Source organism: Crotalus tigris, unplaced genomic scaffold, assembly GCF_016545835.1.
Source record: "Crotalus tigris isolate CLP2741 ecotype Arizona unplaced genomic scaffold, ASM1654583v1 scf7180000017783.2778290, whole genome shotgun sequence".
Taxonomy (NCBI): Eukaryota; Metazoa; Chordata; class Lepidosauria; order Squamata; family Viperidae; genus Crotalus; species Crotalus tigris.
This window is the reverse complement of record NW_024096633.1, coordinates 126,948-199,036: the sequence shown is the minus strand read 5'-3', so window position 1 is coordinate 199,036 and position 72,089 is coordinate 126,948.

The following is a 72,089-nucleotide window of genomic DNA, read 5'->3' as shown; positions in this document are numbered from 1 at the left end:
CATACATGTTAATGGTGTGGATTTTGCTCTTCCCATTTAACTAGCTCTTCAGGAACTGTCTTAGATATTACTGTCTTCCTTACCTCCTCATTATGATTTCCATGTGGCTATGAAATACCTAGCTACTTGTAGCTCATTTGTATATCTGTCATGAGACCTGCAAGTCGTTCTGCCATATTAGTCCTAACTGATACTTAACTACTTTCCCATGTCCTGTTGACTTTGTAAAACTTTATTAAAGGGATCTTCGAACTTGGCCCTTATATGACTTGTGGACTTCAACTCCAGAATTTCTCAGCAGTTTGAAGACCCATGCTGTATTAAATCCAATCTCTCTCTCTCTCTCTCTCTCTCTCTCTCTCTCTCTCTCTCTCTCTCTCTCTCTCTCTCTCTCTCTCTCTCTGTGTGTGTGTGTGTGTGTGTGTGTGTGTGTGTGTGTGTTGGTCTGTCTAGACTTTGAGTCTTGGGCGAACTGCTCTATCTCTGGGCAACTGGTGGTTTGAGCTTCTGGTATTGTTTCCAACGTGCTTTTGAGCTGTGCTGATATACTCACTGATATGGTCTTTTAGCTTTGTAGCCATGATGCCTGATAGGACTTTCTATGTTGGCTGATTATTGGCTGGTAGTTGGATGGTGATGTTTCCTTGTGGAAGTCTTTCATGATCAGATTTCTTGTGTTAACAGTGTGGGTGGGAGCTTGCTACTAGTAACTTGTTCATCTGTGCTAATAGGCATTCATGCACTGCTCTTAGTTTCTTCAGCCAGTAGGTACGGATCATGTTCAGTGCAGGTGCTGTCCATGTTCTTACCTGCTATTGATTGTCTGCTACTCTGAGTGGTGACTGGTTCCTTTTCTGGAAGATTGCTTGATGTCAGGTCCTGCAACCTCTTTGCACTGGTGTTATGTCTTTTCTTTCTCCCATATGTTCTTCCTGTACTGTTCCATTTCTGCTGTTGGTGGCTTTGAGGTTACTATGTTTTTGTACTGCACTTGGAAGCACACCTTGAATGGTTCTCTGGTGAACAGAGCTTTTATGTTCTTGTCCTATGCTTCTCCTTAGTTGAATAGCCAGTGCTTCTTTTCTTTTTTTCACTTTCTCTCTCTGTGTATGTGTATTCTTATAGTCAGTTTTTGTTTTACTCTTGGTGACTTTCTGGACAAGTCCCTGAAGTTTTCTTGGCAAGAAGATGATAGAGACAGAGACAGAAACAAAGATCCCTGACCAATAAATAAAAGGATCCATTACATTTTACACTCAGCTAAGCATGCAGATTAATCTTAACTATATCTTCTTAACATTTAAGATCAGCCAAGATTCTTGACCTTCCATTTTTATTCTCATAATGAACATTTCTAAATCATCTTTATTTTCAGGTAACAGAGTACTTAGTCTTGCAAATTTGATTTCATCTATCATAATTTCCAGCCTTGCCATTCTTGTAATAATTTTGTAATATATTTGCAATGTAAGTTAATGGAGAGAGTATTCAACTTTGTTTCACCACTTTATCCATTCTGAACCATCCTGTTTCTCCAAATATAGTTCTTATAATAGCTTCTTCTAATTATGAAGATTTCTGAGAAAAATAATAAAATGTTCTGACACACCCATTAGTCTTAATATGTTTCCTATCCTGGCAAGTCAAAGGACTTGCTGTAGTCAATGAAGCAAAAGTAAATTTCCTAATACTCCCTTGCTATTTCATTCAGATTATGTTAACTATCAGATCTTGTGTCCATCTGTTTTTTCTGAAACCTGCCCCTTCTCTGTCATTTCTCCCTCATGAATGGCTAAATTCTTCTTTCTAAGATTTCAGACAAAGCTTCTTTCCTGCACTTACAGTTTTATCTAGTAGAATAATGAAACTTCTGCAAATAAAAAATCAAGCTCAGTGAATTTCAGTGATGCAAATAACAACAAGAATAACAACAACTTGGGTAATGAAGTACTGTAGTGATTCAGTAATTTCCACATTTCTTGCAGTTCCCTTTTTCAGTGTTTGGGATTAACAGTGCTGTTCCATATCTGTTGTTACAGAGCTGTTTACAACTTTAACTGCTGCTGCTTTTATTGCTTTTACCAGTGGGTATTTCAGCTGTGTCTAGTGTTATTCTTGACAACACTGGTCAACTGCATGTTTAGCTTGCTTCCCCAGTGAGAACATATTCCAAAGATATTCTTTCTTCACAAATGTTAACAAATCTACAAATGTTTAGCATACTAAATCTATTCTTTACATTGATATTATTATTGTTATTGTTGTTATTGTTATATGATGATGATGATGATGATGATGATGATGATGATGATTGATTTGATTAGCCACCTAGAGTGGCATGGTGGCCTAGTGGCGAAGACTTTCACCTCCCACTTGGAAGGTTGAGAGTTCAATCCTAGGTAGCAGCAGATGTTTCTCTCCTAGGGTGTAAAGAAAAAAAATATCTGTTGATAACTCTGCATAGGCATCAGGAAGGCATCCAGCCAGTAAATGCTCAGCTCCATCCAATCACCCTAATTCTACCCTGAATAGAAACTATAGGGTCATAAAGGGAGCAGTTTTTTATTAGCCTCCTAACAAATTTATGTTATAATTACATATTCGTCTAGTCACGTTTACTTGCCCTTATTCATTTTCCTTTTCTAAGTTCACCCATATATTTGACATCAATAACTCAAAGTTCTGTTTTACAGTCTGTCCTGGCATTTTTTGGCTGACTGTGTAAAGTTTAAGCAGCTTGAAGTAGTTGTTGCCAGTACCCAAATTCTTTACACAAATCTCTATTAACCTATCTCCTGTGTTATTACATTTACTCAGTCCAAATATTTCTGTGATTCCAAGTTCCTTCACATCTCCAAATTTTATATGTCAACCACCCTTTGTAGTAAAAGTAGCAGCAGCAAGGGAGAAGTAATATTTTACTATATACTTCTCATCTAAGTGCAATACAAGACCTACATTTTCCCACATCAATCTATGCGATAGATTGGGGTTGGATTTGGGGGAATGATTGGAAGTGAGTTTCCATGGCTGATGTCTTGATTTCCAGTTTATAGTCAAAAACCTTAAACTGCATTTAACATCTCTTAGAATTTCCCATATAATTCCCCAATATCTCTCTTCATTACATCTGCAGTAGATGAATATACTTCTGTAATATTGATAATTACTATATATCCACTAATTCATTGGGTTATCCAGAAACACATAATCAGCATTTTTGAAGGGGGTGTGATGAGGGCATGTAGTCATGCCTTTTTACTACACAATAAGATAGCATAAATTAAAGTGGTCAATTTTGATTTGTCTAAATTCATTTATTCCTAAGGAATCCAAGTTTTTTTCCCCTCGCATCTTTTCTCTCCCCTACTGTGATTTACTTTTGTCTCCCCCATGCCCTTGATTTTACCAGTAGACAGGAACTTATAAGTTAGACGCAGTGTTTCTCAAACTTGACCATTTAAAGGCATGTGGACTTCAACTCCCAGAATTCCACAGCCAGCAATGCTGGCTGTAGAATTCTGGGAGTTGAAGTCCATATGCCTTAAAATGGTCAAGGTTGAGAAACACTGACTGTTAGAGGCAGGTATGTTATAAATTTCCCAGGAAACTGACTTACATCAGTTGCATCATTGGTCCATTTGATTCAATATTGTCCATTCTGTTTGACCTAACTAGAGATGGTGGAATTGTATCTGGGAGCTTCTACATGCAAAAGATGTGTCATACTATTAGATGCATACCTCTGCTGCTGTCTGTTAATGCCATTGCCTGAACTGGAAATCCCATTCTTCCCATTGACTATGAAATAGGGTTATCCAGCCATGTTATATTAGATTTTCTTCAATTTACAGTACATTCATAAAAGATAAATGGATAGATTTTACAAGATATTAAAATGTTTATTCTGAGTCACAAATAAATATTAAAGCATCATTTGCTAAGACCAGAAGCATATGATAATTCCATTTTCCAGTCATTAAGTATCCACATTTTGTCTTAATGCCAAAACAATAATAAATTAAAGGAGGAAAAATGTTACAGAGAAAAGCCATATAATGACAATTGTGTAGATTAATGAGAATGAAAATATAGGCATAAGAAACACAGAAATATGGATCAAGTCATGGAATTTGATACCATCAGTTAATTTTCAGGGAAAGCCATTTGTTAGAATTAAATTTAAGGAGAAAATGACAGTGAATTGTTTTAAACACATTTTCTACATCCAAAATCATTATTTTTGCCAGGGATATTCCAAATATTTAAAGTGCAAATATTAACCATGCCAGAGAATGGAGTCTTTATTCAATTTGAAAGCAGTGGAGACATCAGGTTGAAATAATTTGTCAGGATGAAGATATGCCACTCATTCTATTCAGCTTTCAATTTCTCTTCAGAATGTCTACTGTTATGTCCCGAGCCTTGCAAACGGCTCGGGCGTTTGCAGGCAGTCCCGGGCAGGTGCAAAGCTGCCCGGGACCAGACAGGCTGTCGCCAGCGCCGTGCGCATGCGCGGGTGCTGGCGCGGGAAAAGTAACCCATTTACCCGGGAGTTGCCTATATAAGAGGCTGTGAGGCGTTTGGGCTGAGCTGAAGCCATCTTCCTGTAAGCTGAACGCTGAATAAAAGAACCTGAGAACTCCAGCTGCTTCTCGTGTCTGTTTTCCCGCCAAGGACGCAACACTGGCGACGAAGGTGGGATGCCTTGCACTACCTGGAAAGGAAAAAGTGTAAGCTTACCCAAGGAGTCCTGAGCGGCGGAAGAGGAACGGTGTTGACTCAGCAGCTGCCCGCCAATCCAGTGCGCATTCGGGGGTAGGCTGGCTGATAGACCCGTCTCCTGAAGATCCGAAGATGGCGAAAATCGGAAGGCTTGCGGAATTCGACGTCTCACATCCAGAGCGGTGGGAGTCCTACGTATCCAGAATGGAGAACTACTTCAAGGCAAACCAAGTGAGGGAAGATAGCTTGAAGGCTGCCACCCTGCTTTGCGCTTGCGGCCAAGACGCCTTCGAAATCGCAGAAAACCTTGCAGCACCTGTTCCAGTAGAGTCTGTAAGCTACGCAGACCTGAAGAAGCTGCTGAAGGACCACTTCCACCCCAAGGTGTCCGTTATCTCATGGCGCCACACCTTCGAGCAGAGGGATCAACGGTCCGGGGAGTCAGCCAAGGAGTACATCGCCGCGTTACGGAAGGCCGCCAAGCCCTGCGAGTTCAAGGACCTCGAGGAACGACTGAGGGACCGATTCGTGTGCGGGTTGAGGCATCGAGAGCTACAACAGAGACTTTTCGCTAAGGAAGAATTATCCTTCCAAGACGCTTTAAGGGAAGCCACCGCGGAAGAAGCAGCAGGCGGCGCCGTCAAGAACATGCGGCCGATCAGAAGCAGTGCAGAGGGTGCGTCCGTGCACCAAGAAGACGTCCGACGAAACTCCGAGGAGGATCCGGACGAAGAAGTCGACCGTCTACACCCCGCGAAGGGAGAAAATCAGAAGGAAAGCTCTTCAGCTCCGCTCAAGTGCATCGGCTGTGGAGGTCGCCACAGGAGAACCGACTGCAAGTTCCGCTCCGCTACCTGCCGGGCATGCGGCAAACTAGGGCACATTGCAGCTGTGTGTCTGGGCCGACGAAAGGCACAACCTCAAGAAGAACGCCTGAAGGGTACCAGAGTCCCCAGCCAGAATAGGGTAGGTTTTTGCGCTTCGCGTAGAAACATTTGTAGGACAGGCACACACAAGCCCATGAAGAAAAAGCTGTCACTCAACGTGAAGCTACAAGGGGTTCCATTATCTATGGAACTAGACACAGGGTCTGCCCTTTCCATCATTTCATTGCATACATTTAGGAAGATTTGTTCCAGTAGTGGGACTAAGGCCAAGTTAAGGCCTTCTGATATTGTATTAACTGATTTTCAGAACTCAAGAGTGTGTGTTAAGGGGGAGGCCACCCTTAACGTGCAATACAAGAGTTTTGAAGGTCCACTAGACTTGTTAGTAGTAGGGGGTGAAAGAACGAGTCTCATAGGACTCGATTGGTTTGAGGCCCTGGGGATACACGTCACAGGACTCAACAGCTTACAAACACTCGACCTACAGGAAGTCTGCAAGGAATTTGCAGATGTTTTCAGCCCCCAGCTGGGCACATTCAAAGGACCACCTGTGTCCTTAAAGCTAGACCCCACTGTCACTCCCATTAGGATTAAAGCAAGAAGGGTCCCTTTTGCTTTAAAAAGTAAGATTGACACTGAATTAGACAAACTAATCCAACAAGGAATCCTAGAACCTGTTGATTCCAGCCCATGGGAGACCCCCATTGTCACGCCTCTAAAGGCAAATGGGGACATTCGCATTTGTGCTGATTACAAATGCACACTCAATAAGGCATTGCAGCAACATGCCTATCCTGTTCCTGTGGTCAGTCACATCCTGGCCTCTCTCAAGGGGGGGCGTGTTTTTGCAAAGCTTGACCTAGCTCAAGCATATCAACAGCTGCCTGTTGATAATGATGCTGCCATAGCTCAGACTATTGTGACCCACAGGGGAGCCTTTAAGGTAAAAAGGCTGCAGTTTGGAGTGAATGTCGCTCCTGGGATTTTCCAAAGCGTAATGGAAAACACACTACGAGGTATACCAGGGGTCTGCCCCTACTTTGACGATGTCTTGATTGCAGGAGACTCCACACACATTCTAGCTGAAAGGCTTAGGGCTGTCCTGTTAAGATTCAGGAAATCAGGCCTTAAGCTCAGAAAAGACAAATGCAAGATTGGGGTGCCTTCTACTGAATTTCTGGGATTCAAAATTGATGCTGCTGGGATTCATCCTGCTGAATCCAAACTAACTGCTATTTTAGAAGCACCCAGGCCAAAGTCTAAGGCCGAACTTCAGGCCTTCTTAGGCCTCCTGAATTTCTACAATTCTTTTCTTCCACATAAAGCTAGTGTAGCTGAGCCTCTTCACAGGCTACTAGACAAACAAGCTGTGTGGCTGTGGTCACAAGCACATGAGGCTTGCTTTAAAGAAGTCAAGGCCTTGCTCACTTCTAACAGTGTTCTTGCACATTTCAACGAGTCTCTCTCCTGTGTGCATCGCTTGTGATGCATCCCCCTACGGGGTTGGAGCTGTCCTGAGTCACCTCAGGTCTGATGGAACTCAGGTTCCTATTGCATACTACTCCAGAACACTGTCTTCTGCCGAGCGCAACTACGCTCAGATAGACAGGGAGGCTCTGGCTGTTGTTGCTGGAATTAAAAAATTCCACGATTTTCTATATGGCAGGCATTTCACGGTCTTCACTGACCATAAGCCTCTGCTGGGACTGTTTACCACACGTAAGCAGACTCCCCACATCATTTCCCCTAGAATGCTTAGGTGGTCTATTTTTTTGTCTGCATATGATTTTTCATTACTCCACAAGCCTGGGAAAGAAATGGGCCATGCTGATGGCCTCAGTAGGTTGCCTCTGCCAGTAGTAGAAGCTGACCCCGCGCCAGCTGTCAACATTCTATCAATCCAAGCCTTGCCCGAGCTTCCTCTTAGTGCCAGGGATGTTACCGCTGAAACAGGTACAGATCACACACTTTCACGTGTCCGCTCCTGGGTCCTGTCCGGGTGGCCTGAGCACTGCCCTAGTCCTGAGTTTCAGAGTTTCTGGTCCAAAAGGAACGAATTGTCCCTTTCTCAGGGTTGTTTGCTTTGGGGAAACAGAGTTGTCATTCCCACCTCAATGAGGACTAGGGTCTTAGAATCCCTCCACGAGGGTCATCCTGGCATTGTTCGTATGAAGGCTCTTGCACGCAGCCACTTGTGGTGGCCTGCTTTAGATAAAGATATTGAGGCTAAGGTACACGCATGCCACATGTGCCAACGATCTCGCCCAGAGATGCCCCAAGCTCCTGTGCATAAATGGGAGGAAACACAGTCCCCATGGTCTAGGGTGCACATTGACTACGCTGGGCCCTTTCAGGGCCAGTTCTTCTTGGTCCTTGTTGACAGCCATTCAAAATGGCTTGAGGTTGTGCCTGTCTCGTCCACCACCACTGCAAAGACTATTCAGGTACTGAGGGGGATTTTTGCTGCACACGGGCTGCCAGATGTCATTGTGTCTGACAACGGCCCTCAATTCACCTCCTCCGAATTCCAAGCTTTCTTACAGGCAAACCTGATTCGTCATGCCACATCTGCGCCTTTTCACCCTTCCACCAACGGTATGGCTGAACGCATGGTGCGCATCGCAAAGGACGCCTTGAAGAGACTCACCTACGGGGACTGGCATCACAGGTTGGCTGACTTTCTCCTTTCTTATCGCACCACACCGTCCACTTCTACAGGGAGAAGTCCAGCTGAACTTCGTTGGGGGCGCCAACTTACTACGAGACTTGACCGGTTGCATCCGGACAGACTGCCTTCATCTACCTCACATCCTAGGGCACCTAGACAACTACTTGTGGGTGCCCCGGTTTGGGCTCGCAATTACGGGCCTGGTCATACATGGGTCCCCGCTTCTGTGTCCAGGATCACAGGTCCTCTCTCCTACGAGGTTGCCCTGGACAACGGTCGTGTCCTGCGTCGGCACATCGACCAACTCCGCTCTAGGCGGGACTTTTCTGCTGAAACTCCTGGGTCTTTTCCAGGGGGGGAGGGGGACCCTTTGGAGCAAAGGGAAGGGCAAGAGCTACTGCCCATCGCCACTGAGGGAGCCACAAACGGCTCGTCCCAAGGTTCTGCAATTGCTCCGAAAAGGAAGTCTTGGAGCTTACCCACACAACAGGCACTCACGCCTACTCCAGCCAGGGAGTTACCCCGGGGGCATACTCACTTTCCACACACAGCACACAGCACTCCAGCAACGGAGGATACCCGGGGGCATCCCAACAAATCATTCCCCGCAAGAGAGCTGGCACACAATGCCCAAGGTTGGCCTGACCTTACCCCAAATCCTACAGGGGGTCAAACATACACAGAGCTAGTCGAGGAACCAAGTCCCGACTACAACACCCCTAGCACAAATCAGGGGACACCTGAGTTTTGGGAGAGTACAGAAACCCACACGAGCCCAAACACAGAATGGGGTTCAGGGAATAGACAGCCTCCTGACAGGTCTTGGACTGACCTAGGGGGTTCTACAGAGACGCCCAGCAGTGGCTATCACTTCAAGGGGCCTGAGGGGCTACAGCTAGGTAGGACAACCAGGTCACAAAGCAACAGAAGCCCTGGCCTGACGAGCCCGGTGGGCAAGCAAGCAGGCCAGGCATCGGGGCACAGTCCTTGGAAGACACCAGGGCACAGTAGAGAGAACAGGCTCACGCCTCCCTCCAGTCAGGGGACTTATGCCAGTAACCCAGAGCTAAGAAGGTCACAGAGAGCAAAGAAATCTCCTAAGTACCTAGAAGATTACATAACATTGTTGGCAAGACAAAAGCCAGTAAACAGTGGAAACACTGGGGAGCAAATTGTCGTGTAAAATAAATGTTGTATGTTGATAGTAGTTTTAGCCCGGGGGAAAGGGGTGTTATGTCCCGAGCCTTGCAAACGGCTCGGGCGTTTGCAGGCAGTCCCGGGCAGGTGCAAAGCTGCCCGGGACCAGACAGGCTGTCGCCAGCGCCGTGCGCATGCGCGGGTGCTGGCGCGGGAAAAGTAACCCATTTACCCGGGAGTTGCCTATATAAGAGGCTGTGAGGCGTTTGGGCTGAGCTGAAGCCATCTTCCTGTAAGCTGAACGCTGAATAAAAGAACCTGAGAACTCCAGCTGCTTCTCGTGTCTGTTTTCCCGCCAAGGACGCAACATCTACCACCACACAAAAGATTGTAGGGAGATAAAGAAGAATTAAACTATCAAATCATTTGATGTGAGTATTGGGTACTTATATTAACAAAACATAGACTTGTGTAAGGAGATGTCAGAGCAATCTTCAGAAGTAAGCACTACTTGAGTTCAAACAGATTATCTGCCGGATATGAAAACGCAAAATCATATTATGAAGAAAAAATAATTTAACATAACTTTGCAAAACTCATCTAGTGTTATCCAAACAGTAATTTGATGCCAGATTTAACAAAACAAAAAAACATATTCAAACACAGGCAAAATGAGGAAGTGAGCTTGAAATCTGAGCTACACATCTCCCCCCCCCCATTTCTATATTGATGCTTCCTCGTTCCCTTTTTCTAGAGCTAGAACTGAGCTTAAGCTGTTTCTCCATTTTTACAGGGACATGACCTCTACCTCCTTCCACACACACAACCAAAAAGGAAGAGAGTTTGTCTTCATTTTATGATGGCAGAAGGAATTTCTGGCAAAGTTTTTGGGTAGGGAAAGCAGTTGACTTCCTTTACTTAAAGACAAGATTAATTCCATCTCTCTGCAGCCTTTTGATTTCATTCTGTTTACACTATTAGACAGGTCAACGTCCATGTTCATCATAACAGGCTGAATACCAAAATTTAAATGAGATGTTGACAATTTTATTACAGCAATTTTCAATGATAAAACAAAATATTGAAGGTATGATCACAAAATCTCACCAAATTTAAAACTGATCTATCTCTATCATCTCTCTCTCTCTCACTCCAATTCTAACATCTATCTTTCTATCTAACTATCTATCTATCTATCTATCTATCTATCTATCTATCTATCTATCTAAAAAGACACAGATCTTTCCAGAAACAATACTGCAGGCAATTAACATGGACATTCCAGTCTCGCCTTAATTATTTCAATTTTAACCTTTCATGTACATAATAGATGCAAAATAGAGATGAAAAATAAAATACCGGGTGATCTCTATTCTACACCATGAAAGTTACAATTTTGGCAAAGTGATGAATATATGCAACCAGTTGGTCACACTCAAAAATAAAGTCATATCATGTTCATCCTATCATGATTGATTTGAAGGAAGCTGGTTACTTTATCATCCAATCAGTCAATGATGATGATGATGATGATGATGATGATGATGATGATGATAAAGTTGGAAGGGACCTTGGAGGTCATCTCATCCAACCCCCTGCTCAGGCAGGAAACCCTATACCATTTTGGACAAATGGCTGTCCAGTCTCTTCTTAACAATTGAACTGTTTAATTATTATCATCATTTTTTCTAAAACAAAAAGGTAAGGCAAATTAATGTTAATCCTCGGCAATTGTGAGATAACTCTACCAAACTTTTCCTTTGTGTTCAAAATTCATTGAAAATGCATATCTCCCTGGGAGTTCTATTCTATAAGATTTGTACACCGAAATCCAAACATGCATCCACTAATCAATGAAATCCTTTTATATTCTTTTAAAGTTTTTTTTAAAAAGCACAAAATAGCATTTGCCTTAGCATTCCTACTTATTTAGGAATCTTGTGTAATTGTGAAGAAGTATACATATTGAAAAGATGGCTTCTAACTGTATCAGACCAGACCGTAAATATGGCTATGAGACCAGATTCTGCTCCTTGTAATTTCTATAAGTAAATATCAAACAGTCTACATTAGGAAGGTTCATCTCTCCTGACTAGAATCCACCCATCCAGTGTGATTATCCTGAGAAGGCATGCTTAAGATCTCCATTTCATAAGACATTAAGAAGACAAAGGCTAAGCAGATATTCTTAATAATAATAATAAATAATAAAGTTGGAAGGTACCTTGGAGGTCATCTAGTCCAACCCCCTGCTCAGGCAGGAAACCCTATACCATTTCAGACAAATGGCTGTCCAATCTCTTCTTAAAGACTTCCAGTGTTGGAACATTCACAGCTTCTGGAGATAGGTTGTTTCACTGATTAATTATTCTAACTGTCAGGAAGTTTCTCCTTAGTTCTAGATTGCTTCTCTCTTCTTGGTGGTTACCCTATCATTGTGGAACAACTTACTTTTCATTTGACTTTTCACTCTGCTAGCTTTCCAGTAAAATCAATCCTATTTCAAATCCCTTTTAAGTGTTAAGGATGACACTTTCTATTCTGGTAGAGCTTCATTTTGATTACTATTTTGTTTATTACATTGTTGTTAATTGCAAAGTCATGTCCAACCCATCGTGACTCCATGGACAATGTTCCTCCAGGTCTTCCTGTCCTCTACCATCTTCTGGAATCCATTTAAGTTCACACCTACTGCTTCAGTGACTCCATCCAGCCATCTCATTCTCTGTCGTCCCATTCTTCTATTGCCCTCAATCTTTCCCAGCATTAGGCCCTTCTCCAATGAGTCCTTCCTTCTCATTAGGTGGCCAAAGTATTTGAGTTTCAACTTCAGGATCTGGCCTTCTAAGGAGCAGTCAGGGTTGATCTCCTCTAGGACTGACCAGTTTGAATGCCTTGCAGTCCAAGGGACTCGCAGGAGTCTTCTCCAAGACCATAGTTCAAAGGCCTCAATTCTTTGTCACTCAACCTTTCTTATGGTCCAGCTTTCACATCCATACATTGCAACTGGGAAAACCAGTTACATATTACATTATGGATATTTTATTTGGGGATGGAGAGAGATTTTGTTTTGGCAGTGTAAGATACTTATGTGTTGCATATTTAAACAAAAAAAAAAAAACAAAAAACAAATCACTTTTCCCTCCCATCTCTAAAAAGGCTTAATAGACCTCTTATTTGGGGCCCTCTTAAAGGGGAGGGAGAATAGAAGTTATCACCCTGGATTCTACACAAAATGATTATAAATAAGAATTTGCTATTATCAGATGAATTGATATTTTTCATTCCTACTATTATCACATATCAATTAAAATATAATTATTTTACATTATTATAATTTAAAATTATTTCAGTACTTTGAAATGTATAACCAATATTTGACACTGGCTGCATGAAAAGGAAGTAGGAATGAGGCTAAATGAGCCTTTAGATGCTGAGGCTTTCAGAATATGGCCTTGTTCATACATAAGTGCACAGCAGTGTACTGCAACCTACATATATCTGAAATAAGTAAGTATGGCTATTCTTCTTACTAGTGGAAACATAACCTATAGATGTAGCTTTTCATCTCTGCTTAACATAGCTTGCCTTTAAAAAGGGACGTTGGAGCTCAACCCTGCCTCATAATCTACCATTAGGGAAAATATATGAATCAGAAAGCAGAATTTTCTATTTATCAATGAAAAGAAAGCCAAAATCTTTTAACTCTTATTAGTAACATATGTCATGCATAGTGGAGCTTCTGGTAAATCCTGCTCCATGGGTCAACTTTTTATCCCATTCTGTCTTTTTTTCCTTCTCTTAAATTTCTCACATTTTGGTTAGTTTCAGGAGCTGTTTCAAGAAACAAAACTAAACCAGAGGAATACAACATGAATAAAAGTAAGACAAGTCCATGCTTGGAGACATCTGGTTAATGAGGAAAAAATATTGATGTATAGAAAGGTAAATGGATTTCTTACAATTTATTTAATAAAATGTCTGGATTATTACAGCTGTATAAGTGGACCATTCATTCTTTTGGTTTATGGCAGGATAGTCTTCAGTTGATAGAGAAATATCCTATATTGGCTTTACTAGATGATACCAAGGCTTTCACATCACTGAGCGTGAACCATCCCTCTGGCTCACATAGGTAGAACTGAAATAACTGTAAGTCCTGGAGACAGTATTTTACACCAATTTTAACCCTATCTCAAAAGTAAGTCTTATTACATTGTGCCAGAGGGCTGTACTTAGGTTTGGGCTTATGGCAATCCTACAGATCTATCATACTCATGCAGTACTGAAATTACCAATAGACAGATATCAACTGTGTCTCCTGTTCATCTAATGCGTGGCAGACTGAAGGAATTTAGATCATAGGCTAATACTTGTACTCTAGAAAACCAGATTTACACCCTGAAAGTGTTTCTTAATAGAATTTTGCTCATTGAGGCCTGGATTTCCTTAGTGCAATTTTGATACACACTGTGCTTATAGTAGTTGCCTATTCCCTCAGTAAAATTAGATCTATCTGTTATCACAAAACCTTGGCTATTTCCACACTGTATTACTGCAATGCAATTTATATGAAGCAGAGATTGAAACATATTTGGAAATTTCAACAAATGCAAAATGCTTGCCTCTAGGCACTGGCCAGCATTCATTTTTTCCATTGTTATTTCAGTTGCAGTATATTTCCAGGCATAACTTAAGCTGCTGGTGATTTCTCAACAAAACAAATTTCTATTTAGTATGGATTCATATTAAGATAGTTATTTATTTCACTTATGTGGCTTCAGAATCATATTATGTACCATCATAAAAAACACAAATTTAAAATACGGATTTAACATAAACAATTTAAAGTTACAATACAGATTTAACATACACAATTTAAACAAACTGCAATAATCGTAAGAGATCAATGGTGTTATTAAATTGGTGGCACCAGCTCTCAAAAAATCTTATAATTTGACAGCTTTCCAAAGGGCCTCCAGAACTGATGCTAGTCTTGCCTCCAGGGAACCTATACCATAAGGACCAGCTTTTGCCACTTGAAATGGCTTGGCATTTATAATTGTTATTATACTAATTTTTGTCCTTCTGCCGTCTCATGAATTGTGGGTCAATAATGATGCCAAACCTCATTTCTCAAAACATTTGGTATGTCTAGGGACCTTCCATCTTTCATTGTTTGTGTTGTGTGCCAATTATGCTCATTCCTGTAGCAGGAGGCTCACAGTCACTCATACCTTGGTGACCTTGGATTACTGCAACATAGTTTACATATACCTGCCCTTGAAAAGTATTTGGAAGCTTCAGCAAGTACAAACTGCTATGGTATGGGCAGTTATGGGTGATTCTGGTTCAGCACATGTATCACTTCTGCTCTATGAGCTGCATTGGTTGACAATAAACCGGCCCCCCGAATAATTCAAGGTAGTGGTAGTTATCTTTAAAACCCTTTATGGCCTTGGTTGGTCTTTCCCCATACCATTAAATCCAGCATTTAGACATGGTTTGGGCCCAGTCTGTTAAGGAGTGTCATCTAGCAAGACCCAGCAGCAGAACCTTTTATGTTGTAACATCCACTCTCTGGAATAACATCAGATTTGACCTATCAGATTCAGCCATTTGCAGAGTCTTAGCTCCTTTTGTTCATTGAACATGGGATCCTGATGATGTGGGTGAAACTATTTCCTGGTGGACTAACTGTAATAAATGATTACAGTTTTTGGCTTCCAAAATTTTGTTTTTATTCCATTTTTAATTTCTGTTATTGCTCTCAGTCATGCACTTGATACTTTTACATGTATGTATGTATAGTACATTTATGTATCTATTAGTATTTTACCAATAGTGCATTTATTTTGAATGTGCTATGAGCCATCTTGACAGCTGGAATATAAGTTTTCCAAAATAAATACATAATTGAATATAAATTACCTATAAATTGCAAATAACTATTAATCTATTAGGTTTATCATATTCCTATAGATATTTCATTATGCGGCTAGGCCACACCATCAGTTCATCAGAGAACAGAGTTTGTTGGCTGTTTATATGAGGTAGCTTCTTCTACCAGCTTTGATTGGGGTATTGTTCCTTTTTTCATTGTTGGTACTGATTTTGTTTATCTGGATATTGGTTAACAAGTGTGTTATGAGGAAAGACATGTTTAGATCTTCTTGACTTTTTTCCTGACCTTAGCTGCCTCCTTTCTTGAATGGTTTGTAGATGGAAGTTTTCTCAATGTCTCTACGAATGGCTGAGTCATCTGCTGCAAATACCATCCCACTAGGAATTCACTTGCATTTTTGGCCTGTTTGCTGATAAAATATTTGGAGTTTGGGTTATTGGAATGTGTTTTGCTCATTCTTTGCCATGCACATAGTAGATGTCTCTTAGTTGTGTGGGTTGTGCAATTGTGTGGGTTGTGCAATTCATACATAGACACTTTTTGATGTGCGGGTATTCACTGGGTTTGAACATGTTATATAGATATAAGTTATATAGATATTCTACTTCTACTAATAGTCTGTTTGGAGTTTTAAGTTATTGCAGTTTTGGCCATCTTAAGAACAAATGCAGTTATTTATTTATTTATTTTTCATATTTCTAAACTGTTCGTTTTCCTTAGAGAGTAACTCTTGTGTGCTATGGAGTTGTTGAGACAGCTGAGTTATTTGGCTGATGTGGGTAGTTTCTTCACTAACATAAATAGTGGTCCCCAACTTTTTGGGCACCCGAGACTGGTTCCGTGGAGAAAGGTTTTTCCACGGACCAGAGAGTGTATGGTTTTGTGTGCTACCTGCATCCCACGGATGGGGCTTTGTTTGTGTGGACCAATTGTTGGCATACCGCATACCAGTACCGGTCAAAAGACCGGGGGTTGGGGACCCCTGATTTAAACTACCTGAAAATTATCAATAGCTTATTCCTTCTATGCAGGAATCTGCTTTATTCCAAGTCAAAATCTATCCATATAGTTACATACTACCTACAATGGCTGAGAGTAGCTCATTGGGTAGGAAACTGAGGCAAAGAAAGAACTTAATTTTCAGCCAATACCTAATCATTTTAATCAAGAGATTGAACTTGGATCTTTTGCACGTTTTTCCATTCCCTTCCTAAACATTGTCAGATTCACCTAAAGAGTAATGTCCAAAGTGTCAATTGGAATTAACGTTTCACTTTGCTGCTTGTTTTTGCCAAGTTACTTGACATCAGAATATTTTTTTTAAGATGCTACTTTGGCTATGAATGAAATGAAATGATATAAAGGAGATGCAGCTCTGAAGCATCTCATGCTCAATACACAAGAAATATTTACCTTTGCAGTTCATTAAAATAATTAAACAGGTATAAAGTGAGCATGATTAGTTATTCATATCATTAAAACCTCATTAAAATTCCAAAGAGACTGAAATTAATTATTATGATTTGTGAGGTCATTAGAAATGTGGCAAAGAAATACGAAAAAAAACCACAGAGAAAATTAGCTAAAGTGTTAATTTGTCAATCTAGGTTTTAATTGGGCAAATACATCTCTGCAGCTCTACAAAAAGTAAACTTTAATGAATGTTGCCTAATATCTCTTTGATGATGCAGGACTCCAAAGTAACTCAACTCTCTTTTTTCATAAATTTTATTAAAAGTTTTGAAAAGAACATTAAAATATAATGTAGAATAAAAAGGCAGTGAGAGAGAGAAGAAAAAGAGAACAACAATGGAGAAAAAAGATAAAAAGAAATAGAAAGAAGCTTTCACTTTCCTTTGCAGCAAATACAAATATGATTGCAAGCATCTCTCTTAATCTATGGTTACAAAAAAAGCTCAGTTTTTTTCTATCATCTATTTTCTAATCATCACAATCATAAGTCATAAGTATTTTTTGTTCCATGCAAAACATCTGTGAGGAGTTTCCAGTTGGTCATAAATCTACAGTAGATATTGCCTTTTCTCTGATCAAAGAAGCTAGTTTTTCCCTCTCTACAAGTTCCATCATCTTCACCAACCATTCTTCCCTTATGGGTAGTTTCAAATCTTTCCACTTTTGAGGTTTAATAATCTTGCTGCAGTTGTTATACATAATATCCAGTTGTTATACTAGTGAACAGACCACTAGAAAAATGTCTTGGAGCTTTGTTGTTATACATAAAAACAAAGCTCCAAGACATTTTTCTAGTGGCCTGTTCCCTAGTCCCAAAAGAAAAGCCTCTGGTTTCAATTGTGCTTTGGTCTTTAAAATTTTCTGAATTTCATGCATACATTTATATCCATTTTTAAAGCTTTTTTACATGTCCACCAAACATGATAAAATGTCCCTTCATATTGCTCGCATTCTCAGCAAAGGTATGAAGTAACTGTATACATTATAGACAATTTCTCTGTTGATACACACCAATAATATACCATTTTTGTAAAAATTCTCTTTAAGATTAGAACATACTGTATATTTCAATGCTTTCAACCACATTTTTCAATTAGTCCATTTGTATACCATCCATTATAAAACATTGTAAACCAAATGTCTTAGATTATTTTATCATACATTATTTCACTTTGTCTTCTTCTGTCTCATAGTTTAACAAAAATTTATACATTTTAACAATAACATGTTCATCATTGCTATATATTTCTGTCTTACAGTTCAAAATGTAACTATGTTCAAAACTATAAAATTCTTTAACTACTTTAAACCTTTGTGATAACTGACATAAGAAATCCATTGACAAGTATATCCTTCTGTTGTCAAATATTTTCTTGATTTTATTTTACAATCTCCTTGAGAAAATTATAGTATATCGTGGTATGTCAATAATTTATGTTTACTTATAATTTCTCTTTTATAAAATGCCTCTTGCACTGAAAGCCATAGAGGAGTTTTCAAGCACAACTCAAATTTATATTTATTCCATACTCTAAAGCAGACATGTCAAACACAAGGCCCGGGGGCCGGATGCGGCCCGCAAAGTGGTTTCATGTGGCTCACAAAGCCATCCGGGAAACAGTGAGGGAATGGCCCCACTGTCTTGGCCCTGGCCCAGGCCAGCCAGGAGCAAATGTACAATTTTGTAGTGGCCATCTATGCTGAAATGTATTCAGTCTTAGCTCCATAAGGCTGTCTGGAAACGGCTTGGTGCCGCAGGTGCTCGCGGGCCAGGCTGGGCGTTTAACCTCTGCTGCCCAGGGCTCTGGACAACCCGCACCACCATCCAGCCACCCCCTGCATGGCCTGAGAGGAACAGTGAGGTTCCTCCAGTGGACCACGCCTCGGCGCTTGCCCTGGTCCCATCCCCTTCTGCCAGAGACCCTCAGATCTGTCCCACTCTTGCCCAGGCCCCCACAGGCACCCTTGATGTGAACAATATAGAGCTGGCCACGCCCACCCAGTAGGCTGCACTCACCCTGGCCACACTCACCTGGCCCCCTGAGGGCAACCGCAATGCTGATGCAGCCCTCAATGAAATTGAGTTTGACACCTGTGCTCTAAAGAATACCTGATTAACATGATTTTTTAAAATCGATATTAAGTTTAACTTTGTCATACCATAAATAGCATGCCCTTCTAACTCCAACAGCTTTCAATTGCTTAGCTGTACCCACTCTTTCATCCAAGCTAGACAGCGGGCAGCAAAATGTAATTGAAAATTTGTAGACCCAATTCTCCTCTTTCCTTTGCATCTTGTAGTAGCTTACATTTAACTCATTTTCCCCTGCCATTCAAATTTAGATATATTCTTCTATCATTGTTAAAATGGTGGATAAGTTGTTAAAACAAGTATTATCTGAAATAAAAATGCCATACTAAATAAATTCTTCATGATGATCTATTCCCAAATTGGTCTTTCAGTGCAGATAGAACTGTCATGTGATATTATCAAATATGAACCAAGAAATCTCTAGTCTAAAAAATACAACCTGGGGTGACATGGTAGCAGTCTTTCAATATTTAAGGGGCTATCAAAGAGGGGGGGGGTCAACCTAGTCTCCAAAGTACCAGAAGGTAGGACAAGAAACAACACATGGAAACTTATCAAAGAGAGATTCACCCTAGAACTAAAGAGAAATTTCCTGACAGAGAAATTAAGCAGTGGAAAGGTTTGCCTTCAGAAATTGTGGGTGCAATCTTAAAAACATGGAGGTTTTTAAGAAGAGATTGTCTGGAATGGTATAGGGTCTCCTTCTTGAGCAGGAGGTTGGACTGGAAGACCTCCAAAGCTCTCTTCCAATTCAGTTATTCTGTTAAAAATGCTGAGAAAGAGGACTTATTAATCTCCAAAGTATCAGACACTGCATACCAACATTTTTAGGTTAAAACAAAGGAAAGAAAGTCCCCACTCAACCATCTTGCAAAGCTTGTAATTATAACATCTGATCTAATAACTTCCTGATCAGATTTTTTTAAGACTGTAAATTTTATAGATCAACTAATGAACTCTGAAATTATAAATAAAAATGGATTGAGTTGGTCTGCTAATTCTTTCCATTCTTTCTTCTTTCACAGATTCATAATAAAGTAGCACTTCTCCTGAGATGCTGAACTATCAATACCTTTTTTTTAGAAGTCACTAAGGTAGGTTTTAATTTGGCTAAAATGGAAGAGGGAATGGATTGATTAGATTGTATTAAGGCATCTAAACCTTCCCTAACTCCCTTATTTGAACACTATTCTTGATATTTTGTAATTTTGAAAAAAAAACCACACTAAACTTGTTGGTACATTTTTTATATATATTTCATGCATAGCAAACCCACTAAATCAGGATTTGTGTGGGTACTCTCAACATATTTTAGAAGTTTTGGACAACAACTTCCATAATCATGAATCATGCCCATATTGTTTTTGGTTTAGGGAAGCTGCAGTTCAAAGCCTATTGCGACAATCTGGTAGCTTTGCTCTGCCAATAGATTCTGATTGTGATGATTGTCATAATAGCTGAGCAAATGATAAATGAAGACCTTCATTATGGATCTGGCCACCAAGGAATTAAAGTGAAAAATTAATTTTATTTCCACATTGCAGTGCAATATTTTTTCACTTTAATCATCTTGCATAAGTAGCTTATATTCATTAAACCATCATATCTGAGCTCAAGATGGATGCAGCAAATGTGCCAGAAAGTAACATTATTATTTGAATGATTTTAAATGACTTATGTGTAAATGCATATATGTGAGCTCTCTTCATATTGTTATCTGTGATTTTGTGTCTCTATTACATATTTTTGTTACTTTTTTTTTAGATGCCTAAAAAAATTCAGGGATATCATATATACTAAGAAAATAACATACACATACTGTAAACATTTATTTAATCATTAGCTTGCCCCTAGCAATTCCCTGATCATAAAAATGATCCTCCTTATCCACTGACTTTGTTGCTCATCTTAGCTTCACGTCTGCTTCCATTTACAACTTTATGTTTCAGTGCCCGTACATTTCAGTTTCAGGCTGAAAACTATACCAAGGTTACTTCGTATTTCAGTTTGAAAGCCATTAGCTATCTGGGATTATATAAGAATTTAAAAAATAAGTTCATGGAATGTTCTCTGAAGCAAACAAATGAAGCACAACCTGTACCCACAATCAGTTTCCTTCTCAGATTTGCAGAAAACAAAACCTTCATTGCTATAGCATTTTCTTAGTTAATTATTTTGACCCAAAATGGAGAGAATATCATCTTCTCCCCGTGACTGATCCTTTCTCTGTAAGTTTCAGCATTTCTCTTCTCCTTCAAAACAGCTCAATTTCGTCCTATCAGGAGGCTCTTCTATACACCATTAAGTGAGATTCCTTTTCCTGCTGACATGTTCTCATCCCTTTTCTTCTGGTAAGCCTTTTGCCTTCAATCTCCTGTAATACCTCCCACTGAACGTATTTCATTATCTGCTTCCCCATATTTGCTGCTTTGCTGTCTGTAATCATTCGCATGCCACGGCTGAAATAGGATTGGGAGTAACTGTGGATTGCAATTTGAAATCTACAGCTGGTGCATTTTCTTCCAGGGACCTTAGTTTCCACTTGTTGGGCCTGCAATACATTCCCCTGGTGTTCTTGGCACAAGACACACACACACATTTCCAAACACTTTAATGGGCCCGTCTGATATCTCACCAGTGGAAATGGAACTCAGCAGGAGTGGAATGTCGGCATCTGATGTTGTTTTATTTTTCACCTTCCCTTCCCACTGAGAAAGATGCCCCCATGCTGTTAAACCCAGTTGACTTTCTGGAACACAAATATTGTTCAGATCTGAGAAGCTCAGATCATATGAGCTTTGGATGCTCACAGCCTATGTTCCAGAAGGTACAGTGTCTAATGTGAATGTTTGCCTCTTACATTTGTCTTTTTGGTGATATGCTGTTGCTTCTCTTCAGATTGTCTATATAAGGGTGAGCAGCATCAAATATTTCACATGGTGACAGAATCCAACATATGTACATTCTTGTTAAGATAGATATGCTCTTTTCCATTCTGAATTGTGCTCTCATTTCAATAAATAGAATAAAAAAACTCAGGCATTTTCTACCTTGAAATATCAAAGTAGGACCAGTGATCTCTATATGGATGCATAACCTGTGGCCCTTCAGATATTACTGACGTCCAGTAAGATCAACCAACATGATCAGTAGTTAGGGATGCTGGGAATTTTAGTACAGCACCACCTGTTGGGTCTCACATCCATCCATCCATCTCAATTTAAAATAACCAATAATATATTTGGCAACACTTTCCACTCTTGTTTCTCAATCTGGTGTTCTCAAGATATGGTGCAAGGGTTAAGTGTAAAGGAATTAGATTAAATAGGAATATTTTAGTAAATGAAACAGTGATATAAACTTTGAAATGAGTTATTTTTTTACCTGCATCCACTTCTCTACATAATCACCATCATTCGCTAATGAAAGAATAGCATCCCTTTTCTTCTATCAGATCCTAACAGCTAGGGTTATCAGATATGTGAACAGGCAAAGAGCACAATAACTATTTCACTTTCTTGACATCTGCAACAAAAATTAAAATGAAAAATTGCAAAAAAACAAACAAACAAACATACCTTCATATATAGAATTACTGTTTCCATCATCAGAAAGACTGGAATACGCTAGAGCTGTTTAAGAGGCAAAAGCCTTCAGCATGTAACTGATTAAGGTCTTGTCAATTTCAGGTGGCAGCACAATGCAGCTGGAAGGTACTACAATAATGAAGTAATTAAAGTCACACGGAGCAGCTTGTTAATTTGCAATTAGCACTTATTAGGAAAGCACTGTTCTAAAGAAAAAAGTTGCTCAGAAGAGATATCTTTTTGGATACAGTATTCAAGATACTGGTCATACTGGCCAATATTTGATTTTAAGGCTAGGTCTGCAAATGTTTTACCTATGAAGGACTAATCTTCCTTTCACTGAAAATCTCATAGCCCCACTAACAGTCTGTCTCTTCATTTGCATCAGATTCCTTCAATTTGAGAAAAAAATGTGAAAATGGATGGTATGACCGAAGAGTTAGTGGTAGGAGAAAACCAGGTCACCAAAGATTATAATGGCTGGACACCATCAAAGCTGACACCAGCCAGAGCATAGGAAAACTCAAAAGAGTAGTGCAAGATCGGAAGATATGGAGAGTCTTGGCCAATAGAATAGCCAAATGTCAAACACAACTGAATGGATAAGTTCATCGTCAACACCATCATGGCAGCTGAGTAAGGCAGTTTCTTGACCAGCTTGAGAGGTTTGAGACTAATGATGTCATGCTGTGGTAAAGTTTACTTCTTGGGTTTCTGAGCATCACTCGATCATTACTCTGAAGTTTTGAGTATTGCAATGTAACATTCTGAGTTTATAGTAATGCCAAATTCAAGGAAATACTTGTGAGTAGCACCATCTTCATTCCTCCCCCCCCCCCCGAAAAAAAACCTTAACCATGAGTTTTTCTGCCACAGCCTGATTTCTTCCCTCTCATCCCTTGCTTCCATCCAGAGGTGAAGCTTTGTAGATGCTATGTTTTATTGGTTACTACAATGACATTAAATTCCTTTATTCTTTTTTAGCATGTTAACTGCTGCCAAAATTCAATTTTTGAACTTTTCATCTCTGCCATCAACATGTGATGAGTGTTCTAAGTACTGAAGAACGTGAATATGAAATGCTGTGCCTGACTGCAATTTCTCTTTGAATGATTCCCTGTTTATATTTAATAAGTTTATCGTTGTGAAACTCAGTTGCTGTTACAGGGTGTCCACTTAATTCTTGATCATACAAATTAGCTTTCCTCCTATTTTACATTTTTTTGACCCATGCACAATCCTTATAACTATGCAATCATCATTAACAAATTGTATTTGACAGTTAATATCAACTGAAGGGACTCCAGCATAAAAAATGCAGTAAATGTATTGCTTAAAGCATACAAGTAGTCATTGCAGACATGTATTTCATGAACAATAGCAACACAATCTTTTTCACAGCAGCTTCCTATCAATTGAAAAGAAAGAACAGATGCTACAGAACACATCAGATCTTATAGCACATCAGCACTGCCATCTGTGAACAATTTACAACATAAGAGCATTATGTTTCATTTAACCTTTGTAGGTTACAATTGTCATTTCCCACCAGCAAGATCGTTGTTTGTGATAATGGTAGAGGATGAGAGTTAGAGTCAAATGAATTTGTGGCACACCAGCTTCAGAAAGTCAACACTGGATGAAGGAATAGTTACAATATCTGATCTATATAGAATAAATCAGAACAACCTAGCCTATTAATTGTTTATAGACCTGTGATATCTCTAAGTAAGACTGTTGGAAGCTTTATAAGGCTGGTTCATTACAATCATAAATAGTCTCTGACTTATGACCACAGTTGGGAACAGAAATCCCATTACCAAGTGATGTGGTCATAAAGCACAATGGTACATGAACACTTTACTTAATGATAGCACTCCTGACATCCCAGTTGCCTTCAAAACTCCAGACATCCAAGTTACCAAGTGGAAAGAAAAATGACTCCTGGGTAAAAAGTATGGGGAATGCTGCAGGGTCAAGAGGAAGACCCCAAGTGCAATCCAAGTACAAGTTGACAGGGTTCTGCATTGCTCTAGGAGGCCAGGGGAAAAGGGTGAGGTATGTGTGTTTGTGCATGTGGCACAAATCTTGGGAAGTACAAAGGGGCTTCTTGGTGCACTGAAGCTCTGGGGTTGCAAGAAGCCCCTGAGCTGTAGTGTAGCAGAAAGTCCAGGGCCAGCCCAGCTCAATCCAACCCAGTAGTGTGGCACAAGGGGCTTTTTGGTGTGCCACAATAGGTCCCTGAGCTTCATTGTAGGATGAAGGTGAGCTCCAGCCCAGACTAGCACAGGACACAAATGGGCTTCCCCACTGCTTCCTTTCTTCCATGTAGATGTAGTACCGTTGAGGACTATTCATTGAGTATGGTTTGTCAGCCAGTTATAAATCCATCTGGTGGTAATGCTGTCTAACCCACATTTGTGGTCTATTTTGTCAAAGGTATTGCTGAAGTCAAAATATACTATGTCCGCAGCATTTTGCTCGTCTTCTAATTTAATCACTGTGTCAAAATTTGGCATGATCTGTTTTCAATAAGTCCATATTGGCTACTAGTTATAACTTTATTTATTTCTAGACCTGCAGATCTGTTTTTTGATTACTTTTTCCAGTATCTTCATTTTAAAAGTTATAATGCAGATTATGGACATCCAGTCTGTCAAAATGACTGAATACTTTCACACCTTCAGAGGATGTTTTGTCTGCTCAGCTGTATCTTGCCAAATTTCATCCTTAGGAAAAGGAGACCTTGCCAAATATTTCCTTGTTAAATCCAGAAGAGAGGAACTTGCAAACAGCATCTTTAGCAGGTCCAATGATAAGTTTTGATGCATTCTTATTTACATTTTTTCATTATAATTTTATGTAGCTGAGTCATCTGTGTTGCTTCTTTTTTGTTGTTAGATGCAAGCACAGTTAATGAAAAATATTTGAATTCCTGAAGTGGTCTTTTGAAGTGTAGAAAATGTCCATTCCTATGGAGATAAGCAATCAAAAAAATCAAAGAATTCATCGGTATTCGACCTGTACTTTGTGCTCAGTAAAAATAGAGTATTTAGTTCTTGAATCAAAAAAGAAGCCTGGACAACATGTTTTTTTATTGGAGTTTAGTAATAATATCTGAACAACTCTGACCTTAAAAGATATGCCTAATCAACTTTAAGATCTGATATCAGTCTGAGATCAATGTGTATTGTTATGCAAATGAATTCACAGACACTAGACTAGACTAGACTAGACTAGACTAGAATAGAATAGACTAGAATAGAATAGAATAGAATAGAATAGAATAGAATATTTGCAGCTCAGGAGTGAAATAAGGGTGTTTTGTCTCTCTGAGTTTGGTTACTTTCTTTTAGACATTTCATTATCCACACTAGGTAACATCATAAGTGCTAGATGTCACTGAAGATATTACCTAATTTGAGTAATAAAGGATCTGCAAGAAAACATCCAAGTTCAGAATGGAATGGAATAGAATAGAATAGAATAGAATAGAATAGAATAGAATAGAATAGAATAGAATAGAATAGAATAGAATAGAATAGAATAGCTTTTCTTCCTTTAATAATCCAGCCAAAGACTTATTTCCTCCATTAAGCTCAACATAGTAAGAATTCTTTGTTTTTTCTTTAAAGTAAAAAAGAAACAAACACTGGGATGCAGTAAAGAAATGTTATCATGAGTAAACTTTGATTAAGATACTAAATTTAAGACAATTATAAATTCATCTGACACAGTCATTGTTGCAGTTTTTTAACTGTTCTATAACTTTTTCATTAAAAATAGCTAAAATATTTTTGCTAACATTTTGCAAAAATTCTTGTTAATGAACACAGCTAATGACACCATCACCTGAATGTCAGTTTCTTCAATCTCCTCCTGTTACATTCTAAAGACTTTGGGGAGCACCTACAACAGGACCAAACTAATTACACAGAGCCTTTCTCTATCAGGAAGTATTTATTAAATACTCATTTACAGTAAGTGGTTCTTATAATTGAATCCAGCCCTGTTTTACATAATTGTGTGTGTGTGTGTTGGGGAGAGATTTTTGTCACCACTTTGACTACCACTTAAAGAAGAGGCATCAAATAAAGTAGAGTTTGGCATCATTTTAGTGCTCCTGGTATATTCTTCCTGGATGTAAAATATTTTTTTAAAAAAAATACAGAAGACTTTATATCATGATGACAGCAACTAGAAAAAATATGACATTAGAAAAAAGGATGAAAACTGAGTAAATCTTAGAACAGGACTGAGAATTGTAGCATTATCACAAAGAATTTTCAATCCAAAGAAAGAAAAAGTTTCTGAAGGCTGCAAAATCCTTACTATGATTGCCAATGTTAAATTATTCCTGCCATTTTTCCTTTGCCTTCATGAGAAGAGAAAAAGAATGAAATAATGAATAGGAAAGAAAGTTAGGGATATAGCAAATTAACAAAACAGAGGAACAGCTAAAGGGATATATCATATGCATCATGCGCAAAAGTCAGGCTGACTTGTGTGCATGCCCAGAATCACGGCCTTGACATGTCTAGATATGCTGATATTTTGGTCTGGATTTTGTGGTATCCAATTTGATACCTTACCTCGATAATTACAGTATTCAATGACAAATACTCATTCAGTATCATATTGAAGTCAGTTAGAATATGCATTCTTCACTACTTTCAGTTCATTCCAAAGAATAGAACTTTGTCTACTCTTCTGTGCTATCTATCTGTACTGTTTTTGGAATCTGTTCCTCTGTCTGTCTCCTATGTCTTCTTGTCTTGTTTTGTTTCCAAATCTTCATTTGGGTGAAAATGTGTGTGTATGTGACAGAGAGATGTGTGTGTGTTCAATATATCCTGCAGGTATATCAGGTAACTTGTTTCCCTATCAGGCTATGCTTTTTATTAAGATGTTTTCCCAAAATCAGTTTGTTACAACAACCTATCTCCATATAACTTAAAATTCCATGTACTCTGGGATAACACAGAAATGTGTTGGGCTTTTTTTTTCTAATAACTTTTTAGATATTAGAAGGGAACTAAAATACTCCATTCACTGTAGTTGCATCTTTAGAAGGCTAAATTATCAAGACCAGAACTGTTATTTCCCATGATCTGGTAATTATCCATTTTACACTTTTATTAATACAACCTAACATTACTTTTTCTTTTTTGCAACAAAGAACTTCAGATAATAGGCTTTTATTCAGTTTATAACTGCTTACAGTTCCAAGATCCCTTTTACACTGAGTAAGTAACTGACTCTTGATTACCAATAATTCATGTTTCTTTTGAGTGGAGATACTATTTTAACTTTCATATTTTCTAAATACATGGTTGCTATTGATGTAGTTGCTTGGTAAAAAGGGGCTCCCATTTACAAAAGGAATGTTCTTTCATAAACAAGTATAATGTTACTCTTTCAAGTCCTTTTTCAATAAGCAACAACTGAACAAAGCACAATACTGTACTTCTCAACACTTCTGTTGATAAGTATTTCACTGAACTGTTCATTTCAATGGATATATACATATCTACAAGTACAAGTAGATATGCGTATGAACATCTACTTAGAAAAAAAGCCTCATAGAGCTCAGTCAGAAATTGATGTGTAAAAACAAAGGTTGGGTGTGGGGCCAGGACAAATAAAATGTAGATTTCTGTAAAGGGACATCAGCATTTACTTGAAGCTGTTCATTTATACTATACTATCAGATGCAATATTATCTTAAAGGCTATAATTAAATATTAGTTTATAATGATCCTGATTTCCTTAGAATATTACACAGTTCAGAATTAATGTAAGTTGCATACTAAGTTTGAGTCCTTTGGGATTGGGCGGCATATAAATAAAATTAAATAAATAAATAAATAAAATAAGTTTGGAAATAACCAAATGCTTGTGACATTAAGACCAACAAACATCTAACTGCATAGGCTTTTGCTATTATGTTTAATTTCTTTAAATTTCTTGTGCCCCTCTAAGATTTATATATTGTATCCAACAGGATTTATCTGAAACTCAACTTGTATTACACAATCTACAAATATACACTCTTCACATTTTGGTCAGTTTCTCACTGAAATTCAAACAATACAGTATACAATTAAAAATAATAATAGAAAAACTCCCTATGCATGTTGTTTATCTACTATTTGTTATCCAAACAATTTAAATATAGCCATTCAACTTGCTGACCCTGAATGCCCACGGATATTCCTACATATCCTGCTAGGTGTGGGCTAGAAAGTTGGCACATTATGCTCAATTGAACCAACAGGTAGGTGAAGCTTCCTCCAGAACATAGGCCTCCTTCCTTGTCTATACTGTTCACAATGTCCTCCTCAAGGGATTCTGCCCAGTGATCCTCACTGATTTTTTCTGTATACATGTAGATGTCTCCTCCTCTTAGTTTCCTGTTTCCAAAGTTTAGCACCTGATCTGCTGCTAGGCATCTTCAACAGTCTCCCTCTATCTAGCTCTTATTTCCAAACTATTAACTATTTTTACCTGTTCGGAAAAAGAAATCAAATTCTTCTGGAACTTGTCTTCTGTTGCCTTACCCCCAATTTTCTATCTGTTATCAGCTTCTTTATTCTGTGCAATGTATATATTTGGGCAGTTTTTTAGGATCTTGGCCTCATTCTTCTTTATCTGTCCTGTATAATCCCTCTAACTGAGTTGCAAGTGTTAAAGTAGCTTTTTTCTCTCTGTTTTCCTTTATTTAAAGCCAAGCAAAACATTCTGAATGTCATAAAAAGCATTATCATTATTGCTGTTGTTGCTATTATTATGGTTGGTTGCCCAGTCAGCCTGATGTTTACACTGGATTTGCCATTTTTATCTACCTACTGATCTACCTGCAATAAGGAAATGTTATTGTCTGATGGTGTTAAAGATATTGTCACAGGATGTAATGTGTTCCACGTAAAGCTTTCTTTTCTAATTGATTGATGGTGATTTTGTCAATGCTGATGGTGTTCAAGTGGTGTTCCAGATGTTTTGGGAATGCAATTTATTACTGTTGTTATTTATGTTGTGTATCAGGTCTTATCAGCAAGCTTTTTAATATGGCTTCATCCTTGCCTAAAATAATATGTGATTATAAAACATTCTACACCTTTCTGAGATGATCTCCTGATGAGTCATGAAAATGATCCTGAGGAAGAAGTATTACCTATACAGACAGCTGATGAAGTGCTCTCTGATCCATAAATTTTGTTAGTAGTTAAGATGCCAGAAGACTCCCTCGTGGTTTTGCTGTAAAAACTCCGTAAAGGTTATTCCTCTAGAAACAAGTATGATTATAGAAATAAGTTATCTACGATGTTACAAGTATTATCATGAGTTATAACTTTAAATTATGACTTCATTTCTGTTTAAAATTTATTGTACATAGTTACATATACTTTAGCATAAAATAACAACGTGTTCTACCAAGTTAAAAAAGTTATCATAAGCAAAAGGTGGAGCAGTATATAGGCATAGAGATGGTAAGCTCTGTCTCTTAAAAAACACTGAAACTTAAATGGGTGTCCAGTTTTGAGTAAATCATACACTTTCCTGATACTGAAAGAACTATATTGCTATAATTAATGGGAATGGTATTGGTTATAAAGCTATATTCTTAATTAAATTTAAAAGTTAAATCAATTAATAGGGAGTTAAATTAATAGTGGGAGTTAAAAATAATAAACCACTTCCTTGGTTACCACAGTCTAAAAACTAGATGTTTGTGTGTAAAATAGTTCGTATGTTTTTTTTTCAATAAGGAAGTGTAGAAACAAGCCATTACTCTTCGCACTTTGATGATTTTTGAACAAGCTTTCTTTTTTAATGGTGCTGTCCTGAACAAAATGGTGCCCTTGTTAACACTTCTAGAAAAAAAATTTTTCAATAATAATTCTTTTTTCATTTTTTTCATTTGACAAATAAAAATGTTTGTTTGAAAATTTCAGAGAAAAGAGTAATTTTCTCCTAGATGACCCATTAGGTTCTTAGACTTAGCTATGAAGTATCCCTGAGAAAGGTACAGCATAAAAATCTAGAGTGATCTGAAGCTTCTTTAACTTTGCACCCTTCAATTAACTCTCAAAGATGGAGAGAGAATTCTTACCATCTACAAATTGGAATAGTAAATAATGTAAACTTCATTGATATACACTTTTCACCTAAACAGTCCATAGTAAAAGAAAATTAAGAAAAGCAGCCATTAATCATGCTGAGCTTTCTGCAATACTATAATCTATGCAGCTGGAGAGTATTTAGTTAACTTATCAACTTTTCCTTTAATAACAATGCTAGGAAAAATAGAATCGAAGTACTTTGAATAATCTTGCCAAAGCTCGGTAATGTAAAATATCATAAAAACATTCTGAAAACACCATGTGGTTTTGCATACATAGATTTTAATACATAATTCCATTTATAAACTACTGTAGGATTTCTAGATACAAAAAAATGTTTTGGGAAAAGAGGGATTCAGGAGAAACAAAGGAAGGGGGGAAATCACATATATTCTAAATAAAAGAGATTAGTTTGGTTGAGATAAAATGAAAATATTCAGTGTTCATTGTAGAGGAGATGGTTGAAAAGAAGTCTAGTGGGCTTCCAGGTTTTGAGAGTGAGGAGCATAAGTGAAAGTTACCTTTTTGAAAAAATGGATCGTCACTCTTCCCAGCCATGCAAAATTGTCTCTGCCTGATGTTATAACATTTGGACAACAGATGGTTACACACATCTCACAAGAATTGTTCTCTGGGCAGTGTACAAAAATCCAAAGAATCAATAAATATATATTAAAAAAACCATAAATATATAAAACAATAATTATTAAAAAATAAAATATATAAACCACAATGGACAGAGTAAATATATCAATTGCTATTAATATTTTATTTTTTATTTTAATTTTTCATTTATATTGTATTATTTATTTATTTTTAATTTATTTTTAATTTATTTTAAATTGCTTAGTAGCTGGGCCTACCTACCCAATAACCTTCTGACTGAATCAGAAACACTAATTTTGACTAGTTATGTCATTGTGTAAAAACAATGATAAGTCAGACATATTGGAAGAAACACGATAAATTATTTCTGTTTTCTCTCATCGTAGGGCTAACTTACCACTCTTAAGTCATTAAAAAAGGATTTATTCACGTTCCTACTGAGCTTTTGAAGATCAGAAAATGTGAGAATCTAGGGAGACTTCAGAAGAAATGAAAGATATCAAATGGAAAATGTTCTTCTATGTAGCATCCTTTGCTACTTTCAAGAAGAAAGTATCAAAATATCAATCAGAGAAATTTTAAAGAAATTCTCAAGCATCTGAGAATAAAAATGAAAAAGAAAATGTTACTTTTTCAGAAAAAAGTAACAATGCTTCTAAAAACTTGCAAGACAGATGTTCAGCATGCCATTTTATAGCAGAATCATTCATCTGTCTATTCAAAAAACAAATGAATACATGATGCTTAATCCCATGTAAATGGTCACTGCACTGGGACATCAGCTGCTACTAGTAAATTGCTTTCCCTGCCTTTGATAGAGCCCCTGTTATTTAAGGTCTTCTCTGGAGTATAGAACTTGATGATTCCAATTTAATTCTTATTTGGCTTGGATAGAAAAGCTCTGTAAATGAAGAGATTCAACTCTGTCTTGACACACGTCAAGGAAATAATACAGCAACATTTTAACCAAAGTTGCCTGATCTTGAATTGGTATCCTTGGGTCTCTAGGGTGGCTGTTATCTTCTTAGTGACCAGAATGAAATGTTCACTGCTGTCTTTGCAATTGAAACAGTTTTGGCAGATATATGTCTAGGGTTTCAGAGCACTGTTCTATTTTGATTATCTGTAAAAGCCTACATTCAAAGAATGATTATTCCAATTTTTAGGGTTTTTTTCCTTTTCTATATCAGGCAACAGTCTATTTCCTTTGTTTTTGTAAAGCTTTTGACATCATTTTACAAAAGGGAAGAATGCAACATAAGCCAAAGAACAAGTTCCATAATTAGGTCTTTCAGAATAATTACCTATTCTAAATATGCATCAATAGTCCTTTTTCTTTCTAAAAATGGACAGACAGACAGACCATTTTCAGGATGTATATAAGGTTGTATTTGAAATAAAATATATAAGGTTGTATTTGAAATAAAAAATATATTACTTCTGCAGCAAAAATTACTTCCCAGTTGACTGCAGTGACTATAGATTCTATACGTTGAATTATTTCAACTTCAATACAATATTTTAATTTGGATTAAAACTGGATTAAAATACATACTTACCTCCTTCTATGTCCCATTAAGAAGCTGTTCTTGAAGGTTTGCTGCTTGTGAAATAGATTGAGTGTCTTTTCCTTCTCCCCCAGTTCTGACCAAAAATTATAAAGTCATTCTTACCTAGGTCTGAAAATGTCCCTGTTTTTATTTGTTCATTTTATTTCTTCTCATTTTATCTGCATTTTTAATTTGCATTTGCATATGTAATATTTATATTCTGTCTTTCTATAAAATCTTCAAGGGAATTATCATTTTATGAAGGCTGACATCAACAGGATCATTAATATGACTTTGGACCAACTACAGTATTAAAGATGCATATGTTTAAAATAATAATATAAGTCCAACAGATACAGTTCTATTTTTAAAAATATATTCTATCTTTTCATCAATCTACATCTATAAAGGGGTTTAATCCCTCAAATAATTATCAACTATAATAACAGTAAATTCACATCCTTCATTAGTTACTAAATCAGACAAAATCTCTAAAGCCTTTTTAACCCATCAAGTAACATTTTATATCATGTTTAAACCTGACTCTAGCTTTCTTTCTATGCCAAGCTGGTTCCCATATTAAAGCTTTTCAGTTATCAAACCTCAAGATTTGATTACAAAAATTTCTAACCAATTCAAGCTGAACAAAATTTCCTTTCCTTTCTGCCAATATCATCTGAGTATTATATTGACTTTTATTCGATGTTATGGTTATAAGTAAATTGTCTGCTTTCTTGTATTTTTCAGAGGGTTGTGTCTGAATATCAATCTTTGTTATTTTTGGTAATTGAACTAAGTCAATTACAGTTACTTCTCGGTCATCAAAGTTATCCATCAGTTGTAGGTAACATTGTGTAGAATTAGTTGACTCAGTGGTTTCCACATTTTCTCCCAGTATAGATTCACAATTGGATTGTAAGCATGGTGTCTCTGTCTCTTTGAATTGTATGTTTTGATGTGTAGAGGCCTGTTCAGGATTACTCTGTTCATCTTCTATTATTCCTTGCTCCATAACTTGATTCATCATTGGAGAGTCAATATGAGGTTCCAAGGTAGCATCTTTAGGTTTTCTCCAAGGTTTCCAGTAAGTTTTGAAGTCTTCTGTAAGCTCTAATATTTTTTTCAGTATTAAATCATAGTCAAGATATGGATAACTTTCATCCATTTTGGTGGTAGACTAGCCTATTCCTTTATTAGAGACTGTATTTGAAAAAGATCCACAGATGTCCGCCTCCAGAGGTCTAATAGAGAGAGAGGAAGAGCTATTTGTGATAGAAAAAAAATCAGTTTCAATGAATGACTTATTATTACAGATACCTGAAATCCCAACTATATGTTTACTAAAACGTAATTGGAGTATGACAACTGTAATTAGTAAAGCTTAAAAACAGGATATAGATTATTATAATTGCATGTGATTGATGATTTTTGTTTGATTGAACTTTATCTAAAACTGTATTAATTTTAATAAGCAATATTATATTTAGGAAACAGCGAGGAAATTTTTGATAATTAATTTGAGCTATACTTATATGATTTTGTTTTTGAATGATTTGACACCCTGATCACCATGTTGTGACCTAAGCTGGAAAAAAATGGAAAAAAACAATAAAACTTTTTATATTAAAAAAAGATGCATATGTTGATCTGGCTATCTTTCTAGTATTTGGAATTGATCAAGATATCAAGAACTATGGATTTTTAAAGCATAAAGTTTGACTCAGAAAATTACTATCAAACATTAGGAGAAATTTATTGTTATAATTGATTGTTGATATGCACTGTCTATCAACAAAGGAATTTTTTTTTTTAAACAGTAAAAGGACAAAAATCTTTCAAACAGTATTTTCACTGTTTTTGGAATTCTGGTTAACTTTTTACCTCTTCTTCTTTTTATTATATTTTTTATGTTTTTTGAAACGAATATATTTTATTAATACTGTTAATTAACATACCCAGAAAATTTATATTTTCGTTGCTTTAATTACTTTAGCCCATTAAAATGATTATAAATAATTTTATAATCCATAATTTGAAACAGAAATGACAAAAGCTCCGTGACCGTCAGTATTCTTAGGGATTCTTCCTTTTATGTCCATTAGACCCCCTTCTTTTTAAAAATATTTTAATCAAAATAAAGTAAATGGAAAGCAGCAAAACCATATTTAATAACAAACATTGAATTAATTCCAATTTTTCACTTTCCATTTTTACTTGGTTCAAAAGGGTCCTTATTTTGGATTAACAAAGTGGTAATATCTTCAAATCACAAACTTAATATTTTGACCTTCTATGATGAATGTCACTTTTAACATTCCTGCCATTCTTGTAATATAATCACAGCACAAATTACATAGATATGGGGACAATACAGCCTTGTCTCCCTATTCTGAACTACTCTGTTTCTCCAAATTCAGTTCTTACAGTAGCTTCTTGTTCACTGTAAACGTTCCTCAGAAGAAGAATCAGATATACTGGCATAATCATTAGCTTTAATATGTTCCAATTCTAGCATGAATGATACAGTCACATATCTTCCTGTAGTCAACGAAGCTGAGAAAAGCTTCCTTTGGACAATTTTGTTATCCTTTGTATTCTACTGTCTGATCACATCAGATTTTTGGAATTTGCCTCTTTGTCTGGAATTTTGCCTCTCAATTTATTCCTATGTTCTTATTTCAAAGATTCTAATCAAGTTGTGTGAGGACTTAATGAAATAGTTTGATAATTTATGCATTCTCCTACCTCTTCCTTTTTTTGATTTCCTTAATATGCAAAGAGGTTATTTTTTCCTGCAATCTCAAGACAAAAGCAATTAATTTCTTGGGTTTTTGACACAGAGCTCTTCCCATTTAATTGCTTCTTCTCCAGGTTTAGACAGTTCTACTGAAATTTCATTTCTCCCTGGTTGCTTTTCTTTCTGGCTAATGGTTGCTCAAATCAGTTCTTGAATATATTCCTTTCTTTCCATCATTCTTTAATCCTATTTTAATTGACTTTATTTCCTTTAACTTCATTTGCCTCTAGCAGATCTCTTCAATGATTACACTTCAGTACTCTTATTTTAGCTGTAAATTTTCCTGCAAATTCTCTAAGTCTCAACTTTTCTTGTCTACTTCTTTACTTATTGATATTGTTGATTTAAATGCCTGTCCTTTTTCTTTCTGCTTGATAGAATTCAGCATTCAGTTGTCCTATGTCCTTTTTGTTACCCAAAGCTTCTTCTTTCCCAGGCTGGCAACATTAATTCTTGGTTCTTTTCTTTTTATAATAGTTTGTGTTTGTGTATACTTCCTATCTCTTCCCACAGCCATTCAGGTTCTCTTTTAAATAAATCGAGCATTTACCCTCTTTAATTTTTTTTTTAAGTTTAGCCCATAAATTTGACTAAATTTTAATGGCCTATTATGTTCCACAATTATGTACTACAAATACCTCAGTTGACTAGATTTTATTTCTCCATCTTTTGTTTCCTATTATGTAACCTATTTGTGTTTTTATATTCATGGGCATCTATAAGTTCTTGCTGATTTTGTAATATGACAACTGTAATGTTGTGCCATTACACTATAGGTTCTGTCCTTTTTGGACTTTCATATTATCTAATACATACATACATGAAAAAGAATAATACAAACTAAAATTAATTTTTACTCTGGAGGGGGGAGAAACTAAAGGAAAAACTAAAGGTGCAAAAATAAAAAAAGTAGACAAATAAAAAGAAAAGAAGTGGCTTCCAATTTTCTTTACAGCATTTGTAAGTACAGTTATATATTAACCTCTCTATCTAAAGTGACATTGTGACTCTCTTATTACTATAATCTACATTAGCTAATCATCAAAACTATAAATCATAAGCTCATTTTTTTTCTTTTTTACACAAAAGTCCATAAGGGGTTTCTGGTCACCAATACATATAGCTATTGTCTTTTCCATTAACCTTCTTATTGTTCATATTTCTAATATAAATTTGAAGTACGATTATACATGTAATTTTTCTGTATATCATTTTATAAAAAATATCTTTGATTATAACACAGTGTAAATTTCAGTCCTTTCATCCACATATCTTCCCATTGTTCGAGCTGCATATTATAATTAGCCCACTTGTTCTTCTTCTGTTTCAAATTTTAATATAGTTATATATTTTAGCAATTGCATGTTAATTATTTGTATACAAATCTGTTTTAAAATCAGTCTTGCAGTATTCAGTTACCATAAATTGATTTAAAACTGCTTTAAACTATTAAACAGAAAACTGTGGACAACTATGTCCCTCTGCCATGAATTGTTTTATTGATTTTATTTTATGTCCCTTTGACATAATTCTAGCATTTCCTGATATATTAACCATTTTTGTTTGCCTGTTTCTTATTTATAGAATATTTCTTTACCTGAAAGCCAAAAAGATTTATATCTATTTCATATTCTGGATTTGCCCCTGTTCCATATTCTTAATAGAGCATTTCTAATGTAATGATTTTTGAAATCTACCGTACATTAATCCTGTCTTTGTTGTATCACAAATATCCACTCCACCCAAGTTTCAGTAACGTCTTTCTCACTAAAAGTCTTCTATTTCTCAGCAAGGCCCACTTTTTCATTCAAATGAAAGCTTCAAAATCAAATTTAGGTATACCCAATCTCCCAATCTTTCCTTTGCATTTTGTAACAGCCTATATTTACCTCATGTATTTCTTTTTCCTTGCTATACAAACTTAGATACATTCTTTTGCCATTCTTCAAATGTACATCAAATGTACTGCCAAACAGTATTGTCTGAAACAAAAATAAAAACATTCTATGCAAGATATTCACCTTTATCTAAAAATTCTTCCCACCAATTTTAATTGTAGCTTCTCCCATCTTAATATAGCTGTTTTGACCTCATTCCATTTCTTAACATAATTGTTTTGAAATAACACAAATTCATATTTGTCATAGTGATACCCAAATATCTTAAAGCTAGTTTTCTTCATCGGTTCAGTTTGATTCTCTGTTTTCATGGTTTTTTAAATAATATTTTTGTCTTCTGATTATCAAGCTTAAACTTGCTAGTATACTATATTCTTTTATTTTTTTTTTCAATTAATGTTTCTATTCCCTTTAGTGCAGTGGTTCTCAATCTTTTTAATGCCGCGACCCCCAACCGGTTGTAAGTCGAGGACTACCCAATCAGTCATAAGTTGAGGACTACCCAACCAGTCGTAAGTCGAGGACTTTCCCTACCTGGGAGTGCCGCGCATGCATGGTGCAGCCCCATGTGCCGGCCGAGGCGTAGCTGGCAAGCGGCAGAGACGGCGCAGGCCAACCACCGGCTGGGCCACCAGCTGGCCCAGCCCAAGGGAGGTAAGGCACCCGCCGGGCCCCACACATGCCAGCAACCCTCCCTGCGCCCACTGGCCTCCCACCTCCCACCCCTGGCCCTCTTTTACTTACATTTTTAGTAGTTGCTCAGCAGGGAGGGGTGGAAGCTTCCATACAGCTCACCTTCACTGCAGACAACTTGCAGTACCGTTTGCAGAATGGGATTTTTGGCAGGGCAGAGACAGCCTGGACAATTCCTATTGGCTTTTGAAAGCTAATAGAATTAGACTCTATTCAAGAGAGTCTATTCTACTGGCTTTCAAAAGCCAATAGAATAAAAGGGAGTAGCACAGCTAAGGAAAAGGGGAAAAAATGGTGGACTGCGTTGTTTGGCAACCCCCGTGAAATGGTCGTTTGACCCCAAATGGGGTCCCGACCCACAAGTTGAGAACCGCTGCTTTAGTGGGTCTTCTAAAACCTGCACAAAGTCCTCAGTAAATGCCCTTAACTTATAAGTTCTTTTTAAAATTTTAACTTCCACTATTCTCTCAGCTTGCCTTATATCTCTGTTCAATATTTGAAAAAAACACAACAGAGACAATGGACGTTCCTGGTTTTTTCCCTTTTTGTATGTCACAGGTAGATTATTTTTTTAAAAAAAACCTCTTACTTTCTTTTTATACTCCTCCACTATTGCTTCTTTCTGTTATAACATTTCATTTAACCTTCATCTGAAAGCACTAGATTTCCCTTTAAAAACCAAAGTGAATGCATCTGTGAATTTGGAACCCTTTCTTAATTTCATAAAATTCTATTTATTTTATAAATTTGGTCAATTTCTGATTCTGTGTCCTCTTTGTCTCATTTCAAAAATTTTGATAGGAGTTTGATAACCTTTTTTCTAATATCTTCACCAAAATGCTCTGAATTTCATATAAGCAATAGCACTTAGATTTATATACTGCTTCACAGTGCTTTACAGCCCTCTCTAAGCAGTTTACAGAGTCAAAATATTGCCCCCAACAATCTGGGCCCTCATTTTACCAACCTCGAAAGGATTAGGCAACATCTAACACAATGTCATATTACTACATAATGTGCAACTCATGTATTCCTTTGTGGTTCCCTATTAAATATTCCTATATATATTCCTATGACTTTTTCTTTCTAAAATTTCCACTTTTTCATTAATTTGTGTTACAAATTAACACAATACAATTATTGTGTTATTGTCTATGTTTTTTATATTAAATAAACATTATTCCCACAAAAGTGCAATCCATTTAACCACACCCAGAATTTATCTTCTCTTTCAGGGCTATCTAGTCTATCATGCAATCTCATGTCAAAGCCCCCATTTTGGACCTGCATGTGAAAACATAGTCCAGTTGCCTTTTGGGGGGAAAAAAAGCACCTTTGGGACAACTACAACCTAGATGATTAAAAATCTCCATAGATATTATAATATTTATACTACACTTCATTGTGTAGCTATATATTTCACAATCTTCTTTTCCGCTTCCTGTCATGATGACTTCTGAGAGGTATTTTTCCATCTCAGTAACCAATTTATGGTCTTCAGTGAAATGAGGTCAGTTTGAAGATCCAAGCGTAGCATCTGAAATAAAGTTGTGTGTGCATTACACCATTTTCATTTAGTATAGATTGCAATGGGAAAAAAATGACTGGGCTGCTTAAGAGTTTTTAATCTACATTTTTTTGCAGAATCTTCCTATTAAGATAACTCTATTTCAGTGGTAGATTTTTTTCTACTTTCATCTAAAGTGACTGAGCAATACTAAGTTATTGCTAGATGTTATAAAAATAGAATGTGTTATATCTTTTTAGTTATACTCAATAATTTGGATCAAATTTTTAGAGTACAAAGCTAGCTTTTTGGTTGACCTGTCTGATGCCATATTTTCTTTTTTTTTTTCCTATTTGATGTCTGCTTTACCTTCTGGTCTTTTTTTTATTTCTCCTAAGTCTTAAATAAGAAGGGATTGTTTTTTTTACCAACAATATTATCCACCCCAATAGTTTGTGTGTGAATCTATGTACATTTAGCATTATTAGTATTAGCATTATTCCAATGGAATTTTGTTTCATAAACCCAAAACCCAGGAAGCAATTTTAATTTAATTAGAAACTAGCTGAGGTTGTAGAGGGAATATCACTTAATTGGCAGAGATAGATATATGGCACAAAAGTAGTATGTCATCAAAAGTCTCTCAGTACCTGGCAGAAGGCTCCATCAGAGTGCTTGTTTTACCTGCACTCTGCCAGTAGAATGGTGAACCAAGGAATGGCAGGCTAAGCAATTAATAGGTGATAAGATCTCATGTCCAAATCCCTTTCTTGTCTCAGGTACATCCATAGAAGCAGTGAACTAATCCATTCTCACAACCTGCCTTGGAATTTTCTTAAAACTGTTTTTCTTCTGTCAAAAATATTTCTCTTTTTCTACTTTATGTTCAAGAAGTTTGTGATTTTTTTTAAAAAAAATTATTGATCTACTCATGAAAGTTTCATCAAAATTTCTTGTACTTTGATTTTTTTAAAAAAACAAAAACCTTCTCTTTCATTAATCTAAGGGAAAATGGGTAGAAAAAATGTTTACAAAAAAACTTTTTATATGCTACCAGCTGAGAGTCTAGGTGAGAGTTTAGACCATTACAGTTAATTCTACTCTGTTGTCTTTGACAACAATGACAGGAATGAAAAAAAAAAATACTCTACACTTCCTCTCCTGTGAATAAATCTTCCTTTTCAACTATTTTCATAAGACACAAAACCTTTACTTTTGTGAGAACAATTAAAGATTTATTGCTCAGTTATATTTTTGTATAATATACAAACCATCTGAAAATTTCAGAACGTCAGAAAAAATTTGAAATCCATCATCCCTCCTTTCCATGTTTTTTAAATTAAATTATTTAAATGTGTGGTGGTGGCACAGTGGTTAGAATGCAGTACTGCAGGCTACTTCTGCTGATTGCCAGCTGCCAGCAGTTCGACAGTTCAGTTTTCACTGGCTCAAGGTTGACTCAGCCTTCCATCCTTCTGAGGTCGGTAAAATGAGAATCCAGATTGTTGGGGACAATATGCTGACTCTGTAAACTCTTAGAGAGGACTGTAAAGCACTGTGTAGTGGTATATAAGTCTAAGTTATATTGCTATTGCTATTCTAATTATTTGTTAAATATACATGCTGGACTCCCAATGACTCTGGGGAGGTAAAAATAAGAAATCAATCAATCAATCAATAGAGAAGAAGGGAGAATGAAGATGGAAAGAGTGACCAAAAACTGATTGGGGGCACAAGAAAGAAACTTGAATAGTTCAAAGAAGGACTTTACTTCTTTCACCAAACAGCCAGTTCTTCAGGGCCCTTCAGAACATCAGCAGGGGGAAGCTGTCTGATTCTTTAATAGGCACCAGGTTAGAAACCAGGACATCATGAATTCTGATCCCACTTTAGGCATGAAAGCCAGCCGGGTGACTTTGAGCCAGTCACTCTCAGTCTGACTCAACTTATAGGATACAAATAAATAAATAAACAAACGAATGAAATATATTGTAAATGCTACCCTTTTCTTCTCAATAAACATTGCTAAAGAGAAGAACATAGTTAGAAAATGGGAGCACCTCAGTTTCTTTCTTGCAATATTCTCAGTGCAAAAGCTTTGAGCAAAAACCAGGAGACTTTTATCTATGATGGGTGGGCTAAATCTATTGCATTGCAACTGTTTTCTAGATTGAAATAAATAATATTCTTTCCTTATTATTTTGTGTCAGGACACCAGTGGGATCTTCCAAAGCCATTGATATTAAATAGGAAAAAAATTGTATCCCAAGAGCCAAGCTAATTTAAAACAGTCATTTAATTGAATGTCAGCCTTTACCACATCATTCTTCCCCCCCATTTTTTTTCCTTCCTAAACATCAAAAATTATAATGACTGAAACACATTTGCAAACTTTGTAATATTCTTTTCTTGGGAGTTATTTCTAACTAGCTTTCATTTACAATTCACATTCCCATTGTGAGGTGGTTACAGAGGAATAGTGTTTTAAACCAAACTTTTATTGCTTCAAAATGTAAAAAGGTCACTAAAATATTTCACTCCTTAGTCAGTGCCTCAGGGGAAGACCCAGCTCTTATCATTTGTCAGTAATGAATACTTTAAGATGCTCCATATTATGGTCAGACAAGAATGCTTTTTACCTGGTCTATAGGGAAATTCATATACCTAGTGAATGAAGCAAGAGATGCTTGAAAATTCTCTCAGAAGCTTTATCGCAATACATCACTGAGTACAAATTTCTTTACTCATGGCATAAAGATGCATATTGTAGACATAAACATAAAGCAAAACATATGTAATGGAAAGGAAATATGGCTTGATGGAAACCAAATTATGGCACATTTAGCCAAATCAGAATTAATTTGTATCAATATTTTTAAAATATGCTACTTGAACTGTAGCACTGCTGAGTATTGAAATGTATACCTAGATATGATATAGTCTATAACTGAATCAAAATAAAATACAATACGCAGACATCAGAGAGATACCTCTGAAATCCCAGCTGTTCTGGACTAAAAATCATTTTCTTTCCCTTTCTTTCTACAAAGCAACTTCAACTGGAGAAAAAAAGAAAAGAAAGGTCACAGCCTTAAGTAAACTTTCCCAGTCTTTCATCCAGTTTTATGACATTTTCATTACCTTTGTTCAGATAGCAAAGTTATTGAAATGTGTGTCACGCAGCTACAGTGCAGTATGCAGGGAGCTTGTATATCAAGGGTTTGGTTAACATTATTACTTCCCCAGGATATAATCACAAGCTTTAATACATATTTATTTTATCCCAATACTAGGAACTAATATGATCTGAAAGCTGATCCACTGAGTTTCCACACTTCTCCCAATGAAATCCTGGTGCATTTTTCTCTCTGCAGAATGCATTACCTCTTCTTTGCTACGCTTATGTCTGGACTCAGAAGACCACCAAATCATGAATGTTTAAAGACTGCTCTGCCTAACCAGTGCTATATGAAGAGATTATTAAGAAAGTTATGGTAGCAAGTCTTTCTTTTTCTTTCTTTCTTTCTTTCTTTCTTTCTTTCTTTCTTTCTTTCTTTCTTTCTCTCTTTCTTAATATTGCAAGGAAAAATAGAGTTTAAATTGCTGGTTAAAGTCAGTGCTTATTATATAATATTATGTGACAATTTCAGCATCAGTTATATCAAGTGTCTGAAACTCCTTAATTTTACAGAAATATAACCTGATCTTCTCAAAGTCATGTTGTTGTTATTTTTCACTGGAAGCTTTGAACTTCATTCATGATTAACTTGATTACCTGGCTCAATGGGACATCAGTCTAAGCCAGTGATGGCGAACCTTTTAGAGACTGAGTGCCCAAACTGCAACCCAAAACCCACTTGTGCTATGTCGGGTGCCGGGTGGATGTGGCCCATTGGCTGGGTGTGGCCCATTGGCTGGGTGTGGCTGCGGTGATAACGGCAGACTGGGTGAGACTAAAAAGTTCAATCAATCAATTCCAATTTTGCAAGATCTTTTTTTTCCCGCAAGAAGTTGAAATTGACTGATTGAACCTTTTTTTTTTTTTTTTGCACATGGCAGCGGAGGCCTAAAGTGAAAAGGTTTTATAAAACCCAGCTGAAAGCCTAGGACTGGAGCGACAGGGATGGCGCACATGCCCACAGAAAGGGGTCTGAGTGCCGCCTCTGGCACCCATGCTATAGGTTTGCCACCACTGGTCTAAGCTAATTTCAGTTAATGGGGAGAATAAGCCAAACGGGTTAGATGAAGGTATTGTTCTTCACCAACTGACTCACAGGTAGGTAGCTATTATTATTTTTTATTTCCTGTAATAGAATAAACTGTTCTCCTACTTCTTAGACAGAATGGGGGACAGTTTGGTCACATGGATTCCAACATAGGATAAATAATGGATAAATAAGATAACTAACCTTTCTGCCTATGATGCCCTTCATAAAATCAAAAGGTGATTTGTCTTTTCAGCCTATGCTTGATACTGGTGATTAAATAAGGGGCTTGCTATCTTCTTCAACATTTGTGTCTGTGATAGGCATAGCATTCATATTGGATTCCTCAGTGTTAACTGTCTTTTCATAATTCCTCTCTGGACAAGGGGAAGAGATTGCGATTGAAGACAAATGCTCCATACAGTTTACTCCTTGCTCTTGCAAGACAGCAATCTCCAATAGGTTTAGAGCTTTGGTCAATGACAGAATAGCAATCTTGCTGAAACCACAGTTAGTTTCCTTAAAGACGAAGAGTTCACATACTCCTTTTTCTAATCACTTTTAGAAATTGCTTTTTAATGCTTTTTAAGTTCTAAGAATTAGACCAACAGGTTTTATAGCATTGAGTATGTTTCTTTCAATCCTTAGCAAAATAAGTTTTAATAAACTTTTTTTTAATAAACAACAAAAGGTTGATAAAACTTTTATTTTAGAAATGGACTAAAGGTCCAGATAAATTTGAAATAAGATTTTGGAATTAATTATAAAGAATCCTTCTTATAGGAAAATGCATTTGGTCTGAATTCTTAACAAAATAAGACTTTAAAAACTAGACATTAAAAGAAACGAAAGATTAAAATTCAAGAAGAAAAACACTTAAAATTGATTAGTATAGAATGGAACAATATATATTAAAATTGGACATATTGAAGATATTTTGGAATAATGGACACATAAATTATGGTAGGAAACAGCACTGGTAATACTGAATTTCAAAGCTCTAAACAATTAATCCCAGTAGTTTAAAATAGATGTTAAACAGCATTGTGGATAGCACAGAACCCTTTTGGACATTATAGGTTTGTGATGTAGATGTTAAACAATATTCTTCTAAAAAAATCCATTCATTCATTCATTTAAATTTATCAATATGTCCTCAAGAAGAAGGATATGGCAAAGATCCCAAGATCAAGACTCATCAGAAGACTAATAGAGATACAATGATTAATGGTAGAAAACGCTATGGAAAGGTCCAAAAAACTAACAAAAATCATTCTCACAGTAATCTCTTTTCAGTGAAGATCATCTATTAAAGCTATCAAAGTAATATCAGTACCATATCACATATGAATACTGATTGTAATGTATCCATATAATTAGTTTCATCCAAAAAGGATTTGAAACTATGCAACCATGTTTCTCAATCACCTCCTCCAAACATGGAATTTTTGAGACTGACCTATGATTTTTAAGGTTTTCTGGGTCAAGGGAAATTTTATTTTCAGAAAAATTCTTATAATTGCCTCTTTTAAGCAGATGGTAACAATATATCCCACATTTCACAATGCACTGATTATTTCCCTTAACAATGAGATTAATCCCAAACTGGTTAAATTTAATAACAAATCAAAGAGGCATCTGCCTGTATATCACTGGATATTCTTAAAAACTATACATTGGAAAGAGTTCCAAGAACAGGAGAAGAGAATGCTAGGGTTACTTCTTTATGACCTACCTGAATACTAAAGTCCAATTTGAGGTCAATCCAATTTACTCAGTTGTCCAAAAAAGAAAAAAGAAAAAAAAAAGAAAAGAAAAAGAAAGAAAAAAAGAAAAAAAAAAGAAAAATGCTGACAGAGGCTTTGATTGTTCCAGTTTTCTCTTCCAACAACTGGATGGAGAAATATTTCATTGCACTGACCTCTCCAACAAGCTGATTTGATTCTATTAAAGTGAAAATGTTATTAAAGGAATATAACTTAGGAGCAATAAAATATCTGGCTTTCTCACCTAAGCAGTTCCAGACAAGATTGAGACAGATAAGTATGGGAGCAAAAATGGAGGTAAGAGAGGATTGGGTATGCGAGATGATGAGCATACCCCATTGCAAAACAAAACACAAATTAGTTTTACATGTAGTCAGTAGTGCTGTTGAAGTTAATATAAAATAAGATGCAAAAGTCTGGGATTCCACAAGTTGGACTGGCTAGTGTCCTCTTGTAATTTTCTGCTTAACTTTATAGCCTTTCATCAATTCCTCACTATTTCAGGCCTCTATCATTGGTTATCCACTGCGATTCAGAATAGCATTAACTTCAGTATATATGGTATATGGCATACCTAACTAAAATTGAGGTATCTATACACTAGAGGGCCTTTACAGTGACACAATGTCATGCTCTCCCTTTAGTTGTCCTTGAGATTCCTTTTGCAGAGAGAAAGAAATGTTACTGTGACTTTGGACATACAGAAACAATTCAGCATGTGCCTGTACTACAGAAGTATTCATACTACCCTCATCTCAACATTACTGCTTAAATACCTAGGGCACACAAGACAATTCTTAAACCTACCTACCCTGCTACATCATACAACATTGTTGAGTTCTGCCCAGCAATGCTCAAAATTCATCAGATGGTGACGTATGTCATAAATTAGACTTAATGAGATCTACCTCACCCTATAGAGTCTGTAATTTGATAGACACAGTCTTTCACATACTAACCTTTTATGCTTCCCTTCATTCATATAATGTTTCCATCCCTTCTTTTAGATTCCTTTAGATTCTTAATAGAAAGCTTAGGAGATGACTGATGGGTAATTCCTAAATTTGGATTCCAAGATGAAATTCAAACTGGCAAGATGTAAGTCAACTTGGATCTTACATACTATTGCATGATCTTCATAATAATTCTAGCAATTACCTTACAAATAATTTCATGAAGTTCTCTTCGATGATTAACACGTGTTCATGTGGTGGGGGGAGTAGATTTAATTTATTTCATCTCATCTTGTTCGTCATTGTTTATGGACATAACTGTTTATTAGTCTTCTTACTTTCCTTATAAATTTGTAAATAACTCATTTCTCAAGGATATTATGGTTCATTGGTTCTCATGGGTCATTGCTTGGTGTATAAGTGTTAATGAAAATCTGTCTAGATTTTTACTGCAACAATAAAAATGCATAATAATATATTTGGTGCAATGAAATGGCACCAGTCTCTAGGCACTGCAGAACCATTATTGGTATGCATTAATACTATTAGAAAATAACCATTTTTAATGAATAACTTTGATCAAATTAATCTCTGAAAAAGTTATGTGATACTTTGTATCTCAAAGAATCTCATAAGCCCATAGCATGTAATAACTGCTAAACATTCCTGTATATTTTTTAGACTTTACTTAAATCTGCATTACCTGAAATATTTTTAAAAATCTTATATGTAGAAAATTCATATATAAAACTTCTAAAACACAATTATACTTAGCTGGGAATACATTAAAGAACATAGAGTGTTCATCAATGTAAAAAACATTCTGATTGCAGGAGAAGTAGTCAGCTTTAGGAAGCTCATGTGTTGTTACTAGTCTCTTTTGGCACTGAAGCTGAGGGAAAAATAAATGATAAAATTGTTTCAATTAAAAAAAGGAATGAAAAGGCCTGGTAATATGCAGACCTTTATAAGAGGCAGTTACATATCCAGTAGAGTCAGTGAATTATTTTTCTAATACAATCCATTCATGCTGCAATGGAGTTTACATACATACAAATAGGGCCAGGTTTAAAAACAAAGACTGTGTCAAGTTTCCAACAGACAGAGACAAATAAAGCAGAACTCCAAGGCTTGGAAATTCATCAAAGAACATGCTTATTAGTTACAAGGTATTGGCACATCAAAAGTGAAACCGAGTCTGAAGACACATGTAACAATTCCCCAATACAAAGTTAAGAAGCCCACCTCTAAAGCTATGCAAGCAACTACGTTCCCCAATACAACTTCTTGGCGGCCTTTTCATGAAACACCCATCCTGCAGTTCTGGGAGCAGCTGATGACCTTGGTTCCCATGGGACAAAAGAATATTTTGACTAGCCAAGCACCTGGCAACCCTCCCCCCCACCTTTCTATCTGTCAACCAAAAATGAATAGAGAAAATGGCTATAGCCACGCTCATTTTTAAAGTTGACAGACTGTGTAATTACTTACAGCTGTATAGTTTGTAGTTGCACTATGAAAAATATAAATACCTGAAAAAAGCCACTATTAATGAAATTGGACTACCTAAGTGAGCCAGATATACAAAAGTGGGATAAAATGTTAGTGTAGATTGGTGGTAGGTATCATCCATTTATTTCTCCAAAGTTTAACTTTCTGAACTTAGGAGACCTTTTTTTTTTCCCTGCAGCAATCCTTCTCTAATTAAATAATGTAACCCCTGTGGCAACAAAGTGTGTATAGTCAAGGTCATGGTTTTCCCAGTTGTAATGTATGGATGTGAAAGTTGGACCACAAGAAAGGCTGAGCGACAAAGAGTTGAGGCCTTTGAACTATGGTGCTGAAGAAGACTTCTACGAGTCCCTTGGACTGCAAGGCGTTCAAACCGGTCAGTCCTAGAAGAGATCAACCCTGACTGCTCTTTAGAAGGCCACCTAATGAGAAGGAAGGACTCACTGGAGAAGGGCCTAATGCTGGGAAAGATTGAGGGCAATAGAAGAACGGGATGACAGAAAATGAGGTGGCTGGATGGAGTCACTGAAGCAGTAGGTGTGAACTTAAATGGACTCCAGAAAATGGTAGAGGACAGGAAGACCTGGAGGAACATTGTCCATGGAGTCACGATGGGTCAGACATGACTTCGCAATTAACAACAACAACATGGCAACTGACTATTGACATCTTTTTGTGAAAAGTTGCCTTAAGTTGAATTCACTCTCTAATAGAAGCAACTCTCCTCCCCCCCATGAATGGATTTTAGTTGAATGCTGAACATAAAGTTGAAAAAGTTTGCATTAACTGCATGCCATGGGGACTTGAACTGTCTGTAGATCTTTAACAAGGTACTGTACTAATGTTCTGAATAAAATAGAAAGCTTCCCTCTTCCATATAAAGCCATGGAAATGGTGTGATTATGTGACAAGAAGTCAAACTGGAGTACAAGGTGTTTCTTATCTTTACTTGCTCGTAGTGGAAACTCTTATAAAAATGATAGACATTTTACAGGAAGACTTTCCCTATCATTTTATTCTTACCCTTGAGTAATACTGTACCAGCTACATGTCATCACTACTTGTTAAAAGCACAGGGAGGCTAATTTCAATTGTGAAATATCTACATTTCAAATTCAGGAGAGGTTTTGGGGGAGAACATGCAAGAAAGAACATGGAGACCCAGCATATATTTTAATGGTTTAGGAGTGGCGAATGAGGGGACTACGATGGTAAAGAACTGCACATGTCCCAAGTCACCAATTTTTTCTCACAATACAGTACATCACATTATCATCATAAACTGTATCCTGACAGGAGAACCTTTGTGCTGTATGAGTATGGAGGTTAGGATCCAAGCTATTTCCTGTCCAGCTCTCTATTTCTTGCTTGTGGATATCAAGCATTTTGTCATCCTGCTCTTCTCTGCTTTCTCTGCCAGGGGAAGAAACAGAGTAACATTCCCTCAAAGCAAAGAGGGAATGTTTGCAGATTGAGAATATGATTTTTGGCAATATTTGCCTCACCATCTACATATACATACAGGTATATATGCATTTGTGTGAAAATAGGTCACTCCACTGAGCCCACTGAATCATTAAAAGATTAAATATCTTGGAATAAACTGTGTAGTAGAAATAGAAGAAGGTGCTCTGAGCTACTTTAAAGCTCATTTTTTCTGCAGGTTTCTGTTAGATTTTGAATATTTGGAACAGATAACCTACACAATGTCATGCTTGTTCCTGACAAAAAGGGTAAAGAATATCAGGGTAAAAAACATAATAGTATTCTTTTTTATGTTCAAAAGCAATACTTTTTCTAACTAAAATGTGTTCCCTATCCCACAATATTTCTTTCAGAAGTTCTATCCTGAATTCCTCATCCTGCCTCCATGAATAAAAAGCAATGCTCTTCTCTCAGTGTTATTATTAGGAGCATCCTTCTCTAATCAACCCTATAAGACTGTGGTACCACAGGAACAATGTTAAACAAACAGGAAACTGCTGCTTAACTCATATTTCTCCTTCATCTCTTCAATGCACATATTCACAGGGCAAGGTCAATTTAAAACTCATGTGTACAAGAGCAGGTAGGCTAGCAAGGAGAGGAATTTATTTGAAATAGCTGTAGACAGGATGTAGTCTCATAGGACCAATTTCTTTTTCCTTTGGATTGAACTGATTAAAAGACAGGCTTGATGTTGTCAGATATAGAGTCAAGATGGTCAAGGACAGTTGTTGTTCCACAGCAGAAATATCTTTCTAAGCTTCAAAGAATTGACTTCCACTCTCCACTTTATTAAGACTCTGCATCTGCTGCAGACATTACTTTCTGCTTGAATCTGTGCTCTAATAATGAAGGATTTGAACATGAGTCCATGTCATGCAGCAGAACATAAGCTGAATATGGTATTTTGTCTAGATAATTCTGGAGATCTGAAAATAAAGGAGTCTTTTTGTGACTCCTTTTGTCATAAACAATCAGTCCCTGGGCAATTTTAAATTAAGAGCTGTATAAATCTGGAGTATAAGTTAAAATGATTTTACCTGGATGCTGGATGCTTTCCTGAAAGAGCTTGGGGAAATCTTCACATCATGTCTTAGCAAGGCCTGCCTGATTTACAGAATGCAGAGACTTCCAGGATGATTGACACTTGATTCTAAGTACCCATTTCCTTCTCATAGACTCAGTTCTTTGGTTTAATGAGTATTTGTGAAAAGTTCCAAGAGGATCTTTTTGAAAAGAGTGAATGGTTAACCAAATGGTAAATAAGATTTAATTTAAGAAATTAAACATTTGAAAAACAACAACAACAATAGTTTGGGATGGAAAAATACTAAAGCTGGGAAAAGTACAGGACAACTGAAATGCTCAGTGAGCTAAAAAAAAAAAAATCCCTATGAGAACAATCTAGAATGTTTAGACTTTTTTTATTTTGAAAAAAATAGATGAGCGTTGGTGGGATGTATTTGAAATTATATTATATAAAATAAATTTAAAATGTATTTGAAGTTATATTATATAAAATAAATTTAAAAACCAGTAAAGATTGTTCTTCTTGTCAAAATTCTAAAAGCAAGGCTCATTCATTGAAGCTGAAAGTTAGGAGATTTAGAACAGCCAACAGTGCAGTTGTTAATGGAATTTATTACTAACTTGGAAAGCTTTGAAAAAAAATAGATAAATTCATAAAAGACAAGTCTATCAAAGACTATTAATTTTGAAGATTCAGCTCTACATCAGGGACAGAGGGTCTTCTAATATTAGTGGGAAAATGGCACTGAAAATTTTAGATCTCTACCTCTTACTTGCAAGCACATTTGACTGGTTATTGTGTGAAGCAGAAGGAGGGCCTACAGTAGGCTGGCACACTGCAGGTTTGACAGTCCTCCTTGTTCCTAAATTGTCACTAGATTCATGGGAGCTGGTTCTAAAAAAAAATAATTTCAAGCTATTCGAGTCATTAAATTGGGTCAACATTTGGCAATGTCTATGCATGACTTAGTTACACCCTTTGTTGAGTATTGCAACATTCTTCACATGGGCCTATGTTTGAAAAGTAACTGGAAATTCAAGTTGGTATAAAGTGCAACGTACCAAGTTCATATGATTTTTTTTTAAAAAAGAGAATCTGTTCTGGTGGCAAATTATTCCTGGGCACTATATGAAACATTAATATTGACTTGTAAAACTTTGAATATATTAGGATCGAGCTATCTATCAATGTATCTTAATTATCTGCCTTACCGTTAAGATAAGCAGGAGCAATTATTTTAGTATTAATTTAAATATTAAGTTTATGCTTTTAACTTATAACATCTGTTAGGCAGGTTATCAATCAATTTAATAAAAATAATCTATATTCGATTAATTTATTTTTATAATAAGCAATCTATAAGTTATTTAAATATACAGAAATTACACAAGCAACTTTTCTTCTAAAAATGCATTAATCTGTCCACAATTGGGGTAAAAACAAAGCAGGCTTGGGTTGGATTGATTTGGCTCTTGACTCTGAATTTCTAAATCAAATTACCAAACATTGGAATCAATTCTCATCTGTCTTATCACTACCCATTGCTCCTGGCATCTCCATTTTTCATGTATGGAAAGCCTACTGCAAAGGAACAGAGTTGAAAATTACAGTTGCCATTGCAATGGGGGGGGAGGGGAGAGAAAAAAAACATAGAAAAAGCTAACACAAAAGTGGAAAGAGCTATTATTTTGTCCTTACATTCATTCACACAATGTTATCTCCTCGAAATGGAAGCAAAAAATTAACAGCTAGATAAGAGACAGTAACAAATCCCTAGTTCAGCATGTGGAACAGAGATGCACAACTTGAGGTCTCCAAATGCTCGGGTGTACACTCCAAGTCATCTTCAAAAAGTGCCACCCAACATATTAGAATGGAAGAACAATTAAATGGATGCAACTGACTGTGATAATGGCAATTAAGCTGGTATGATTTAAAATACACTTAAACAGAACTGAAATTTGTTCTGCTCAATTTGTTCTTTTCTTACAAATCTTTTGCTTACTTCATAAGAGCCAAGTGTGCTGCTTGGTTTGAAGAAAAGTGGTATCCTGTAGACTCCAAGCTCAAGATGCAACCTATATAATATAGAAAGCTTGATACTTGATCCCAAATTCAATGTTATTAGGCTAGCAAACATATGTAATTGACAGAGACAGATCTACTGAGCCTTTTCTATATTACATTTGTATGTGCAATGAAGGATGCTGCACTGCCAGCTGATATGCTCAAATAGTTTGACTCCAGAGAAATCATGTAGAAGAGATGCTGCATAGGCAGAAGAGAAATAAAATGACACATGGGATTTCTCCATCCTTTACCGTTAATCATGGCAAAGTCTATCTATTATCCCAGGTCATTTCTAAAATGTCAGCTTATTTTTTGAATATTTGACTTTCTGTTGGATTTGGGGTTTGAAAGCCACTGAGCAATTAGAAGCCTAAACAATTGCACTGAATAGGCTCACTATAAACTTCATTTTTGCACTAGATTAGGTAAACCAAAGGTATTCCCAGTGGCAATGAACTTGGTGTACTTTGGTCTACAAAATCACAAAGTCATTGCAGGAGGAAACCAAATGATAACAAATGGCAAATTGGCATTTATAAATAAAGCATTACCCAAATGAAGATTATATCTCTGGCCTTTTAGTTGATTGAAATGTGTGTACATGTGTGTGTGTGTGTGTGTGTGTTTGTGTGGAGAGGAGGGGAGGCAGTTTCAGACCCTTAAATAAATTGACTCTGTGTGTCAGTTTCAGATCTTAAATAAATTATAATAAATTATAACCTTCCCAAAAAACAATAATCCTTTCCTAGCAATAAAAAGATGCCATTCTACCCTATGAGAAACCACTTAGTGACTTAGTTCTTTATAAACATTTCTCCTAATTTATTTTTAATTAGGCTAACATATTTTTAATCTGTAAAACATTCTTCATCTCAATAAATTAGTGACAAGGGCACAGCATTAGTTCACGCCATGCATTTTTATAGCATTTTTCCTGACCTGATGGTGAGCTTGTCAGAGGGATATAGTTCTAGTGCTGAAAGAAAAGACACATGAATTTCAATAAGAGCATTTAGTTTGAGCTCTATGTATGAATTGACAGAAGATTCATCTCATTATCAATCTTATATGATTCCTCCCCTTCTTTGTTGATTGGTAAAGTCTGTGTTTATTTGGTTGGACATGTTAAAATTCTTTACACAGTCAGAATCTCATAATCATCATCAAAAAAAGGAAGGAAGAAGAAGAAGAAGAAGAAGAAGAAGAAGAAGAAGAAGAAGAAGAAGAAGAAGAAGAAGAAGAAGAAGAAGAAGAAGAAGAAGAAAGAGGAGGAGGAGGAGGAGGAGGAGGAGGAGGAGGAGAATGCTCAATAAAATAGAATGTGTTATTAGTTTGTACCACCTGTCTTCCTCTCATTCTCAGTTCATGTCACCAGTCTTCAGTTTCATCGTCAAATGGTGAAATATGCTAATAACTCGATGATATGGTATTGCTGGACTCTCTATGTATCATGATCATGACACAGGTATACACAAGCACATACATGCATTCAAACAGATACTTATCCAGCCATTTTCTTTTGTCTTCTCTAGCAGTAGAGAAAATTCAGTACAAAATAAAAGCATTTTTGAATATTTGGCCCATATGACACTTATTTTAAGACAAAATGTTCTAAGCCATTAGGTACATTAAAGCAATACATATTACTTTTAAGTGTGAGTTTGTGTGCAAGTTTGCATGTATAGTGAAGCTGAGGCTGTTAACTTACTTCTTTATTAAGGAGTAAGCTCCACTGTACTGGGACTTGATTTTGAGTAAAGATGAATAGGGTTTCAGATTCAAAGTTCATCTGCCTGTCTTTAGCATAGCAAATTCTGAGTCTGAGGCTGATCTTGAATGTTATTTAAACTTCAATTTTCTTTCTGAGACAGCAGTTCAGCAAATATTGTTCTAAGACAATCAAGTGGCATAATGCCTTTGAAAAAGACAAGAGGCCAATTGCTGACATTGAATGGAGAGATAAATTAGTATTCAACATCAGAGTAAACAGTTATCCCACAGGAGTTTACAAAAGAAGCAATGAAGATCAAGATTAATCATGCAGGCAGAGAAATATCTACCAATGATTGTGCCTTAATTATATGTAAACAGGTCATCCTTAAGTCATCATCACAGACTGCAGTCACTAACTTTTCCAAATTGTAATCATTGTTTAAAAATAAATGGTGCATATATATAGTTGTCTATTTGCAACAAATAAAAGATTATTCAAATATGCTAGTGCAGGCCAGTATTGTAGCCTATATTATAGATTTTATGTGCATCTTAGCAAAAATATTTTTAATGGTCATAAATCCTAGCCTTTGGAGTTAACATCACTCCCCTTCTGATTTAAGAAAAAAATATATAAAATGTGGAAATCATGGTTCTCTCTTCATATATTCTTAGAAGCTCACCAGGTTTTGTCTGGTTTGCAGTAAAACTAAAATTGTTGCTCTAAGTAGGATTATATGAATTAACCTCTAGTTTATTCACAGACTGATTAATCAGATAATTTAAAATTTCATTTGCATAGCAAGAGCAAATTATTAAAGTTTGAAAGCATTTATAAGAGGGAAATTATGAATGCTGAAGAGGCAGGGAAAGACTAGAACAGATCTCATGGAGGAGAACTCCCACTGCTCAATATTTTACAAGTTTGGATACATTTCTTTTCAATTGTTTTCCTTTAATTAGAATATAAATGAAAAACATTCAAGCTATGGAATCGAGAGTTTCTGAGTCATTTGTTTGCAGCCTGCTTCAGCAAAAGGGAAAGATCAAATATTTTCCAGTCAGTCCTCCTTCTAGTTGATTTATTCTATTTAACATTACAGAAAATTGATGTCTTAAGAATTTCTTATTAGTTACAGACATCTGTAAAGGAACAATAATAAAGCAAAGCTTTATATCCTGCTGTCACGCTGAGATAGTGCAGGCAACTCCCATTATGTACACACACACACACACACACACACACACACACATATATATATATATAATAAAACATATAACTTCTGAAAGCATCCTTCGCCATTGGATTTGGGGTTTATTTTGATATTTTTTTACAGCATATAATTAAAAAACAATGCTATTGCATTGGTAGCTCACCAAAAACATCTGACCTAGATATAGTTTGTTCAAAGTTGCTGCGGTGTGCAAAATCTCCCATACATGTGTAGAATGTAGAGGCTTCATATATACATTGACTCAGAGTACTGGGAAAGAATTTAATTTAGTTTTTAAGCAATTTTTATTAATTTACCTTTCTCTGAACCTTGATATGAACTGAAGCACATTGATATAGGTTATCACAGAATGTGAAGAAAAAGTGAATTATGAAGCTGGAAAAAAATATTGAGGAGGGGAAGAGGAGGAAGAGGAGGAGGAAGAGGAGGGGGAGGGGAAGGATGAAGAGAGTGAGAAGGGGAGGAAGGGGAGAAGGAGGAAGGGTACTACTACTACTACTACTACTACTACTACTACTACTACTACTACTGAATGTTAGATGAAGTAAAACCAGATAGCTCACTGGCAGCAATAATAATGGGGCTGAAGTTCAGAGTGTATGTATCAAAGGCAAGAGTCTGGAAAGATCTAACGTAACTGTAAATGAAACCAGCAGAAGATAAGTGTATAGTTATAATACCCCATGTAAACTTAGCTGATTGTTAGAATAAGAATTAAGCTAGACATAAAAGAAAGGTAACCAGGCCAGCTCTCAATCCATGAGCCATATATGTCCTAAGTTTGATTTTTTTAGTTTTGGTATCATCTTACTACATATTGGTGCTTAAATTCTAAAATACCTACGTACTTTAAATCTGAAGAAAGCATACCTTTTTTGTAACATCTCTCAACAAACTCTTTAAACTTTACCCTTTAGTTGATGTTATTCTTCTATACTGATATTTTTGGCTTGAAAAGTCAAAAAGCCACCCCTGCCAAATGAAGTAGCCTCTTCATAAATCCAGAAACTTCACATTTCTTGGGGCTGGTAAGATTATACCATTTTTACTATATATTATAAAACATTCAATGGAATACTAGGTTTTCTTGTTCTTGATGTCTTATGGCTCTGCTTAATTTGCCTTTTCAGGAAAAGTAAAGACAGAGTGGAGACATACTGTAGCACCGAGAAACAGCAAGAAGAAGTTTAAAAATAGTTCCTATGGATTTTCATTCACAAGACTACAGCAAAATTCACACCATTTTCATGAAAGTGGAGGCAGATAGTAAGTGAGCTCCTTCAGGGCAAGACTTGATTTATGTCATCCTATTTTGTGCCTTGTCCACAGGTGGCCTCCTGATCATTGCAGTTGGGATGTCACCTCCATATTTTTTCAGGCAAGCAAAATCATTACACCTCTTCTCCTGCTAAACATTGGGCAGAGCAAGCAATACAATTTTCTTTTTTTTCATTTAAAGAAAGATAGAAAACCTTTTTGGGATTAAAATCTATATGTATTTCGACAGCATGTAGTTAGTGTGCACTTAAAATGGCTACTCATACATGGACTTCACCAAGTACTCAACCCCCACAAATGGCCATTAAATTAGTTAAAACAAATATGTCCACCCCCAACTCTAATGGGCCATCTTTTAAAAAATCTTTGCATAATCTTTGTGAGGGCTAAAGGCATTTTTGCGCTTACTTAATAGTTTCCTTTTAAAAAATAAACTTTTGGAAAGTGACGAGCAACCCCATGCTGGAGATGGGAGGATAGAGTTTTGTTAGCTTTATACCTATTTCTTTCTATTAATATTATCAGGACTGATATAATCTTCTTTTCACCAAGGGAGGATTGCTAAATAAACTATGTCACACATAAAATGGAATCACACTGGCAGAATAAATTCATCTTAAGAGGCATGCAATACTTTTGATTTGTTTGATGCTATTCTGGACAGGCCATTAATTGGACAGGCACTGCAATTACACAGACAGAGGTGCAACATCAAACATTAGCAAGAACTAAACAGGATCTCCCTGCAGACAGCTTCTGCTGAATATCACCTGCTGTGAAGAAATATTGAGGAGTGCTGAAGTGTGCAACTATTTCAAAGTCAAGTTACTCCACATTTCAAAGTCTAAGCAGCTTCACATGCAACGATTTAACCATTGCTGCAAAATGCACTATGTTAAAACAAGATAAAAGTTTAAAAAATGGCGATTTCTCTTTGTTGGTTTGATTATTTGTTAGAAATCCTTGAGCTCTTCCTTTATTATCAATACTTTAAAGCATTATTTTAACTTTTGGTGACGTAGTTTAAACCAAACCAAACCCATCCTATTCTGTAATACTGTATTATTACTGTTAGTTTGATTTTGCTTGCTGACCCATCTCAAGTAGGATGAAGCAGCTCGCCTCTGGCATTTTCATTCATTCTCATGAAGAACATAACCTCACAAATGGTGCCCTTTAAATTACATTTTACCTGCTGTGAAGACCAGTATATTTCTCCAATGAAATATGTTTTCATTTGGAAGTTGTCAGTTTTTCAAAAATGAAATTACTAGGCATTGTTCCCAAGGAAATCCATATGTAGTACTTCCCATCAGTAGGAGCAATGTACTCTCTCGCTGTCTCTCTTTCTGTGTGTGTGTGTGTGTGTGTGTTGTTGTTGTTGTTGTTGTTGTTGTTGTGCATGATGAGAATAATAGAATAGCTTGGCCCAAATAAACCCAGACTTACTTATAAAAGAACTAAGAGTTGAATATACATGCTGAAAATAATTAGGCATTTTTAATATTTATTTGGGGTTCTCTTCAACAAAATCAGTATTCATGACTTATTAAAAAAAGTTCACTAAACTTCAGCTTAATTTTTTATAACACCTTTTTTTGGTACTATGAAATTTTCATGATTGTCTCAGAAAGAGGGAAGAGAATTCTCCACATTTACATGGTTTAATTTAATTTAGACTATGTTGCACCAACAGGAAGTTCATTGAATATCTTAAGCAGGTAAACAGTGATTTTATTTGGACTATAGCTTATTCTTTGGCATGTGGTGAAATATAATAAGTATACAAAAGATACTCAGTTATGAATCTCTAACACTGGACAAATTATGGACAAATGATGCTGTTGAAGTGCTTATTCTGTGCCTAAAAGTTGGGAAGGTCTGGATGTGGAAGACCAGGCTGTAACTTGACCCTGGAAAAACCACATGGTTTGGGGGTTTTGGACCACGTGGATCTGGAGATTTCTCATCTTTTTCAGCCAGGTAGCACTCATCACAGATATATTTGGTATGCAATTTGAGAATCCTTCTGAACGCACAACTTTTTTTTTGAAAGAACAGGTGGCAGCTGTAGCTATGAAGGCTTTTGCACAAATCCATTATAGGCACCAATTGCACTTGTTCCTGCATTATGGGGCTCTACTCATGATCATTCTCAAATGGCAATGCACTCCACATGTGTCTGTCCTTCAAAAGCATTCAGAAATTTTAACTAGTCAAACTGCCGGCCCATGGGCTGGATGCGTCACCAAGAAATTGCGCCCACCCCATTGTCAGCAATGGGAAAAAAAGCTCTGATACGTTGTGCAACATCACCTGACGTCACGAGTTTGACGTGTCTGGTCTATATAATAAGATTTCTTTTCCACGTTTGTGCAAAAAAACAAAGTTAATGGAAGTCCAGTAGTTATTAATATAAATCAATGGCTGAAGGCATCTTTATAAAATATATATTTTCATCAAACTATCAAATTACATTTACATGTTAACATATGACATTTAAAAAAATTAAAACACAAGTCTTTAATTTAGTCTGCTGAGCTCAGTACAAATGGCAATAAGCTTTTTTATGGAATTTATATTGCCTAATTAATTTATAAAACTAGTGGTATCAGAACACTAAATATAAAACTGTTAGAAACAATGCTTGTAAAGTTCACAAGGTGAGATGAAAGTCACCAGCATAGATAAATTCTCAAGGACACATGTGGTTCATTTGATTCATTTTTTCTTCATATATTTCCAAGATGAACTGTCGAGGCAAATATTATCAGTGGAAAAATATGATTCAGAACTGACCTCTTGCATAAATGTTCTTTAAGGAGAGACAGGGAAAAAAATGGAAGGAAGGTTGATATGTATCTATCATCTAGTCACTTTAAAAACTGCCACATAACAAGTAAAAGCTTCCACATCTCATTTGGATTTTCAAGGACTTGCCAAATTGTAGGGCAAATGAAGTTGTGTCTGTCAATGAACACATCTAAATAGACAAAAAAGGCACTTTTTTTTCTTTGTGTTAATAAATATGTATGCATGTCACAGCCACAGTGCCCATAATTCCAATTGTGTATTACAAATTCCAGTTTCATAATAAATGTAGAAATTGGGGAGGGGGGCAGAAACTGAAATGAAACAATTTCAAGCAATCTCATTTTGATTGGCACCTAAATTGATAAAAAAAATATTATTAGGATCAAACTACTTGCTAGATTGTATACTTACATCAACTTTTCGTACCCTAATAACCTCCAGCAGTGATATCCATAATTCATAGGATATTATGTGAGTTAATGTCTGATATAGAGTGAGAAAAGCAGATTGGAAAGAAAATATTTAAGATAATTAATGTTTATGGAACTCAATAATCCAATAAGCAAAGTTCTAGGAATTTATGGAAAAACAAAACAAAATATAGAATAACAGGACCTATTCAACTGAAATCAGCTAGAGAAAAATTATTGCAGTCAAGAATACTAATAAATAACTATCTGATTAGTTTTTTTAAAAAAAAATCTTATAAAAGAAAAGATACTGGTTGTGGTATTATACAAGTTTATTAATTTTTTTAGCTGTATGTTTTCTTTTTCTCCCTCTCTCTTTCAATGCATCCCTATAGATTTTCATTCCCCTCCCCCTATTATTATGGCTAATCACATATAGTCAGCCAGATGTTTAGTTTGGCTTTGGTATTTTTATCTATCTATTGAGTCCTTCCCAAAACCCCGACATAGGTGGATGTTATGGCCACAGGATGTAAGCTGTTTTAAGTAAAGCTGCCATTTACAATTGGCTGATGGTGGTTTTGTCAGTGCTGATGATGTTCCAGTGGTACTCCAGAAATTTTGGAATTGCAACCAAGATTCCTATTAACTGCTGGTACTATCTTTGTTTTCTTTTGCCACAGTCATTCTACTTCTATTTGTAGTCTTTGTATTTTATGATTTTCTCCAGTTCTTTCTTTTCTATTCTGTTGTCTCCAGGTACTGCCACATCAATTATCCAGACTTTTTTGACTTTCTTATCAACAATTGTTAGGTCTGGGTTCTATATTATTATTTACAAATGCAAATACATATTTAAAATTATATAAAATAGATAATACTGATAAAAAATCAAATATAATCAATAAAATAAAGTAAAATATTTTGTATATCTGAATACAACCTTACATATTTATAATGCTATGAGATATTTCCTTTCCATTATATAATCAAAACATGCTATCAAACTTTAAATATTTAAATTAGTTAACAGAAATAATTCATTAAAAGAGAATAAAAATCTATGAGTAATAAATGGTGCATTAAAACAATATTGAAAATTGTATTTAGATTATATCTCAGTTTAAAATGTAAACTGTAAAATTTTAATTTTGGATGTGCTATAATTCCTTATATTCAACTGTAGACTAAAAAATGGTTTCCAAGCAGATTTAATCTGGCATTAGAATTACTTTTTAAATTTGAAATTATTCTAAACATTGAAATTTACTCTCACAATTTAATTAAATAATCTTCCAGGAGAGAGGAAATCAAAGAGACTTTTTATTAATCTGTAATTTTTAAAATAATATCCCATTCTAGTATTCTTCCATTTTTTTCTGGATCAGGTTCCTGTTTATTCTACAATTTCAAAAAGTAGATAATAAATTGTTATCTATTTTTATTCTTTATGATATTAATTAAATATCTGCAATAGAAAGACGGTGATCTGATGTTGTCACTTAAGCAGAAGGGCAGAAATTACTTTTCATCTCTTTGTTCATAAAATTAATAAAATCCAACTGGCTCTGTAAACTCAACAAGTCCAATAAGGCCTGGGAAGAATATTTTCTATCACTGATATGGAAGCAAGTTTGCCTTCATTCTCAGGAAAAGATAATTACGTGTGAACTATATGTAGCACTCAATAAGATTAATGTCTGGCCCACAGACAAATGGAAGCCTCAATTTATGAGATAGTTCTACCATTTAAACCTTAACTGGGCATTGCAAATAGCCTCAACTTAGCTAACCACCCATGGATAGACATTAACCACAGATTGCCTTTCCTTTTATGATTAGCTGAGGACTCTACATTCTTACTTACTTACTTACTTACTTACTTACTTACTTACTTACTTACTTGTTGGCTATTTCTGTTTTGGTAGAGCTTATTTAATCTGAATTTTTTTTTTCCTTAGCTACAATTGGAATGCTGCATCCAGTCCAGGTAAACATCCAGTAATACAGGAAAATAAAGAATACTTGTCCCAGACTGTATCTGATTGGTGACAACAATAAGGGAAATAAGAAGCATACCATAGTACCTTGGTACTAATTCATTTCAGCAGGATCGACAATTACTAAAAACAAGTACTGAGAACCAAGTACTGAGTGACTTATCATGTGACCCTTTACTTCAGCCAAAAGGAGTAGCGAGTCATGAGGCAGCCAATGCCAGCCACTTCTACCTTGCAGGTCAAATACCAGGAGAAAGACAAGTATTGGGCAAGATTTTCACTTCAAAGGACATTGAGTACTAAATTCAATGAGTTTTGAGGCAGTTGAGTATTGAGGTATGACTATTCTTGGACCTTGGGAAATTTGGCTGCTGGGTCAGGGTGGAGCATGGAACAGTCAAGAGATTATTTTCTATAGTCATACTGGTCAGATCTGACAATTTTATAGTTTACCATCTAGAGTATAACTTTTGATAAAGGAAGTAATATATTGGGCATTACATATCAATCATTAATTGTATATTGTATGATATGAATGTGTGGGGCTCTAGAGCAGTTATGGCCAATCCAAAATGCCCATATTATTATTAATTTCTCACTGAAAAACAGAAGGCAATCAAACTGCCGTTATTTAACATAAATTGTCAGTTAATTCTTCAAGCAAGTTCCTGGAATATTTCATTAGCAATAGAAAAAGTTGCTGTAGAATCACATGCATTTCCTACTCTCCTCTCACTTTAAAAGATCTTACTCTGAAGCTTTAGATTTACTGGATAGTGATGCTTTTCCAAGTTCAAACTAAGGTGTTGGTTATCATTATTACAGAGAGGCAGAGGACAAGATAGCATTCTCTCCATCTTACTTATGACAGAATAGCATATGCCTTGGCACATCAAGTCAGTGGATTAATCGCATGGTACAAACAAATCTGTCTTCAAAACCATGCCGCTATTTATTTCAACATCTGTTGTATTAGATAGTTTCCTTATTCTGCCTTATGATTAGATTGGCTATATAATTCAGACTGTAGCCACCAGAACCTCTAAAACAAAGTTGTTTCTCCTTGATCTGTGGCTCATCTTTGAGATCAGCTGGAAAAGTTCTTCACGTCTCTCATTTTTATCTAGAAATGTTTGAGAGCAGCACGAAAGAAAATTTCTAAAGCTGAGTTCACATTCTGGTGTTTTCTGTCCCAAGAGATATTTTTGGTTCCTTTTGTGATGTCTGTTCTTCACCTCTTTCAGATGTCTTCATTCTGACAGGAGATTAATTTTGACTGGTTAACTCTTGCTTTATTTTTTTTGCCCAGTGCTCAATAATATTCTTAGTTGTGTTATATTATGTTTGCTGACTTAGACATAAGAAAGTAGAAAAGATTAAAGCTTCCTCAAATCAAACGTGACTTCTACTCTTTTCATTGATACATTTGTCTAGTTTTTCTGGCAATAATATGAAAATAGTTCGTCTATTGCCATATTGCCAAGATGTTTCTTTAGTTTCTCCTTTAATTTGTAGCCTATAGTGATGGTTTTCTTTCATAGTCACCTATTTAAATACTAACCACCTTCAGTATTGCTTAGATTTTTTTTTGCTCAATCAAGGCTATTTAAGCAGAGTCTCCTACTTGGATTAGCAGAAAGGATGCAAACAAATTGTTAAAATATCTAAAGGCTCGAAAGTTTGGAATAATTTAATATTAGAGAAATTGAGAAAAGGCGATCTGCACTTACACCAAAAATCTACTCTTTGGTAATGAAGTTTTTTCATTTAGGGAAAAAAAAAATCAAGACATTGATTCTACAGAAAAACTGTAGAAAGACCACATAATAAATACCGTATTATCAAAATTGTAAAAAAAATCTGTTCACGCAGATAGCCTTTGGCCCCTTTTTCTCTCTTTAGCTGTCTTAACAGTCTAAGAATTATATTATTGGTAAACTGTAGCATTTTTGTGGCTGTAATTGTTATTATGAGTAAAAAATAAAATTGAAAATTCAAGTTCCAATTGTAAAATCATCTTAAAAGAAGACAAGCTAGACAGGAATGGGGAGGGGCTATCAGCTAAAACTATTAATGAAACATACCAAAAGCCTTTTCTCTTCAATAAATTATTGTTTTGACAGCTCTCAAATTAGAGGGTTCATTTCTACATTTTCTAGAGCAGACAGTTAATGCAAATATGGTCCCTATAACTGTGTGAGGAAAAATGAAAGAACATTACCACTCATCACATTCATTCCCTTCATCAATCATTATTTTTAAAGGAGAAGCTGAAAATTGTCAAGGTTGTCACAAGCAAGTGTTGTGCTGTTTTTTGTAGAAAAGTAATAAAATTCATGAAATCTGTGAGTACTAACTTGTGATATCACCTGATTAAATGACACAGTTTCTTCTTATGTCACAGAAACAACAGTGTCCAGTCTACGGTGTCTGGAGATTAAATTTACAGTACAGGTTTCACTTATAAACCTAATTGATGGTGAGAATCCTTGGTGCTCTATAACCTTGGTTGTTTCCTTGCAGATGTTTCATTATCCAAACTAGGTAACATCATTAGTGCTAATAAGGAGTGGCATTTTCTCTCAGTTTATAATAATAATAATAATAATAATAATAATAATAATAATAATAATAATAATAATAGTAGTAGTAGTAGTAGTAGTAGTAGTAAAGTTGGAAGGGACCTAGGAGGTCATCTAGTCCAACCCCCTGCTACACCATTTCAGACAAATGGCTGTCCAGTCTCTTCTTAAAAACTTCCAGTGTTGGAGCATTCACCACTTCTGGAGGCAGGTTGTTCCACTGGTTAATTGTTCTGTCAGAAAGTTTCTCCTTAGTTCTAGATTGCTTCTCTCCTTGATCAGTTTCCATCCATTGCTTCTTGTCCTGCCTTCAGTTGCCTTGGAGAATAGCTTGACTCCCTCTTCTTTGTGGCAGCCCCTGAGATATTGGAACACTGCTATCATGTCCCCTCTCATCCTTCTCTTCATTAAACTAGACATACCCAATTCCAGCAGCCGTTCCTTACATGCTTTAGCCTCCAGTCCCCTAATCATCTTTGTAGCTCTTCTCTGTACTCTTTCTAGAGTCTCAACATCTGTTTTATATCACAGTGACCAAAACTGGGTGCAACATTCTATTGACTTGTCATGTCAGTGTTTCTGGGGGTGGTTTTAGAGGTTCTTTAGTTGGGCTGTTCATTGTTGGGTTGGTCAGCAGTTTCTTGGAGTTAATCTATGTTCATTTGGGTATTGATTGCTGATGGGGAGGTGTTTTGGGTTTTTTTGTTCCCTTTTTGGCTTGTTGATTGTCTCTTTTGCATAGCATGTAGATATTGTTTATGTGTATGTGTCTGTTGATGGCTAATTTGTCACAGCATATGAACAAACTTAACCATAGATTCAACAGGGAAATTGTGACCATCTTAGACCAAATCAAGTCCAAAAACCCTAAGGAATTTCTACTCTGACAAATGAGGCATAAAAAAAAAATGGAGAAAGGGAAAGAAAGAAAAATAATCTTTGAGGCCATCTCAGAATTTATCGCCATTCCATCTGCCATTTGAGATGGAATGATCTGCTGGTAACATGGGCCACAACCCCAGGGTTGACATCATCTGCACATGCCCAAGCTTTGTACTTTTGCAGCTGTCAGAGCAGGAGAGTTATTATATAATCCTAGACTATTTAAAGGCTTCTGTAAAATGTCAAAAAGAGCAACAGTAGGAGGAATGAATGAGCAAGAAGAAGGGAAAAATAGTTATAGTGAGAAAAATGTTGGACAGCATCAGGAAAGAGAGTAAAGACTATAAAAACAAGAAAAGGCCTAAAGGAAGAGGGAAAGTGAAGTCATAATCAGTGGTGAAAGAAAAAACAATTACCTTAATAAAAGAACTGGAAAAGAAATGGCAAGAAAGCAAGGTTGTCATAGCTCCAGGACTAGATACGTGTTAAACCATCCCAGAGACTGTATAAGTCCAGATATCTGTCAGGAACTTAAGTTACAAAGAATGCTTTCTTCTAAGTCTATATCCTAAACATAAGGCCTATCAGAAACCAGTTACAATTGGATATCCAGATGTTTGAGAAATACAAGTTGGAACTCAATCAGAAAATCACCCTCCAGGGAAGTCTATTAAATTATTGACTATTGCCTGTTGCCTCATGATTGTCTTCTTCTCAAGATAAACAATTTGTAGTATGATGTAGCTTATAATAAACTTGGAATATACTTACCTAAGAAGAGATATATAATTTATTTTTGTGATCTATGAATAAGTGGCATTTTGAGATAATGAAACAATACTGAGGAAATCATTCTTAAGGTCATAGGTTTTATAATGACTCATTGGCAGAAACAGGTGTTGAATGAGGGATGCAATAGGCTGCTTGTCTCTCTAGAGATGTGTTTCTTTTATCCTCTTTGCTCTACATTCTGTTGGCATGGTCACCTCTGGTCTCACATGACAGGCATGAATGCTGAACATTAATCAAGTATATTGATTGAATGCTCTTATATCATAACAACTGGTGCTTGTCATGCCATAGGGAATAACTGACTATCCTCATCTCATGAGGATGCATTCAAAGGACATTTCCATTGTACAAGATGATAGGAGCAAAAGTCCCTCAGAGATATTACTATGTCAGAATAATTTGCAAGTCCAATATCAGTTAATTCCTCCCCCTTCTCCCTACAGCATCATACTCTTTAGTTCACCTGTCCCTCGATGAAGGTGAATTAAACATGTTAGAGCTATATTCTTTAGTTTAGTTCTGTGCATTATTTTGTTATTTTCCAATGCTGTGTGTTTTTCTAAGATCTTTAAGGGTTTGCCAAACCCACTGAATTCTGTTATTGTTTAATGGGTTCACATCAAGTCAACATGGTTTTAAGATGCCAAAATAATAAGTAAAGGAGTTGGATGTTGATGGAGATTTTACCCAATTTTATAAAGTTGATCAATTTAATACAGAAGATTATAGCAAACATCTGTTTCTAATTCTATTGGTGGCACTTTTCCTTCTGTCAATCCTGATCAAATCCCACAGAGTAAAGTTAAGAGTTTGCTAAAGCTGTCACAGTTTTTCTTCCCCAGCCATCTTTGTGGCCATTAAAGACTCCATAATTGTGATGAACAGAATATGCCTGATTCTTTCCTCCCAATATAATAGCTACTGTCTATGTGTTCTCATAAGCTTTTTATATTAAGCTACTAGTAACATTGCTGAATACAACTTCAGGGCTGTAGCATTTTATATTTGAGAGAAATTATTCTTATGTATAGCCAGATGCTGCAAAAATGAACATCAGCTTTGAAAAGAAGCCCAAAGAAGATAAACTGGTCCTATAACATTCCAATTTTGTAATATTCCACATATAAAATAGTCATATGACACATTATTTCCAATAGCAACTGAAAAATAAAGTTTTCCACTCTGATTGAAGTAGAGTTTCATTTCTTTCTTCTTTGGATATGCATGGCATCTGATTTATTTCAAATCATTTGGTAGACACAGGGAAATAAATATGTAGAAAATTAACAATCTAAATTTCAGTTTCTGGGAAAATATAAAACATTGAAAATGCAATGATGGAAGTTTATGGAGCAATTGGTTCCAGGATATAGAAAAACACTCCCTCCATTATAAAAAAAACTCTACCTTTATCTACCTCAATAAATATTTTATCAAAAGATACTGCTGATTAATCTGAAAAGGGAAATTTGAAATGCAGGATTTTTTTTAAAATCACAGTCTATGATATTGTTGCTCTTACAATTGTTTTCAGTTGTTTCACTATGGAGTTACTATATAGTATATAAATTGCTTTATATTGCAATTTTAAATAACTGTTTTACCAGAGTAGGACAATGTATTTGTTTATTTTTATGGAAACTATCTTGAGTTGCTTTTGCCCTAAGATGTGATACAAACTTATTTAAAATAAAATGAATATGAAAAACATATGAAGTTTGTTAAATTAACTGATATAAAATAACAAATGACTTTTTGCATCCTATATAAATGAATGTGATAGATCTGAAAACGGATAGTATTCATAATTACCATCTGCACTTAGGAAATAATCTATATTAATTTTCCTAACCTGCAGATAAGATAGAAAAATAGGAATGGTGACAGGTTAATTCAACTGAAGAAAAAAAGGTTTTATTCTGGTGCTTTATTTCTAACAAGGTTTGTAGGATTACCAACTATTTTTGTGATGAGATAAAGAGCTTCAGAATAATACCTACAGGGTGAGCACACAGACCCTGTGATCACCAATCATTCTTTATGTTCCTTCTTATTCCCTTCAATTTCCCCCATTTTCAAGCATTCTTAAAAGTGAGTGATGAAAGAGAAGACAGAAATGTGCCAGAAGTTGATGGGCTCATTTGCTGAAATTTGCTCCTATTGGTTCTTATTCTGAGCTGAGAATCTAGGGATGGTAGTAGCAGCTAATAGTGATTGATAAACCCATTAAAAGCTGGGCCCAAACTTTAGAATTTCCACCATTAATTTCACTCACTCCTTAGAACTGAAACAAACAGACAGACAAACAAACAGAAAATCTACTTTACGTCATTGCTCCACCCATTGTGGTCCTTGACTTTCCCCCAAAAATGTTAACTGTGACCCCCAGCTGTGTAAAGATTGCTCATCTTATACCAATCCAAGATTCTAAATTTTAGTAAAGAGCAAAACTGATGCAAGTTGCTTTTCTTTTAACTATGTAACTAAAAAAGGGATTATCCGTGAAATCACTTTAAATGCAGATTGATGCCATCTCATCAATAAATAAAACATCTTAGCACAAGAATGTCACTAGGGAATTTTGGCAGCCTTTTAGGCAGACTGATATCTACATTTACTAATGCTGCTTGGTTTAAAATTTTTGTTCTCTTACCTGTGAAACACAATATCATTCATTTAAATTTCAGTGAACACTTCAGCTGTCTCAATGGTCTCCTTCTTGTTCTCCTGCTCCTTCATTAAATTAGTACCCTGCCCGATTCCCTGCAACTTTGGCAGTTCACAAGTAAAAAAAAAAAAAAAATACAGGAAAAAAAAATAATAACCAGGCAGTAACAAGAAGCAAACAAAAGAAACATATTCAAGAAAAGGAATTCCACAAACCTCACCAAACGCCTGGGAGAAGAGTCAAGGTCTTCTGAAGTTTTATATATTGTACTCTCTCAAGACAGTTCATTGTTTGAGTTACATCTTGCCACTGAAAAGATGCACCTGTCATTATGCAGTTAATTTTATTTCAAGATATACTTTATTTGGCAGAAACTATACAGAATGAGCCAATAATTCTCATATTGATAAAGAATTCTACACATAAGAACACATACTTGAGAAGCTCATCCTGTGTTATTTAGCTGAAACATTGACCCAATCTGAGTAACCTGTATTAGATATGAAAAATTATACTGTCATGAAATAAATACGGTATAAACAATATATATGTATATGTGCATATATATTTGTAACTTTGGATGTAACTGTGTTATAGATGAAAAATGAGAAGATTTTCATATATTTTTGTTTTAGTAAATGAATCTTTTATTGAAAATTGTGAAAATGGCAGTGTCCTCTGATCTTTAGAAGAGATCTTCTCCACTTTGAGGGAAGAGAAAGGATAGGAAGATCTGGTCCCTGTGCAGACACAGGAGTACTCAAAAAAGATTAATTTAGTTTCTTGTACACTTACATTCACATTTTTGAGACAGTTTAATCAATTCTTCATGTACGGTGTTATTTGTTTTCTGCTTTTTAGACAACTATGCCTTAAAAAAATCTGATTAAATTGTTGATAAGTGAACTTAACTACAGGCCATAAGGCCTGGGAGAAAGCTACTCTGTGATGCCTTTCCTAAGAGACATTTGTGGACTTTACCTCTGTAGGAAAATGTAGGACTCTCTAGACCAGGCATGTCCAACATACAGCCCATGGGCTGCATGTGGCCCTGGACAGCTAGTAATAAAGTCCCACAAGTTCATAAACTTTTAACAGTATTGTGTGATTTTATATTATAAAATATATTATATATATTTTTATGCGGCCCAAGGCACTTCACTCACTGCAGCCCAGGCAAGCCAAAAGATTGAACATCTATGCTATAGACAATTTGTCCTCCAAATGTGTGAAAGTAGTTGGGAGATGAAATAGTAAATACATTTTTTTTCTTTTAGTTAATGAAAGACCATAGTGTTGTTGTTCCTTGTGGCATGTGGTTTTAGTAGCCTGGCATGACTGCTGTTGGCTTCTGGTTGGGAAGGGAAAAGAAAGGTCTAGTGGTGGCTCCTTCTTGAAAAAGGGGACTGAAGACCCAGAAGGATGAATGTTCCACTCAAGAAACAAGATCATGATGGAGGTATCTAATGGGCAGATCCAAGAGTGGAAAAGTGGAGTAAATCCCTGGTCTTTGGGGAAGGACTGGGCAGAAGACTTTGAGAGAGGTCCTTCCCCAACAGAGAAGCATGAGGCTCTCTGTCTGAGCAGTTCCAGTAGGAGATCAAGCTACTCTGAGCACACTTCAGTAATTGAAATGTGTTTGAATATTAGTAGCTCGGGATGGTAGTTGGGCTGATCTCCAAGCTTGGCAATTTGGCGCAAACGTTTTGTCTCCATTGGGAGGGGACATCTTCAGTGCTCTTTGAATTCAAAGCACACTAAAGATGTTCCCTCCAAATGGAGACAAAATTGCAGCCAAATCGCCAAGTTTGGAGACCAAACCAACAGCCCAACACTTCAGTAAATTTTAGCCCACTTCTTTCTTTCTACTATCTCTCTTTTTCAATTCCAGAAGCATGAAGAAGGGATATGGAGAACTAGAAGGTGATATTCTATGGGAGGGAGACTTAGGAAGAAACCTGACATTGGATGAACACCAATATTGTGTTGTACATACCTATTGCAAAAACCGTAAATAATATTACTATATATAGTAAAAAGTATAAAAGAGTCCGCTGTCATGTTTTTTCTGTATCAATCACCACCTTTGCAAAACAATACACCCTCAGTTCAAAAGGGAACCCCACTGTGACACAGAAATGGCAAAATCCCCCATAGTGATGCCATTTCCTTCCACTTTGACCTGCACAGTTAATAGCTATCCTGGACTGGGAAAAGTACTACTGAATTAGTAAAACAAAAACCATAGGAGATCTAATTAAAAATCTACTATATGATGTCTAATTTGGCTATTATTGCAGTCATAGTAAATGAAAAATATGTAGCATACAAAGTTAAGGATAAAATCAATTGGGTATTCTTTTTTTAAAAAATGTTTTCTTTAATGCAGGATAAACTCAGGATAAACTTTTGAACTTTTGAAAGTCCTGAGGCAAGCTTTAAATAGAAGCATTATACTGAGCAATAGTAAGACAATCAGTAAAAAATGTAGAACTTACCAAAGAGCTATTTTCCCAAGTGATTTTGACAATTTTGTTCATGCAAATGACAACGATGTCTCAGGAAATTAACTTGGAAAGGCTTTATTGAATAATCTGGAAAACAGCAACTTCAACTGATGCATCGGACACAATCAAGCTCCCATTATATGGTCATACTGAACAAATATTCTGTTCTAATACAATTAACACACTGATTAGAACACAAACTATTTTTTAAAACACACGGGAGTAGAACTAAGATGAAATCCGATGTCATAGATGAAACAAATAGTTATTGTCATAGTTTATGTAACCTTTCTTTTAACTGGGATATATTTAAACACATTTTTCTACAGGAAGAATGGAGTATAATGATTCCCACAAGCTGTGAAATGTGATGTGTTTCAATCAGTGGTTGGATTCAAATATGTGAACAACTGGTTCTCTGTGTGGATGCCGCTTCCGGAAGTTCATTCTGGGCCTGGGCAACAAAAAATTAGCTACTCGTTCTGCTGAAGTGATGCAAACCAGCTGAATTCCACCACTGGTTTCAATCAATCCTCTCC